Genomic DNA, 71,026 nt, shown 5'->3' on the forward strand with positions numbered 1-71,026 from the left:
TCACATGATCAGAATCATTGTTAAAATAGCACTCTGCCTGTGGAGTGGAGTAAGGATAGAGAGAGCTGAGTGGAAGGTGTGGGCAAGGATGGATTGTCCAGGTGAGAGATAGTGGTGTCCTGAATCTGGGCTGTGAGTGTAGGAATGCAGAGCAGTAAATGGATTGAGAGATCCACCAGGTAAGATACACAATGGGGGAATGTGGTGGGGAAGCAAATGGAAATAACTGAGAGATGTTGATTTCACTTCTTGAGATATGGGAAACGCTGGAGCAGAAGCAGTTTGGGTGGTGTGGGGTAGGGTATGGGGAGATAATGAGTTCAACTATCAAGTGGCCACAAAGAAAAGGCTATGTAGGTCTGCAGTGGGTCTGGGTTGGAGATTCAGAACAGAGAGTCATGGATTTACATGGGCCCAGTATCTCCTGGAGTGCATGAAGGAATGTCAGGTATAGTGGGTTGAATGGTGGCCCCTAAAAAGAAACATCCATGTTCTAATACCTGGACCCTGTGAATGTGACCTTATTTGGAAAAAAAGACTTTGCAGATATAATTGAGTTAAAGATCATGAGATGAGTCATCTTGATTACCCTGGTGGGCTCTAAATCCAATGACAAGAATCTTTATAAGAGACAGAAGAGGAGAAGATGCAGACCCTGAGGAATGAGTGGGGTCCAGGACTCTGAGGCTCTGTGGAAGCCTTAGTCAGACCTTTGGCTACTGCTGTGTGGAGCAAGACATTAGGGAGACACCCATCCCTTCATGTAGTCAGCAGATACTTATTAAACCCAGTTCTGTGGTAGGTGCTGAAGATATGATGATGGACAAAAACACACATAGTTTATGTACTCCCGGAATTCCCAAGCCAGTGGGGGGACAGACATTAATCAAACAATCATTCAACTACAGGCATGTGTCACTTAATGACAAGGATACATTCTGAGAAGGCGATTTTGTCACTGTGCAAACATCATAGAGTGTACTTACACAAATCTAGATGGTTTAACCTACTACACACCTAGGCTTTATGGTGCTAATCTTATGGAACCACTGTCATATATGCGGTCCATCATTGACCAAAACATTGTTATGCAGCGCATGACTGTATATCAACTGTGGCACGTGTTACAAAGCACGTAGGTCATAAGAGGCTGTTATGGTAGGTTTTGACCTGGTCAGGGAAGTGAGGAAAATCCTTCTGAGGGGATCTGAAGGATTTAATTGGGAGGAGAGAAAATTTTCTAGACAGAAAGAACAGCATGTGCAAAGGCCTAGGAGTGGGGCGGGGAGGGAGAATGGCCAGTGAGAGGGACTGGAGGAAGATTAGTGTGGCTGGAGAAGTGAGCAGGGGCCAAACCATGTGGGGCATTACAGACTATTTTTAGGATTTTTCCTAAGAACAATGCACTTTACTAAGCTGAGAGCGATGGGTTCAGATCTGCATTTTTGAGGAGATCCCTGTGGCTGCAGCGTGGAGGAGAGATGGGAGGGAACAAGAACAGAGGAGGGCAGCCAGCGGGGAAACTGTTGTAATCATTCAAGTGCAAGAGGATGGAGAGAAACAGATGGATTAGAGATATTTAGGTAGTAGAATTAAACGGACGTGGGACATGGAAGGATAGGGTCTGAGGGTGAGGCAGAGGGAGGTATGGTTCCTAGACTTCTGGTTAGATAACTGATGGGGGGTGGCTCCTTCAATGAAGCTGGGAGTAAGGGAGGTGTGGAGGTGGGCAGCAGAGGGAGCATGAACTCAGTGTTGGATATGTTGTGATTGAGGTGCTTGCGGACACTCAAGTGGAGATGTAGACTCAGCAGTCAGTTATGTGAGTCTGGAGCCCAGAGTCAGGGCAGAGTAGACAGAGAAATTTGTGAGTCATCTGTGTATAGGAAGAAATTATAGAAAGAGAAGAGGAAAGTAAAGCGCGTAGGCCTGCTTTGAGGAAATCCCTACCTTTACTGAGTTATATGGAGAGGGAGAGAGGAAGATGTGCCGCAGGGGCCTGGGCAGAGGTGGCCAGAGAGAATGGTGGAAACCAAGAGAAATGAGTGTTCCAGCGAGGCAGTGGTCACACGATGCTGGGGTGTCAACCGCTGCTGGGGCCTTCGGCAGACGAGGACTGAAGAGTGGCTGTTAAAGTGAGGCTTGGAGGTTATGGAGAGTTTACTGAGATCTAGTTTGGTGTTGTGAGGGGGCCAGAAGGCCCACTGCAGGGGCCTGAGTGGTGGGAGGGAGATGAGGACAAGGAGACAGACACCTCTTTCAGGGAATTTTGCTGTGGTTGAGCAGGAGAGATACACTGCAGTTGTTGGTGGGGTCGAAGGAGGTTTTGTTTCCATAGTAGAGGCTAGAACATATTTATATAGTAGTCCCCCCTTCGCAAGAGGATACCTTGCAAGACCCCCAGTGGATGTCTGAAATCTCGGATAATACTGAACCCCATATATACTACATATATGCTTTTTTCCTATACGTATATACATATGATAAAGTTTAATTTATAAATTAGGCACAGTAGAAATTAACAATAACTAATAATAAAAGAACAATTATAACAATATACTGTAATTAAAGTTACCATAAATCTTAGCAATCTCAGCATACATTCTTTTTTTTTCTTTCCTTATTAAGTGAAAACTTTCACCTTCTCACTTAAAGGAAGCACTTTATGGCTTCTCTTTGGCATATGCGAATTGCCAGCATCACTACTCTTACGTTTTGAGGCCATTATTAAGTAAAATAAGGGTTACTTGAACACAAGCACTATGATACTTCTACAGTCCATCTGATAACTGAGATGGCTACTAAGTGACTAATGGGTTGTACTAATGGGCAGGTAGCCGATAGAGTGTGGATACACTAGACAAAGGGATGATATACTTCCGTGGTGGGATGGAGCCGGACAGCGAGAGATTTCATTCATGCTACTCAGAATGGTGCACAATTTAAAACTTATGAATTGTTTTATTTCTGGAATTTTCCATTTAATATTTTCGGACCGTGGTTGACCGCAAGTAACAGAAACCTCAGAAAGCAAAACCTCGGATAAGGGAGACTACTGTAGTTCAAGGGAAGGATCCAGTTGAGAAAGGGAGGTTGAACATTCAGGAAAGAGAAAGGATGATCCACAGGGCAAGCTCTTGAGAAGGGAGAGAGGATGGGAGGATCTGGGCAGAGGGAGGCTCCTGTGGCATAACAGGATGTAGCAGATGCAGGAAGGTTTTCTGTTTGGTTTTAGTAGAGTTTTGGTTGGTTGCTGACACAGGCCGGAACAGTGGCTCGTTTCTATTTTATGTGTGTTGTATTTCTGTGTTTGTGCTCGTGCCTTCCGCAGGTCTGGGCTGCCAGCCTGGACAGTGTGCCATAGGGAATATCCCCACACCGCTTGGGCGGAGGCTGGGCACCTCCCACTCTGGGCTAGCTCTCTGATGAGATTCTCAGACGTGTTTCCCCTCATTCATGACTAGGAAGGTTCACAGAACAGAGCAGGCGTGGGAACCTGATCTGCGGCCAGTGCCTCCTCTAGCTCAGGCTGAGGTCTCCTGCATCCTCCCAGACTGGACTGGCTGAATGAGTTGTCCACTGTTTTTGGCCTGTGTTGTATAGAAGGGTTTGGGCAAAGCAAGCCTTGGCCCCAATGTGCCACCCACCTCCAACCCCGCCCCCCCCGCCCCCGCCCCCCGCCAGGCGTTGATAGGCTCCCTTCTCATCAATCTATCACCCACACATACATCACCAGGCCGAATGCCTGACCCAGGAGCCAGGGACAGTCTGAATCCCTTTGGGATCTTGGCCCTGGGGGTGGAGCCCAGGTCCCTAGTCTTCTTCAGGGCCTTCTCCACTGGTCTGATACCCTGAATCCTGGCCAGGGTGACCCCAGTCCGCTGTAACCTGATGGTAGTGATGGTGGGGAGGAGGCAGTTGGAGCCTGTGTACCCAGCAGGACCACCTAGGAAATGCGCATAGACTGAGGCCGGGGGAGCCCGCCAGCATTCGGGGACGCTCCCCCCGACAGCACTGGCGCCAGGATCCGGTCGTGGGCCCCTCTCCAGCCGCTCAGGACTAGGAGGAGGGCGGGTCGAGTCCCACAGGTGGGATCCAGGCGAGGGGAGGCGCGCGGCGTACGTGCGGGGAGCGGCGGCCGGCATGAAGGGCGCGGGCAGCCGGCTGCCTCCCGACCTGAGGCCGGCTCCCGGCTCCCGCGCGGTCGGGCGGCCCGGCCCCTCCCAGGGGTCGCTGGCGGTGGCGACCGCGGGCCGAAGCTCTTCGGGCGCTGAGCCACGGGCCGGGCCGCGCCGGCCCGGGGGCGGGAGGTGGGGACGTGGCGGCGACTCAAGCGGGCGGAGCCGGGCCGCGGCGGGAGGCGGAGCCGCCGAGGGAGGCGGTGCCAAGCGGGCCGGGCGCCGCCGCGGGAGGTTCTGGAAACGCCGGGAGCGGCGCGTGTCCAGGTGAGCGCCCGCCTGCTCGGCCGCCGGGTCCGCCGCGGGGCTCGGGCGCAGGCGGGGGGCGCGGAGTCGTGCGTTCAGCCCGCGCGGGGCCGGGGGTTTGGGAACCGGGGGTCGCGCCGCCCGCTGCCCGCAGCGCAGTCCGGGCCGCAGCCTCGAGCTCTCCGCCCTGTTTCTACACCCGTCTGGGTTCCTGTCCCGTCGCCTGCGTCCCCTCCCCGAGCTCAGGGTGGTGAGGTCAGCGGCGCCCTTCCTGCCGGTCCCCTCGGCGGCCGCCCGGGCGGGGAACTTGGCCGCCCTGCCGTGTCGGGCTCCCGGGAAGGACGGCCTGGCCCCCAGGGCTGCCAGAGGTTGGAGGCGGAGGCCGGGGGCATCGGGCAGGCCCTGAGGGGCCGCTTAATGTTAGTGAGGTCCACCTTTCTCTCTCCAAAGGGCCTGGCGTCTGTGGCCTTGGCCCAGCAGGGTCCAGCTTGGTGCCCATTAAGACGGGCTGTTGGGTGAGAAAGTTTTTTCCCTCCAGACATCCCTTTCAAACCGCGGTTATTTTTCCTCAGCAGCTGCGGAGACCTGTGGTAACTAGTTAACTAATTCAACAAACGGACCCGTCTGTGTGTCAAAAACTGCAAGGAATTGCTAGCCCAGTGGGGCAGACAGACTGGAAGACCGGGAAAGTCCAGGCCCAGGGCAGTGTGGTGAGTGATGTGCTGCGAGGGAGCCCTGGGCTGTGGATACTTGGTAGAGGACAGCATGCTTCAGGCCAGAGAGTTTTCTGGAGAAGGTAACCCATGAGCTGGAGTGGTCAGATGAAGGCTGGATAAAGGGTAACCCAGACAGAGGCACAGCCTGTGTGAATGAGAGCAGACCTGGGCACTCTAGTGGAAGCCAGGTGATGGGGGAAGGGACACTTCAGGGGATAGTTGCTAGTGGACCTGTCCACAAGAGCTTCAGTTGAGAGGACGATGCCTGGTACTGTGCTCTGCATGTGGAGGGTGCTCAGTGAACCCTTGCAGCATGAGTGTGGATCAGGGTACTTCCTACTTCCAGACAGCGTAGGTGGGCCCCTGGCCTCTGTATTCTAATCTGACACCTTTAAGATGGTGTAGAAGAACATTAGAGGCCCTTCCAAGACTGAGACTAGTCTTAAGAGCCTTCCACTGAAGAGTGCTTCTAGATGTAAACCACCTGAGGCCTGACAGCCTCAGCCCTCTTGCAGGAGATCCTGGCTCTGAGAGCAAGGGGTGGGGGACATCACTTTGTAGTTTAGGGCATTCTCAGATGTCCCAGATTTTGTAGAGATCCACTGTCCACCTGAGAGTTTATAGAATGTTTTTGCAGGCTGCTGCCTCTTCTCAGCCTGTATCACATCTGGGACAACAGGTTCCATGATTTAGTTCTCTGTTAAATAAACCAAGATTTCGTTTGGCTTGTGCTTAAACTGCCCCTGAAGTGTCTGGGGTATAGTCTCTCACTGCAGTTCTGGGCCTCAGGGCCCAGCCTCTCTGTTCACGTCTCCTCATGTGTTTGGGCTTTGAATCCTTTTCTTCTAGGGCCTTCTTTTTCTCTGACAGCCAAGGAAGCCACGTAGCAAGGATGGAGTGAGTTGGCTGGGGGCCTCTTCCCAGAGATGCTGTCATACTGGGCCACTCTAGTTCTCTTGAGCTCTCAGCAGGCAGACATGGTGATGACTAGGCACTGTCTGTGGCTTGTGATAGGCCCTTCTACCCTGTCGCAGGCTCTGAAATGGGGTGCCTGGGGGAGTGCTTACTTTGCCACTGGTTTAGCTTGGTGAGAGCTGATCTCCATTCCTTGAGTACCTCCTGTGTGCCTGGCGTCTGCTTAGAGTGTGCCTGGGGCTGGAATGAGGAAGGAGGGAGGGGAGGAGGCAGCAGTGGCACTGTCCTTCCCCTTGGGTAGCTCATAATCTCTCTGAGATTGCTGCTTCATCTTGGCAGCCAGCCATGAGCCAGGGGAGGAGCTCAGAGTGTGAGTGCTTATCAGAAGGAGAGACTGTGTGGGTGCCGCCCTGAGGAATGAGTGGGGTGAAGGAATCTGGGATCTACTCGTTTCCTGAGAGAGCCTCCCTTTTTGACTCTGCCCTCCCACATCCTTGGGAGGGTCTGAGGCTGCATGCAAGACTTTGGCCGATTTATGGCCATGCTGGCTGATAGTGTGCATTGGGCTGGTGGGTGTGTCCCTGGCTCCTGGGATCTGTCAAGAGTTTAATTTTGTGCAGATGGAGGTTGGCAGGAAATGTGATGCAGGCATGTGCAAGCCCGGACAGAATGCTAGAGCTTGAGTCAAACTTTGAAAAAGTTGTTTAAATCTAGCGGTTTGGACTTTTGAAGTGCCCCAGGGTGGGACATCAGCCTATCCTAGAGCAGAGAGGGCTGGTGGCTCCTGTGGTCTCTGGGTTTTGTCCTGGGGATATGGAATGGGGGATATAGTTTTTATTCTCAGAAGGAGCAAAGGTGAATGAAAAGTCTGGACTAGACTTCTTGGAGCCCTAGGAGAGAGTTTTTGTTCAAGTGATGCCATTGTACAGCAGAGGATTAAGTGTTTAGGTAGTGAGTTCTCCAGCTCAGGGAGGATCTGTCTGAGCCTGGTCACAGACCAGCATCTGCTCTAGACCTTTCAGGAAGTACTTGCTAGAATGTAGCCTGCTCTGTACCTGGCACTCCTGAGGGCCAGAGTGTGGCCCAGATCCTGAGGCCTGGTACCTGTAGGAACTTGGAACAAGCAGGTCAGAGGCATAGAAATCCTAGAGTATTGGTCCAGTCCCCTGCCTTTTGCCAGAGAACTTTCCTTCGTTGGTGAACTTTAGAGCCAGTGATTGACCAGTTCCGGGGTTATTCCGTGATGGTCAGCATGCTGCATTATGCCTGACTCCACTCTCTCCTGAATTAATGTTTCATCTCTTTGGGCACTCCTGGAATGTGGAGATTGCCCAGTTTGTGCCTCGCTTTCACCTTCACTGTCTCCTAAACTGGACCTTCTTCCTCTCTAGGGATTAGCTGGGCAGCTGGCCACTTCCGATCTACTGATCTTCCTTCAGTACTCTTGGGTGCTGATGACTGGTATAAGTTGTGCGTGGCACTGGGCTGCCCACTGATGTCTGTCATCTCATTCAATCCTCACAACAGCCCTATGGGATGTAGGTCCTAATATTATCACCGTTATATAGACGGGAAAACGGAGGCTCAGAGAGACTTGTGACCTGTGTGAGGTCACAAAGCCAGGAAGTGATGGTGGAGCTGAGATTTAACTCTGGGGCTGTCTGACCCCAGGGCGGCTGTGCTTGCCTGCTGGACTGTATTGCCTTGCCCTGAGCTGGGCTGGTTGGCCATTTGTGAGTGCTGTGATGTCTGGGGCAGGAGTGACTGCTCACCTGAACTCGAGGCACCATGTTCCTGTCTTCTGGGTCCATGTAGCTGTCCACCTTCTGGTGCCCTCCAGTCATGGATGTCATGAAGTTGCTTTGTGAACCACCATGAAGTCCTTGACCTAGGCAGGCCTGCTCTGCTGGGGCGAAATGTGGCTCCTCCTTTTGGGAGGCCCTTGTGCTGTAAGACAACAGATGTTACTGAGTAGGACTGAATGGCAGCAATATGTAGTGGCAAGTATATTGGAGGTTTGAGTCTTGGCTCTGCCATTGATTTGCTGTAGCATGACAGGTGTGCAGGAAACCCTCTCTCAGCCTCAGTTATCTATCTTATATATTTATATATGAAATGGGGATGATTATCTAGTTTACAAGGTTTTGGTGAGGATTAGATGGTAGAAATGAAAGATTTTTGGAAACATAAATAGTGGTTATCTTAGCCTAGTTCCCAGAAAACAGAGCTTGAGGCAGAGCTTAAGTGCTTAATGCTTCATTGAAGGTGCAGTTGCAGGGCAGCAAGGGTAAGGGAAAAGAAAAGTGAAGTAGAGAAGGATGGGAAGCAAATAAAAGGTGGTGCATTAGCAAGCTGGCCAGTCTGCATAGAGATGCACTAGTTGTTCAGCCATACAGGACATCTCTGGGTGAGCTCTACAGAAACTCCGCGCCACGGAACAGTTTCTCAGTGGAGATCTGGAGAGGGAATTTGCTGACCTCCTTGTCTTCTGTCCTTCATTTGTCAGAGTTGTCTCATGAGGAGTTAACTGCCCCTCACTCCTCTGTTGCACTACCAGCGTGCTCCAGAAGCCACTGGGGAGGGCAGTGTGGCACTTCACTGGAGTCTGGAAGTAGTGGTAGTAGCCAGAGATTTGGGGTCTGCACAGTCTCCTCCACTGGGTCTGAGGCGGAGGAAGCGGTCCAGGGCCCAGGAGACAGGTGAGGCCAAGAGAGTATGAGGCAGTGTACATCAGATGCATCCAATATGGTGGTGTGTGGATTTTGTCCTCGCATCTAGTTCTGTCTTATGAATTAGTTTCACCTAGACTGCCAAGTCTCTACCAAGACCATGACTGAAAACCCAGCTTGGGTTTTGCGTGTCGATGTTTACAGCCTTCTCTGCTACTTCATTGCCTAGTTACTGAAGTGGGAGACTTTGTGGTTTTGATGGTATCTAAGTGAGAAGTACAAATCCACATCTGTATCTATCCTTAGATAGATACAGATGAACATCTAGGCTTCGTTAGGTTCTCAGTGAAGGAGGATATTTTTCATGTGAGGTAGTCGTTGAAGATATGAAACCTGGAGTCATGAGATGGTGCTGGAGAGGGTGGTAGGGCCAGGTCACGCAGAGTCAAAAGGGCCCTTAGGACTAAGGAGTTTGGACTTTATCCTGAGGGCAGTGGAGAGCCTTTGGAGGGTTGTTAGGGAGAGAGAGACCAAACGAGGGGCTACAGGAAGCCATGCTGGCCACTTTGTAGAGCAGAGGGAGGGAGGTGAGATGAGATGAGAGACCAGGGCAGGCGTGGGCCAGGATGGCTGCAGGAGGGAATTAGGGGTGGCATGACATCAGGTAAGGAGAATAGTGTGCCTCCCATCCTTCCTTGGGGTTCCAGTGACAGCAGCTTGTGGGCCTGAGTGGACATCCATGTGCTTAGGTGGCAGGCCCTCCTGGAGCCTCGCACACTTCCTCCTGGGTTGAGGGCACAGGTCCTCTTGGCTCTGCCATACTGGAGTTGGCCACACCACTGAGATACAGGGCTGCTGCAGGGAGCCCTGTTCAGGCAGGTTCTGCCCCTTCACAGAAGGCAGGCATCCTCTTATAACTGCCAAGCAAGACGTGTTTGTTCTCAGCAAACCCATGTTCTGTCTCGAGGCTGTTAAATGTGTTGTTAAAACTCAAGCTGTTGCATTTGGGTTGCAGCTGGGAGCTTGGCAGAGGTTCCTGCCTGATGAGGTAGGGGAGAAGCTAAGGACGCTGCTGGTTTGCAGCTGGAAACATCTTTTCATGGCCATTTGGCCAGGTTATAAATGTCCTTTCCAAAGAGCAGGCTTGTTGCGGCCTCTGATTGTATGTCTTGGAATTGCCCTGTGCTTAGAAACAGTGCCGGTCACCTGGTGGGTGAATCACTGTCGCTGGGGTGTTGGCAGGCTTTGGAGCACCTCCCTGTTGGGATCCAAACTCTTGGCTGCCAGGGCTGCTTTGGAGTCCATTTGAGAGGGCCTGCTTTGTTTTCTTTTCTTTTTAAGCATATTATAAAATATATTTAAATTTCCCATAGAGCTCCTTGTAGAAAGATTAGGAAATACATATATACGTAAAGAGAAAAAATTATTTAGCCAAGATATAATCAGATGCATGACTCTCTTCTTGTATACATACATGTATATATATGCATATACATATAAATTTTTCCTCGTAAAAATGAAGTCATGGAGTACATATCGTTTGGGAGCCTCCTCTTTTCACTTAATAGTATGCTTTGATCTTTTTTCCGTGTTCCTATGCATACAGTATCCATTCTTATACAGTCCATAACAATCCATTGTATGGAAGAAATGTAAAATCTTCTGTTGTTGTAGTTTCCTCACTTGAACAAGTGTGTGATGAAGTATTATTTATTGGCTGCCTGACGTGGGCCAGACATTGTTCTAAACTCGGGATGTTGCTCAGATAACACTCAGTATTGGTTTTCTGCTCAGGCTTGGTGCCTCTTTCTTTTTCGTAAAAGGAGGTTTGACATTTCCCATTTCCAGGGCTATTCAGCATAGATTTCTGAGGGTTCCTGAGAGGACTTTCAGCAGCAACGGACACTTTGCGGGGCAGGTTTACATACTGCCCCCTACTCTGTCCTAAGCAAGCTCTGGGTATAGGTGTGAGATGAGGCGGGGTCGGGGGGTGGAGCACGTAGGTGGTTGGCTTTTCCTGCACTGTGGGACACAGTCCCTCTTGGATGCTGCCTCCTTCTAACCTGACCTTGATTAGATGACCTTTTTTACAAAGCCTTTAGTGTTCAGGGGCCCAGGATCAGGAGAAATGGGGTGGGGCTCCAGGGCACCCCTGCCTGTGGTGGCTGTGTTGATTGTGGCAGTCTGGGGGCTGCTCAGGGGTGCCTAGCTCTCTGGACCAGCAGAGTCATCATCCCCTTCCTCCATCAGAGCAGGAATTTTCAGGCTCTTGGTAAGCCATTTCCCAGAACCTCTTCTGTGATTCTTTGGGGCTCTGCCTCCAGGCTGGGATTCATGGATGGGCTCAATCTAAGCCAGATAGCACATTCCAGAGAAATGACAGCTGGTATTCATGTAATGAAGGAACCTGGCTGCTTTTTCCTGAGTGTTGTAAGGCATGAACTATGGACAGTATCACCAAAAGGAATAGAAAGGCTTCTCGCTCCCTTGAATTTGTTACCTGATAAAGAGGTATGCCATTATAGCTGGCAACACACGAGGGGAGAAGCGCTGGGGCCCCCGCTTCCAACCATGTCTGGTCTGGTCTCCTGCCTGGGCCCTGCTCTCCCACCACCCAGGTCTGACGGGCAGTTGGCTTGTCCCTCACTGTCCACAGATACAGCCTCCTGGCCCTGGGTTTTTACTGCCCCACCCTACACACATACAGAAGGTGCTCTCTCTGCAAGAGTCAAGCCTCTTGAGATACAAGGAACAGACACCACCCCCTGTGAAAGAGGCTTGTGTAAGCAAGAAGAGAGGCCTTCTGGAATCCTGGGGTAGAGATGCAGTATGGTGAGGCCTGGGAGCAGACCTGTGGCTGGAACAAGGAGGACCTGGGCTCTCCATCTCAGGGCTAGCCTGGGCCTTCTCACCTTCTCTGAGACTTGCTTTCCCGTGCTGCCCTAACTCCATAATGGATCCCTTAGACCAGTATTACCCTGCAGCAGGTTCTGGGCTGAAAGATCTTGTCTTGTGTATCTCTGGGCCCCCAACACCCAGGGCACTGAGGGATGTGCTGCTGGCTGTGCACACATTTGCCAGGGACTTGAAAAAAGGGCCATTCACTTATTCTCTTCTCTTCCTGATATAGGAACTTGTTTGGGGGTGAGAGTTGTGGTTGGGCTTCTCTGAGCCTAACCTGCAACCACAGTGGATTGGAATTTCTTCTGAAAGGATGAGGTGAGGAATGGGGGGTGTGACTGTGTCTAATCGACCATGACAGGCAAAAATGGATGAACTGGCATTAGTCAGCTCAGACTTAGAATTGTCAGAGAAGGTCTACATTTTCAGGGGGAAGAATTTGTATTTCCTTTATTTTCCTTGTTTTCTCTTAGTAAATTTCCAGTGGGGCCTGGCTGATGTAGAGCAGGAGGAGGAAGGACTGGCAGAGCGGGGCTCAGATGGCTGCTGGTTCTCCAGCATGCTCTGGGCTGCATGGCTGAGCTGGGAGATGATGTCTGAAGCTTCTGTTGTGTGCTTAGGTCCACTGCCAGTGGGGCTTGCCCTAGGTTATGCCTGCTGCCTTCAGAGCAGGGTCTGGCTATTTCTAGGCTGACGAGAAGACAGCAGCTGGCCTCTTACCCATGTCAGCAGCCCACCTCAGCCTGAGATTTTGGCCCTGAGTGGCTGATTTATTTTTGTATCCTGAGCGCCTAGCTCAGTGCCTGGCATATGTGGGTCTTTAGTAAATATTTGTGAATGGTGACTCGCCAGTGAGGACAGTGTCTGCCGTGGAGCCTCACAACAGGAAGAACAGTGTCTGCTCAGAGTGTCCGCTCCCCAGACTGCTCTTGCTGTGGCCAGGTACAGACTGGCAGGGGGCAGTTTTATTCCTCTTCTGGCCAACCATTTGCTGTACACTTCTTTTTGGCTGTGGGTCCCCTGGAGCATATTATACCATCTTCTTTCTCTTGTTGTCTCTCCTGTACCGTCAGCTTTCTTGTGGGAAGGGGCTTCGTGTTACATCTGGGTCCCCAGCAGCTGGCACTGTCCTGGCATATGTGTTGGAAGGAAAGACAGAAACAGACAAGCAGTCTATGAAATGAGAAGGAATGGGCCAGAATCTTGGACTGACAGACTGGTAGAACCAGAGGTGACTTCCCCCATGCAATTCAGCCTTCCCATGTTGCTGGTGGTTACCAGGAGTTGAGAGAGCAGAGTCTCTGCCAAGAGCATGTGGCCTCCTAGAGCAGGGGCCAGAATTGAGCACACATCACTGGTTCCACTCCCTGTGCTCTTTCCACTGGTGATCGTGAATGTCCTTCTTAGCTTCTGTGTGCTAGGTGAGGATTTTGGCATGTTTGAATGTGTGTATATATGTGCACATGTGTATGTGTCTCCTCACCTAAGTTACTTTTTTTCACTGTTGATCCAATGACAGTCACTGAATACCTTGCAGACACTGCCCTCTGTGACCATGAAACTCCGGGTGTCCACGTTGCTGATGGCCTGGTTTGGTGTCCTGGGCTGTGTGCAGGCCGAATTCTTTACCTCTATTGGTATGTGCCAACAGGGTTATCGTCTCCCTAAGCAATCTTTGGCTCAAGTGCCAGGGGATGTCACTGCCCAAGGCCTATTCTCATTCAGGGTGGGATGGCCTCACCCACTGGTTTTGCCCAGTTCTGGAGAGTGGGGCTTGCAGAGTTGCTGGTTCCCCCGCTGAGGCCCTGGTGACGTGGATGTCCTAGGAGCCAGTTGTCTCAACTGGGACCCCTCCCTGGGAAGTTCAGGCTGCTCTTTTCTGACTGTCTTTTTCATGGATCAGAGAGTGGTTCTGAACAGAGAACACTCTGTGGCCAGTGGATCCAGCTGCTCTTCTTCTGACAAAGTCACAGAGCTTGTTTCCATATGATGAAGCCTCCAGGATGTCCATGCCCCAGTGGCATGACCTAACTGGGTGACAGCGGGAGAATGAGATTTGGGGCTTCTTCCTTAAGGTGCCCGCACTGCACTTATCTCCGTGTCCCCTTGGAGCCTCTGCCTCTCTCTTCCTGAAGCTGGGGGCCAGGACCATGTGAGTGTCTATGCCCCCTTTAACTCCAAGTCCCCACAATCCCAAGAGAGTTGGTATGCCCTTGGCCCAGGGGACTTCCCTCTGTGCTGGTGTTCTGTGCCCCGAGGAAGGGGGCTGGACATCCCTCATTCATTTCTCACTGGCCCTTCTCTCCCTTGCAGGGCACATGACGGACCTGATTTATGCAGAGAAGGACCTGGTACAGTCTCTGAAGGAGTACATCCTTGTGGAGGAAGCCAAGCTCTCCAAGATTAAGAGGTGTCTGACATCTTGAGTCCCCACCACCCACCCTGAGTCAGTCCTCCTGTCCCCCCAGGAACTCATCCAGGGTACCCATAACAGGAAGCCTTGAAGAGGGCAATGTGGGGCTAGCCTCCAGGTTGCTTCATGCCAGTTGTCCAGAGTGGCTAAGTACATGGGCTCAGGACTCACTGCTTTTTCCTTTCTATTTAAGAGACTTTTTGAATATGTTAGAGTTCCCAGCTCTTATCTAGATTAAGGGCCTGGAAGTATCTGTGGGGAGTTACTGTATTCATTTTTGATTTCTTTATTGCCTCGTGATGAAAAGAGTCCTGAATCTCACCAAGGAAATTACCACAGGTCAAGACCCTTGTGGGTGGGCATGTTAGTCTTCCTTTTCCTCTGGTTCAACAGCTGGGCCAACAAAATGGAAGCCCTGACCAGCATGTCAGCTGCTGACCCCGAGGGCTACCTGGCCCACCCTGTGAATGCCTACAAACTGGTGAAGCGGCTGAACACAGACTGGCCTGCACTGGAGGACCTTGTCCTGCAGGACTCAGCCGCAGGTGAGGGCTGGTGAGCAGGTGCTTGAATGAACCCGTATGTTTGTGTGCTCACACCTGGGGAGTGTGTCTGAGCCTGTCCTGGGTCTGGGTGTTGGTGGGCATGTGCAGTGTGAACATGGACCCTGCCATCTCGTGGCTCTCTCCCTTCTCTGGGGACCTGGCAATCGGCTCTCCTTGTTTTTAATAGGTAGCAATAATCAACTCTTGCCTTTTCCTAGTGTTTTCACTTCCCTTTTTATGGTAGTGAGTTTTTTCTAATTATACTTTAGTAAGGTTTTATAAAAAAGTTGGAAAACAAAAATAATCACATAAGAAAATTGCAGTTCTTAATCCAGTTGCCTGGATTAAGATCCAGGCATTAAGATAAGCACTATTAAAATAAAAAAGTCTTTCCACACATGCATATACATTAAAAAAAAAAAAGGAAGGTCTGGCCCCGTGGCCTAGTGGTTAAGTTCAGAGTGCTCTGCTTTGGTGGCCTGAGCTCGCAGGTTTGGATCCTAGGTGCAGACCTACACCACTCATAAGCCGTGCTGTGGCAGCAACCCACATATAAAGTAGAGGAAGATTGGCATGGATGTTAGCTCAGGGCTAATCTTCCTCACCAAAAAAAAAAAAAAAAAAGGAACCATACATATATACCAGGGGATGCAAACTCACTTGCTTTGAGGAACCAAATGAATTAACAAAATTGAGTTAAATGGGCTGGGTGATGGGCCCAGTGCAAGCTGCGGAGCATGGGCCTCAGCTAAATTCATTCCCATTCATATCTTTTAGAAATAAAACATATCTGTTGGCAGATTTGTGTCATAGCATATACTGTTTTCCTAAATTTTCCAGCTTCTCCATATGTGCGTTAAATGTTCTCCTGGAACATGATTTTAATGGCTGGGCAGTAATATGTTATACTGATGTAGTGTAAAACTGGTCAAATCAGTGGACATGAGTTATTTCCAAATATCAGCAGTCTTGCATATACGTCTTGGTGCCCATCTCTGATTATTTTCTTAGGATGAATTCCTGGAAGTGGTATTTGCAGGTCAACGAATGAACTTTTTTAAAGCTTTAACTGTGCTTGGTGCTTTTACTATGGTAGTACTTTCTATGCTCTAACATTTTCCTCCCAACAGGAGATGGTGGAGCAGGCCTGGAGGTGGGCCATCCTGACATCCAACCCTGGGTTCAGCCCCCTGGACTCACCGCCTCTTCTCCCTGGGTTTAGAGTGCTAATTAACTTCAGACTAGTCTCTCTGGCTGAGGCGTTTCAGCCCATGTGGCCAGACTGGGGCTGCGCTTGGCTGGGGGCAGGGTGGCCTCTGGGGAGGGATTGGTGAGCTCAGCTGAGCTGGACATATGCCTGGTGAGCTCACTGCCTCCAGAAGCCTTTCCCAGACCACTGTCTCCCAGCCTGGGCCTGTAGTTCAGAACTGGCTGTTTTGCCTGCGCTGCAGGAGAATAAGCCTGCCCAGATGACCTCCCACTCTCCAATCTTGTTCTCCACACCCCACCCCCACTGTCAACATCTGGTTCCTTTGGAAAACCTTATAATTATCTGGAGGGAAACAGGACAGGCCCAGAGAGCAATAGGTTATTTTCGCCTCTGACTTGCAGAGTCCTTGCCTCTGAAATGAGGGGGACACGCCGACAGTGTGGCTTTTTCTAAGGGCATGTTTTCTTTTTCCTGGATTCTATACTCCTAGAGTCCCTCACCATGCAGCCATGAGGAAGACAGGGTTGCAGCCTCTTGGTCCCTGGGTCCCCAGGCATGGCTAGAAGTAGGTTTTTGAGCCTGAGGGGTCATGAAAGTAGGTGGCCATGGGTACTGCTGCTCTGGGGAAGAGACCAGGGAAGAAATGGCCTTGGAATTCCCCTCCTATTTCTTAGATCACAGGCAGAATTGAAGCCTCTGAATCAGCATGGGAGGGCCTGGCACCCACCTGGAGTCCTGAGATTGTAAGAGGTGGTTATCTTGCTTTACATCTAGGGCTTGGAGTCCCAGAACTGTCTCCTTGGGTACTTCTGTGATTAGGGGCTCTCCCAGGCTCCAGGCTGTGGTCTTGAGCACAATTGGGGAGCTCATGCCCTGAGCTCATAGCAGGTCTAAGTGGTGGGAGTAACAGAGAGCAGAGCAAGGCCCGGTGTGATCTCTCAGGAGACCACGCTGGGCTTGTGCAGCCCCACCTCAATGCTTGGCCTGGCCAGATGGTCTTCCAGTCCATAATCCATAGGTGGGGACAGCGCCAAATGCCTCCAGGACTGTTGTCATCACCTTTCTTTATGATAAGAGCCAGTGGTCAGTAATGAATGGCCAGCTGGGCTCCCTGAGTTGACCACCTCTGTCTCTTGGGCTCCTCAACCTGAGATGTGGGCTAGAAGTTTGTGTTTACCTGGCAAGCCCAATAATCCTGGATCAAGGTTTTCCAAGTGGTTCATTTTCTACTCAGTGGTCAGCATGTCCTTCCTGAGTCCTCTCCTGTGTCCCTCTCAGTTACCCTCTGTGACTTCTGTCCCTTCTGTCTCCACAAGGTCTGACTGAGTGCTTTGGAGCCAAAACTCCCAGACTCCCACATGTTAACCAGTGTGTGGGGCCGTTTCTGTTCAGTTCCAAATGAGCAGCACAGGCAGTCAGTACAGTGAGGAGTAAGAAAGAAGAGGTCTCCATGGACTGGAGCCATAAAGGAGAGCTTCCTGGAGGAAGGGGAAACAGCCTTTGAGGGAAGGGGCAGGGAGATTGAACTAGCCAGAGACTCTCCAGTGGGTGCCGTTCTCTGGTCCCAGGTGGAATTCTGCCCCTGGATCAAGGGTAACCTCTTGTTCTCACTCTCGTTTGGAAGGTTTTATTGCCAACCTCTCAGTGCAGCGCCAGTTCTTCCCCACTGATGAGGATGAAACAGGAGCTGCCAAGGCCCTGATGAGGCTTCAGGACACATACAAGCTGGACCCAGATACAATTTCCAAAGGGGAACTTCCAGGTAACTCACCACCCCAGGCTTTGCCTGTCCAGCATGTGTGTCTGCTACTGTGTCTGGACAGGGTTGGAGCCCCCACTGACTCGTGGTCTCTACCCTCCAGTGCAGCATTACCTCTGGCGGTGATCTCTCTGGGTTTCCAGTTGGTGCTAGTCCCCCATTCCCATGACAGCCGCCTCCCCTCAGCTCCTGCCCTGCTGTTTTAGCCCAGGCCCTCTCCTCTCGCATCTCAAAGAAAGCTGAGGCTGCTGCTCAGAAGCCCCTTGGCCTCTGCCCCCAGAGCACCACTCAGATCTGTGTCCAGACCCGCTTCCATCCCCTACCCTCCGATTTCTTCTTGCCCAAGGCTGATCTCTGGACTCAGTGCCCCATGTCCTGTGTGCCCTCAGTTACAGTTTCTGCCCCTGTTCATTCTGTCTCCACCTTTCTGGGCTCTTCCCCCTGAGCTCACACATATGCTCCATTCTTGCTCATCTTACCCCTTCCTCAGGATCCAAGGCCCTTTTGATCTCTTCTCCCTCCTGGATAGAGTCATCTACACTCTTTCTCCACTTCCTTGGTTCCCGTGTCCTCCTGAACACACAAAGTCTGGCCTCTTTCCCTACCATCCACCGATCTTGCCCCTGCAAGGTCACCGGTGGCCACTTGGCTGGTAAAGCCAGTGGACAGGTTTCAGGCATAATGTTCTTTAACTTTTCACTGGCATTTGGCACATTGGTTGCCCCATTCTTCCTGATACTCTCCCCTCCTTTGAATTCTAGGACACTGATCTCGGCTGCTTCTCTTTCGGCACCTCTCTCATTTTTTTTCACAAGCCACTTTCCAGTGACTGTCTCAGTATGTTTTTTTGGGGGCTCTTGGAGGCCAATAAACCCAGGGATTCAGTTAGACCCCATTAGACATTGGATGCCACCTCACACCCTTGGAACCCTGGAGGAGGCATAAGCAGAGGGAATCACGGTGTATGGGAGAAAGAGGCACTCAGTTGATGGCTGGTCAGGACCTGGAGCCCTGGTACTGAGGAATCTGGCGAGCCAGCAGGAAGACTTCTCCTTATTCCTGCCTCAGTTAGGTCTTGGACCAAGCCAGGCCGTGAGTCCAGAGAGAGAAGGCAGCTCAGGGCACCTGCAAGATCTGTTCACCCTGTAGCTGTGAGAATTGGTGGGAAGAGGGAGCCACACCCAGGCATTGACCTTTTATATTCGGTTAACAGACTCATGCATGTCCTGGAGAGGCCATGAGGGCTGGAAGGGAGTTATTTCATCAGGATTCCACCCCTACCTCATGTTCTCCCTAAGCACCTTCTCCAGGTGAGCTCAGCCATTTCCGTTAGTTGAGGTATAGCCTGTACATGGATGACATCCAGATCTGTGTTTGCTGTCAAGGCTTGTCTCCTGAGCTTCCAACCAGTGTAGGCAAATACCTGTGGGACATCTCTACTTGGATGTTCCATGGGCTCCTCAAAATTCTCATGTCCCAAACTGAAATCCTCATCCCCTTTTCAACTGTCTACCCTCCTCTCTCACCCCTTATCTCAGCAAAAAGCACCTCTATCCACTGGCTGCCCAAGGTAGAGTCCTAAGGCTGTGGTTCTACCTCCCTAATGTCTTCTGTACTTGGAGGCCTTGACTTTAGCCTTGTGGTCATCTCTTTCTCAACTGGATTATTGAAATAGCATTCTGATTTATAGTCTACCTCCAGCTCACTCCTTAAAATCATCCTCCGTGTGGTCTTAAGCATGTACCTATTTACATGAGTTCCTGATTCACAATGCTTAACTTTCAGGGCTAAACCCAATTTTCTCTTATGTGTGGTCCTTAAGGTCCTGCGTGGGGCCGACTCCCCAGCCTCCTTGGCCCATTGTACTAAGCTTCCCCACCACTCAGCTCCTTTGTTCATCCGATGCCCTCTACAGGAACACCTTTACCCACATCAGCTGGGTTTCAGGTCTGATTGCCCTTCATCACTCAGCTCAGCTGGCACTCTCCAGGGAGTGTTCTCCAGGAGGTAGACTTTTGAGTTGGCTTCTGGGGAGGATGCTGAGTGTCTGGGAGCCATTCTTGACCTTCTTGGCATCTTTGAGACATATTGATAATAGATACTGATTATTAGCATCCTGGGAATCATAGGAGACACCTTCATACATCATCTCGTTGAATTCTTGGCACAAGTCCTCTAAAATTGATGGTATTATCTCTATTTAGAGGTGAGGGGACTAAGACTCAGAGAGGCTAAGTAACTTGTCCATAGCGAGGCCTGCACAGACCCAGCTTTGTCCAGCTCACTCAGCTGTGTTATACTGCCTGCATCAGTGCAGGTTCCTGGGCCTACAGAGCTGGCGGCAATCTGTGGAGGCCCATGGAGAGTGGACAGGGTCTCAAGGAACCTTCTAATCTCTGGCCTGCCTACTAACTCCATCTTATGTTTACTCTCCCCAACTTCCTGTCCCACATTGTCTGTTCCTGAGGCATCAGGGCGAGCAGACCCTGGTCTCTGAGGCAGCCAACCCATTGCAGCAGGGGTTTCATTCTGGACAGAGCCCCATCTTGGACGTAAGGCAGAAAGAGACCACTCTGAGGCAGCTCTTCTGTGTCACCCATGCCTAGAATGCTGTTAATGGGGTTGTAGGGAGACTCCCTTGCTTTCTAGGGAGGGTCACAGCCTCTTTTGGCTCTCCATGGGACCTGCTTTCTCATTGTTCTCTGAGGAACACACTCATGGTCCCTCCTACCTTGCCCCCACTCTAAACCCTGCATCTCCCCATCATCTCACACTACATCCTACATCACATTTCCTTCTTCTTCTTGACCTGACACTATCTTCATGGTTCCTTTGCAGCGCTGAGCCCACAGCCGATGACTTATAGTCACAGGACCTGCTGAATTGATGCTCACCAAGGTCCCCGCCACCTAATGGCCAAAGTCGGCACTGCAGTCTTGGCTCTTGGGCTCCCTTGGCATCTGTCACATCACTTCTGCTCTGTTTCTTCTACCTCTTAGGTCCTTCTCAGTGTTATGCACTCCCTGTCCTTTCTGTGTAGGTGGTCTCTGGGGTTGTGGCCTCAGCCACTTTCTCTAGTCTTTCCTTATACTCTTCCTGGAAGAGATTATCCTCCTCCATGGCTTTAGCTGCCACCTAAGTTCTGTTTTTTATATTCAGCTAGTTTTTCTACCCTCCAGACTCATATGGCCCAGTGCCTAGCTGACATCTCCTGTGTGGCTCACAAGACCTTCATACTCTACTGAGTACTACTTCTTGGTGGACTTCATGAGCTCCTCTGTAAAAAAGGCCTCTTCCCACTTGGGAAAAAGGAAGTCTGAGGCTAGGAGATTGGCTTTGAACCCCATCCCAAGTCAGGGCCAGCCTGGCTCACTATACCAATGGCCCTTTGAGTTGTGTGGTCTGAAGCCCTGGTGGAACTTTGCTGGAATGATGTCACCCCTTTTCTACTTTGACCCCTTCTAGTGGCCCAGGCTTCCTTGATGTGGTGATCTCTCTCCCTAACCCACAGGCTCTTTGGAGCCTGACTATTTGCCTCTCCTCCTGCAGGAACCAAGTACCAGGCAGTGCTGAGTGTGGATGACTGCTTTGGGATGGGCCGCTCAGCCTACAATGATGGGGACTATTACCACACAGTGCTGTGGATGGAGCAGGTGCTGAAGCAGCTCGATGCTGGGGAGGAGGCCACCACAGCCAAGACCCAGGTGTTGGACTACCTGAGCTATGCCGTCTTCCAGTTGGGCGACCTGCACCGCGCCCTGGAGCTTACCCGCCGCCTACTGTCCCTTGGTAAGGAGGTTCTAGGGGAAGGTCACATGTGGATGGGGAGCTGGCAGGAGAACTAGTCACTCTGCTGGCCACTGCCTGGCTGCTCTCTTGGGACTGAGCCACTCTGATCTGTCACCTGGCTTACTGCTTTCAGGCCCAGTCCAGCTGCCAGCTAGCTCCTTACTGACCTCATTTCTGGCCTTAGCCCTTGCCCAGTCACTGGTAGATACACTCAGGCCTGTGGCACCTGTGGCCTTACAGACTTCTTTTTTTGTTGGTGAGGAAGATTGGCCTTGAGCTAACATCTGTTGCTGGTCTTCCTCTTTTTGCTTGAGGAAGATGGTCCCTGAGCCAACATCTGTGCCAATCTTCCTCTACTTTGTATGTGGGATGCCGCCACATCATGGCTTGTTGAGCGGTGTGTAGATCCATGCCCAGTATCCAAACCTGCGAACCCCAGGCTGCTGAAGTGGAGCGCTCAAACTCAACCATTACACCACTGGGCTGGCCCCATGCTTCCTTTTTCAGTAGGAATCCAGTGCTGCAGTGCATCTGCTGCTATGCAAGGGGGAGCCTTCACTGTGTCAGGAGCAGCTCGAGAGGCAGGCTGTACTTTGGGTTTGCTACAGTGATAGTGACCTGACCCATTAGTTAGAGGCCCAAGGTCTAACTGGGAGGACTTGCCAGGGCATTAGTATTTTCAGGGTCTTGTGTCGGACTGAAGGAGATCAAAAACACTGTGTCTTTAAAACCCATCTGTTCTACCTCTTACTGACATATGGGAATATCATAGTCTGGAATTTCACAGAACCAGTGAAGACTTTTTTATGCTGCTGCTTTTCATGGGTCTTGAGGCTGATGCCAGCTGGCATATGAGTGTCCTGCAAGACTGATGTGGGAAGAGAGCTTTGTAGATTCTGTCGTGTTAGTAAGAGCCTTGGACAGGGAGTCAAGACATCTGGATTCCCTGTTCTGTATACCTTAACCTAAATCTCTTATCATCCTCGGGCTTCAGTTTCCTCATCTGAGGAGTGGCACAGTAACCCTGTCACACTTGCTCCTTCATATTGTGAGGCCCACAAGATGAGGCTGTGGCAGTGTTACATGGCTGTTCTTTTTGCTAGTATTTCAGCCTGCCTTCCAGTTGTGGCCAGCATGTAATGTGGTCACCAGTAATGGATATACTCCAGAGGACGGATGTAACTGGCACAAAGCCAAGTCGGGAATCGGAGGCAGGACTCTGGACTGCTTCTCTGCACCTACATCCTTGAGGCCTCCAGGGAGGCCTGAGAGGACAGCCGCCTCAGTGGCTGGCTAAACATCCACTCTTTTGTTGCTTCTCTCTCATCCCTGACCAGAGTTGGGAGAACCTCTGTTGACTTTTCTGCTTTGACCAGTGAACCCTGGGTAGGTGCTGTGGAAGGCAGAATGATGCGTGCAAGTGAGCTGCTGGGAGAGAAAACTTACAGGATAATTTCTCTAAATGACCTAACAGATGTTTGTGGTTTCCTTTTGCTTCTTGTTCTTTGCTTTTTCTAGACCCGAGCCATGAACGAGCTGGAGGGAATCTGCGGTACTTTGAACGGTTGTTGGAGGAAGAAAGAGAAAAACCATCATCAAATCAGACAGAAGCTGGGCTAGCAACCCAGGAAGGCATCTATGAGAGGCCTGTGGACTACCTGCCCGAAAGGGAGGTGTACGAGAGCCTCTGTCGTGGGGAGGGTGTCAAACTGGTGAGACATGTGGGTGGGTCAGGGGCCCAGGCTGTAGACTTAGACTTTGGCTCAGGACAGCAGATTTGGGGATGATGGTCCTCTGTTTGTAGGTCGTTTTCTCAGCATCTTCCCCAGTCTTTGTAGCATCTCCTGAAGCTGATGTGTGGGTGTTCTCTGAGGTGTAGCAGGAGATTGTCTCTCCTGATGCCCTAGGTAGAGTTTCATCCTGTAAGTTATACTGAGCTCCTTTCCTGACCCCAGTGTGCCCAGCTTCTGCTTCACTCACTGTTGTGAAGAAAACTAGGGTGTGGATGTGCCTCAGGCTCCAAGGGAAGTCATGATCTCTGTAGTAAAGACACGGCAGTTGCTAGAGCTTGGTATTGGGTATCACTGGCCTTTGAAAGTCCTGGGATCCCAGTGCTTCCTCAAGGAGGCTGAGGTGTGAGGCAGTCTCTTGGCCTTTTCCATGCTCATATCTGCTTGGCTTCCCTTGGCTCATCCATCTGGAAAGGCTTCTCCCTTGCCCTAGCCCTTCTGACCTACTCACATCTCTGTGGAAGGGGTCAGGGATTACCCTCTACCACAGGACTTGTGGACATGAGGTGTTCTTGGGAGAGAAGAAACATTGCATGATTTGTGGGGTACCATTTCATGCCAATCAAGCTGAGGGACTTGTATTTTCTTCTGTGGGGGGCAGGAGGGAACAGCTGCTGGACATGGGTGGGGAGAGCAGTGTCTGCAGCCAGCCAGCCTAGGACTGAGAGTGAGGAGTCACTCAGCTCAGGGCCTGTTGTTCTGTGCTTTTCAGACACCGAAGAGGCAGAAGAGGCTTTTCTGTAGGTATCACCATGGCGACAGAACACCACAGCTGCTCATTGCCCCCTTCAAAGAGGAGGATGAGTGGGACAGTCCGCACATCGTCAGGTACTACGATGTCATGTCTGATGAGGAGATTGAGAGGATCAAGGAGATCGCGAAACCCAAAGTAGGTATCTCTGCAGTTTCTTCTCGGGTCACTCATCGCTGGTACCATGGGGCAGTTTGTTTGCTTATCCAGCTGGACTTTGCTGATGTCTAGCACGAGTCTACTGTCAGGGTACTGAGGTACTGCAGATTCAGTTTGACTTTGTGGGTTCATGGTCCGGTGGGGAAGAAAATTGAGGGAACCAATGTGGACAGCCAAGTGCTATGATAGAAGGACACACTGGGAGCAGGGCAGGTCCACAGTGAGAAGTGTCAGCTCACCTGGTTGGCAGGCTGGTGTGTGGACGATTTTTTAGGAAGTATGCCGTAGGGTGCTGCAAAGCTGGGTCCTGTGGAACTCCTGATTAGGATTGCAAAGAAAGTGATTGACTTGGAGGAGAACGAACATCCTTACAACCTTGAGTCTTTTCATCCTCGAGCACTCCAGGTCTCTCCATTTATTCATATCTTTAAAAATTTTCTTTATATAAGCCCTGCACATTTCTTGTTAAGTTTTTTCCTAGGTAGTTTTTTTGGTATTGTAACTTCACTTTGTTTCTTTATATCTTTATTTGTTTCTTTATCATTATATTTTTACTGGTTACATTATTATATTAGTTTACTATTAAATGCTAAGCTGTTGATTGTAAAAATATATTTCATAGTAATAGCTAATATATTTCATAGTAGTAGCTAATATACTGAGTTCTTAAGTGTGACAGGCCCTGTTCTACGTGATTGACATATATTACCTATTACATCTATTAAGCAGGCTGTCATTACCTTCATTTTACCCACGAGGAGACTTGTGCAGATCACAGCTAGTTGTTGAACTCACTTATTCCTCTTTTGGTTTTTAGCTGATTCTCTTGGGTTGTCCAGATAGTATTATCACCTGCAAATAAGGAAAATTTTGTTTTCTCCTTCCTAATAGTTATAGTTCCTTTGTTTTTATTGTCTTGTTGAACTGCCCAGAACTTCTAGAGCATTGTTACAATAAGCATTGTCTTATTCCTGCGTTTCCTGGAAATTCCTCTGGTATTTCTCTGCTAAGTATGCGGTTAGTTGTTAGTTTTGTATGTGTGTCATCATGTTATAAAATTATTCTTCTATTTCTTAGTTCATAAAAGATTTGCTCCCATTTGACATCTTTCGAAGAGAACTACTTGTGCCGTGTCCCCACCATTCTCCTATCACTGGTGATTAGGAGGGAGGATTTAGCTGGATCCTCTATTACTGTGCTTCTAATAGAATTGTAGTGACCAGGAGACCCAGTAGGTTTCTATCCTGGCCCCTGGACCTCATCTTGGAGTGACCTTGGCTTGAAGTACTAGGACATCTAGGGCTCAGAGTCAGTTGTTGATATCATTGATGTGGCTGAGGGGGGGTCTAGCTAGTGTGTGTGGAGAATGGGGTCCAGGATCTCCCCCTGTCTACTCCCTATATCAGCTCCAAAGTCCTCCAGGGAAGAAAACTGCTTTCCTGGTTGCCAGGTGAGAGAAGCACTGTTGTACCAGAACCTCCTGAGAGATTCCTCACTTATCCTTTAGACCAAAGCACTGAAACATTTCTCTGTGCGTGTGTGTTCATGTTGGGTGTGTGCGTGCACATGTGTATGGCAGGGGCGGTGGGTGAGGGGAGTGTTGGGAAAACTTGTCTTTGAACAGAAGCCATGTGAAGAGCCAAACATATTGGCTATTACAAGCTGACCTCTCCTTTCCGGAGCTTGTGAGGGACAGATGCTATTCTGTCTTTGAAGTAGGGCCAATGAGCTTAACTTGGCCTGTGGGGAATGCCCGGCAGCTGCCTATGGATCCCTGGCCTGCTTTCAAAATAGCCCTGTCTGTCCCCTAGAGCAGAGCACAGTTGCCCAGAACCTCCTTGTTGCCATCAGGCCAGCACCGAGGCTCAGATGTTTGGATGAGGTCTAGCTGTGGCTGCAGTTGTCATGAGGGAGGAAGTGTAGATAGAGCTCAGGGAAGCCCTCTGTCCTGGGTGTACTACCATCTTACCTGAACATGCTGCAGCAGCACAGTGTCCAGGTTGGTTCATCTCCCCTCCTGACCAGACTTCTGGTCCATCTCCTCCTCTCCATCCCTTCTGCTGCCTGCTGCCCAGGCCACCATCACCTCTTGCCCTGACCCCTGCCTTGACCTCCTCACTGGCCTCCTTGTTTTCACTCTGGCCCTTCCTGAGTCAGCTTTCCATGAGATGTCCACAGTGATCCTTCTTACGTTCAGATTGTGAGTGTCTCTGCCCTGTTTGTAAAGCCTTCATTGTTTCTCATTGGCCACAAGGTTGCATCCAGGCATAGCCCCCACAGCCTATTCTCATCTCTTATCTCTAAATTCTAATCCATAGTCATGGTGCCATACCCATTTTCATCCCTGGGCTTCTGCATTGCTGTTTCTTCCCTGTTTCTGTAATGTTCCCCCACTTGGCTAACTCCTACTTACCCTTCAAGTCTCAGTTGGTGGTTCCCTCTTGTAGGAAACCATTCTTGACGCTATAGACGGAGCTCCCACAGACATTAAGCTTACCCCACTCCCAGCTTGTACTGTGCTATGCTGCAATTGCCCAGCTATTTTTCTGCCTTCCCCACTTGACTGAGTTGTATGAGAGCAGGGGCCATGTCTCTGTCACCCAGCATGGTGCCAGACGCATAGTAGGCAATCATTAGGTATTTATTGAAATTAAGGGGAAGTACAGTTGGAGTGGGGGTATCTGGGTCTATGGTCCCACCCACGTGAGGTCATTAAGACAGTCCACAGCTGAAGCACTGGGGGCTGGCTCTGGGAAGCAGGTCCTTCCTAGGAGTATCACTGTGCCTTTCTGTGGAGACTGTGGGGAGATGAGGTAGGTGAGGAGTGTGTGTGTGTGTGTGTGTGTGTGTGTGTGTGTATGAGCATGTATGAGGAGGTGGGTGACTTCAAAGGGAACAGTTCACTTATTTCAACTTGTCGAGTCCTTTCCTGATTGTATCATCTGCCCTTGCGAGGCCTCTAAGGGAGTTAAAACTGTGCCTCCTGTGTTTGCTCCTTGCAGCAGTGGGAGCCCAGTGTGAGCTGGTACAGCAGGAGGGTGTTTGGGTAGGTTTCTTGGCAGAGGAGGCTGCTGAGGTTCAGAAGAATGGTGGACTTGACCAAGTTGAGAGGAGCATGCGAGGTTGAGGCTCAGAGATGGTGGCACAGTCTGAATGTGGTGGGAGCAGCCAAGCACAGGTTGTGCTCAGGCAGGGGTGGTGCCTGGGCCTGGTGAGAAAGGGGGCTGTTCAGACAGATGGGTGGATGGATAAAGCAGACTTCATAGGCATAATTCTGCAAACAGCATGGACCTGGGTGGGAGCAGGGGCAGGCAGTGACTGAGCAGGGCAGTGGCCAGGGTCTGAGAGCAAGCAGGAAAGTGGAGGCCTCAGACTACTGCCCTTGCTTGCAGGATCATGGTGCCTTGGCTAGGGCCACTTTCTGCAAAGCATCTTTCCCCACTGGCCTGGCTGGCAGATCTGGTCTCAGTCTCTTCAGAAAAACACTCAAGGCAAAGAAGGATAAGTTTGCCCCCTCTTATTGCCTTTCAGCTTGCACGAGCCACTGTTCGTGATCCCAAGACAGGCGTCCTCACTGTCGCCAGCTACAGGGTTTCCAAAAGGTTAGCAAAAGTGGTGGTGGTAGTGGTGGGGGTGGGGGTGGGGGTGGGGGTAGGGTGGTGGCTCAAGCCCCAACTCCAGGACTTCCCAGTCCCTACCCAAGGGAGGATGGCTTGGTTAATCCTGTCTCCTGGCACCTCACCCACTTGGAGAACTCACCCTGTGCTGCCTGTTAGTGCTGGCCCTGACTCTGGGGAGAGGGTGCAGGACCTCATCTAAGCCTGCTATCCCCACCTTCCATTCTCTCCCTTTTCTTTCGTCCCAGCTCCTGGCTGGAGGAGGATGATGACCCTGTTGTGGCTCGAGTGAATCGTCGGATGCAGCACATCACAGGTCTAACAGTGAAGACTGCAGAATTGTTGCAGGTATGGCTGGTCCCTGGGAGCCTGAGGTTGGGAGTGGGTATTTCTGGCTAGACGGTCTCCCAAGGTGCCCAAGGCCAGGCCTAGGGAGTCTTGCCCAATAAACTGTATGACTGCACAGTGCTATGAATATGGAGTGACCTCACATTGGGAAACCAGAATTAAGCATGCCCGCCATCCTTTAACAGCATTCAACAAATATCGATTGAGTATCTTCTGTGTGCCCAAGTATTATGCTAGGAGCACTAGGGATCAGTGGTGGGTGTAGCAGGCCCATTCATGTCTTCTTGACTCCAAAAGCTGATATGCTAACTTGTTCTAGGGACACCTCTAAGAGACTTATAAATATCTTCAGCGGTCGTGGGTCTGAGTCATAGTCAAATGCACTTGGAGATAAAGTGTTCTGTGATACATTGGTAGGAGAAGTGAGAGGTCTGGACCAGTTGGCTGGTGAAGGTGGAATATTCTTTTCGAAGTACCCTCTATGGAACGCTGGCTTCCTGCCTTTATTTGAAAGGTGATTGTGAAGACACATGGCAGCACCATGCTGAAAAGTCTTGGGTAAAGCTCCTAATAATATGTCCTCTGGTTTTTTGAGTTCAAATCAGCACTGGCTATGCTCCCTTCTGAACATCAGAACTTCTGGGTTCTCTTGTAAAGTGATGACCTGAGACACTGCCAGAGAAGTTTCACTGGCATTTTTCTAGAGTCCCTCGGATCTGTCTGTTTGGCCATAGTTTCTGTGTATTTAAGAATCACACCCTTCACCATTAGGCTTGGCATTTGCGTCTGATCAACCCAAGACCTTATTAGAATATTGAACTGAAGATCATTTGGAAAAGAGTCTGTGAACTTTGCCTGGACACACCCAAGCAAATCATCACTCTTTTTTTCCCCATAGCTGTGTCAGTAATCATAAAACCACTTTTGAAGGTCATCTTTATGGATTTGTGTGAAGTCCACCAGAGTTTTTAAAAACATGCTGATTACCTTACAAATAGTCGTATGAAATTTTATATAATCTTTTCAGTTCAGCTAAACTTAGTGTTCTTTAATTTTTGAGCAAGTTCTGCAGATAAGCACAGTGATAGAAGACTTCTGCCATATCTCCCACTTCCTTCTTATTGTGAGAACATCACCATTTCAAGAGGAATAGGGGCTCTCGATGCACTAGGTGCATCCCTGTTGGCATTGTTGTGATTCATATCTTCCTGGAGCAGGTTTTTCCTTGTTGTTAAGACATCTGCCACTGCTTCCTGCACATCAGAGCCAGTGTTAGGACTCTTGTGGCCCTGATCGAGGATGACAGGCTGCTTGATTGGCTGATTCCATACCCTGGACCAGGGGGCTGAGAAGAGTGGATAGGACCTATGCCCCTGTTGCTCTCCTGGCTGGCTTCCCGGCCTCACCCTCTGCACCCTATCTCACATGCAACCCCAGAAGACAGTAGCTTCCTGCTTAGACTGGCTTCTCTGCCACAACCCTGGCTTCATCTTATCTTGCCTCTCATCATATTGTTGCCCAATTGATGATGGGGATCTGAATGCCAGAACTCTCAGTGGAGGGGCTCTTATAGTCAGTGGTCTTCTGGAATACCAAGACCACAACTGCCAGGGGGCTGAGACACCATTTTTGTTTGCTTTCTTCCTCTAGGAAGTGTCTTGGCACTTCCTTTGCCAATCAGCAGTGTTGAAAGCTTTGATCCAACATGGTCTGGGAGACAGAAGCCTGGGTTTCAGCATCTGTCTTTAAGTGCTCATTCCACATGGACTGCTTACAGTGTGATAGATGCCCAGGCACCAGCAACAGCCTTCACCCCAGGGTCCCTACGGGAGCGTTACAGGCTTCTGGAAAGGAACTGCTTCTTCTGCTACGTGTTGATACTCTTTTGGCTGTAGTTTATATGTTTGCTATAGATTATTTAGAGGAAAAAGGGCAATTGAGGCTTTCTTGTGAATTGGATGAGGGCCTGTCTGATAGAGGAAGAGATGCTACACTGCCAGAATTTTCTAAGATTGCAGACACTTCTGACTTGATGACTCAGCCTCACCAGAAATGTAATTTCTAACCATTTTTTTTTTGCCTTCACTATGACTCAAGCATCATAAATACCCATGTCTTTCAAATGACTGACTCTTCTACTTTTGTAACAACAAATCTGAAGATTCAAATGAATACCTCCTCACAGGAATCAATTTTGATGTACAGTTGCTTGTTAAAAGTGTGAGTCTGGGGCCTGGAGTTTGCTGAGATGGTGAATCTGCTGCACATCCAGAAGTTCCCATGACACTTGCACTGTTTGGACACTATTTAAGTGTAGGTACAGTAGCTTCAGTACCATGATCAAATGTGATTCCCAAACTGTTGAAAGAGGAGCCAGCTATAGCAATGCAGCATCTTTCACTACCTGAGATCTGAAAGTTTAAGCACTACATCTTGACAATGGGAGTGTTGGAAAACGCAGTCATACTCTGCACCTCCAGCAATAGGCAGTGATTGAATTTTCCTAAGTGCATTGGCACACTAATCACAGTCATGTTTAAAATTTTCTTCAAGTTCTTGACTAGAGTGGATCCAGAGAAAATGTGTTTGTAATATCACTTCATCAACTCCTCTAGCACTTCCCTCCTTAGTTAGATGTACCTCCAGCCTTAGGGCCACCTGCTGGACCAGGCCTCCTTGCACTGTTGTTGGGATTTTCCAGGTATTTTTGATGTGGGAATCTTGAAGGCTGAAGCAGTGTTTGACAGCATATTTTCATCCACTGATTCTTCATATCAGATTTTTTATTTTTGTGAACACTGAAAATCATGCTGCCCAAATTCTGCACTTCATCACATTTGATAAATGTTGTTTTTTCCTCCAACAGGAGGATTTCCTCTCTTATAAAATCTACTTTCTCTCCTTCATGTCTATAGATCTTCATTATTGCCAATTTTGCAGCCTCTCTCAGCTGACTGTTGGAATCACCAAAAAGGATATACAAAAGACACCCAACTTTCTGAGGACTGATAGCTGAGCCTCAAAGGTTTTTAGGTTTTCAGTCAGACGCAGTGGCCAGGTGTTCCCAGATGGACATTGGTGGTACCACTCGATCCATCAGCTTCCATATCAGATTCTGCACTTTATCTTGAACTTTGTCTCTCATTCTATCTACTGAAACTAAAATAATCATTGTGATTTAGGACTTACATTGTGCTGATAAACTGTTCACAAAGGCATTTGCAGTTTCTAATCCAATTAATGATGCCTGGTAGTTGCTGAAACTGAGGCGCCCACTGGGGGTGCCAAGGTAGAATAGCAGTTCTTGGCTGCCCTGCAGCCAGCCATCTGTGTCCTGCTACTTCAGTTGGATGCAGAAGTCCTCCATACAGTGGACCACTGTGGGATGTGGTGGAATATGTTTGTCCTGCTCAGCCTGATCAGGAACAGCTCCTGGGGCATGGTGACAGAGGTGGCAGGAGCAGTGCCAGGCACTGAGTAGCTCCCAGACTAGCCTTTGAGGAAAAAAAAAATCCCAATCTAGCCTTTGAGAAAAAAGAAATCCCAATCTTGAGTTTGTCGTTGGCGTTCCTCTGGGTTACCTTTTCATTATCTCCCAAACAAACAGGGCCCAGGCCAGGGCCTGCCTCAAGAAGGGCTCCCTCTGCTGTCATCTGAGTGTCCCTGAAGGGCTGGAGCTTCTCCACAGTGGCCATCTGCAGGTTGCCCATCTTGCTCTGTTTGGGAAACCACATTTGTGCTACAGCCTTATCCTTGGACACAGCTGTAGACATGTTTGCAGCATTTGCTCTGCCCACACTGGCAGGGCATAGCTACCCTCCACCTCAGAGAAGCTGCTCTTGGGTGTTCAGGTTGTTCTGGTTGTTACCTAGGGAGACGGTATCTCTGGGAATATGGGCTGCTTCACGGCTGTTAATGCTGCTGACATAGTCCAACATTGTTGTTTCCCACCAGGTTGCTAATTATGGAATGGGAGGACAGTACGAGCCACACTTTGACTTCTCTAGGGTAAGGCCTGAGTCACGGGTGCTTTCAAAGGGCCTGCTCTAGCTGGTTTGAGAAGGCTAGAGCTTCTAGGAGCACTTCAGCCTGCATATCAGGGCCCCCTGCCTCACCAGGGCCAACTTTGTTACTGGAGAAGCCCAAATCTGGAACCATGGGCCCTGTGGAGCCCAGTGCAGCCTGGCTGTTTCCCTTGTGATGTGGGGAGTTTTTCCCCTGCCCCACCCCTGTCATTCTTTGCCCTCACTCTAAAGCAAAGGACCTCACTAGGTCTTTGTGAAAGCTGTTCTTGTCCCCCTTGCCCCATGCCCTGGCCAGGGTTTCCTTTGCAGTCTTGGCCCATGGTCTGGGCTGATGTATGGAACATGCACTTAGTACCTTCCTCTGACCCTTTTGGCCCCAGTCCTGTGGGTGGTGGGTAAAGTCACTTGCAAACTTGGGTGAAAGTTGTTGTTTGTTGCAGCGACCTTTTGACAGCGGCCTCAAAACGGAGGGGAATAGGTTAGCGACGTTTCTTAACTATGTAAGTATTGGGTCCAGGCCCACCTGTTCACTCTCACTTAATTTTATAGAGCCATGAGCAAGATGCTTTCAAGCGTTTAGGGACGGGGAATCGTGTGGCCACATTCTTAAACTACGTGAGTATGATGTGTGCAGCATATGGGCCTTAAGGGGAGCCTGGGTCCAGAGTGCTGTCTTATATTCACTCCTGTCAGGGCTGATAGCACCAGCTATTGCTCAGTGGCTGGGCCCTTCTGGCCCTCAGCACCCTTCTTGGCTGGAATAGAGAGTTGGCCTTTGCTTCCATCTGCGTGCTCCCTCCCACCCCCATGACTTTCACATCCCTGGCTCCTTTTTGATGGGCCTGGTGCTAGTGTGGACTTTTGAGATGGTGCCCTGGAGGGTTCCCTCCTTGGCAGCAGAGTGAGGAGGTAGCCATGAGGTGCTCTTAGATGAAAGCTGCCTTTGTTTCCCCAGAGCTCGGTGGCCTGCCTCTCACTTGCTGCCTGTGCTACAGCCACAGGCTGTTGAGTTTACCTCTCACATGAGGAACAGTTTCCTCTCCCCTCTGCTTAGAGAGCCAGCTCTAAAGAGGCATAGAAGCTGTCAAATAACAGAGACAGAAGCCCGTGTCCATTTTTTCCTTTGGTGTCTCATTTGTGTTTTTATTATGTGGTTGTTATGTGTTGGGGACTGCCATGAACATGCTGGTGAGCAGGACATGTGTGGTCTTTCTCGTGAGGCTTACGGTCTAATATGAGAGACTTTAAACATAGGAGAGGTAATTATTTAGTTACCATGGTGACAAGTGCTTTGAAGAAGTAGCTCAGGGTTGGGGTTCAGAAAAGGCCTCCCCCTGGGAAGTAACATGTTACTTGAGACTTGAAGGTTGAGTGGAAATTATTTGGTGGAACATGGTTTCTGTCAGAGGAGAGAATGTGCCAGAGACCTGGAAGAGGGAAGGAACTTGAGATATTGGAAAAATAGAAAAAGGCTGATGTGGCTCAGAGTCAGTGCATGAGTCGAGAGTGGCTAGAAGGAGAGGCTGGTGAGACTGACAGGCCTTTGGGTGCTAGGAAAGAGCCTGGATTTGATCCCCAGGGCTGTGGGAAGCCATCAAGGGTTTTCATCTTATTCATTTGCCCTATATCTGTGGAGTGCTCTTCAGTCTGTCTAGTATGTGTCCTGTGGAAATATTTTTTAGCTCCACATTTTATTACATTATAGGCAAAAAACTTGAATTAAGAGAGCCACATGAGAAAGAAGTGGTGCTTTGGGCATGAATTGAGGCATGCTCTATATGGGCATGAGTGCAGCCTCGCTACCAGGGAACTTGTGTTCCATTTAGTTTGAGGTCTCACCGTGGGAGAAAGCAGGGTCTCTGGAGACACAGTGCCCTATCAGCCCACCCAGCTGGCCCTGGGGAAGGTGGCTATTCTGGAAAAGTGAGGGTCTGACTAGAACAGCAAGTGACTAGAAACAGAGCCCACGGTGGGGGCCACAGATGGTGTTGGAAGCAGCAGGGAGCTTCTGGTCAGGGCAGCTCACAGTGCACAGTGGCTTAGGCAAGGCCCAGGCTGAATTGGAATACGAAGGGTGGGGGTCAGTCAGGCATTTTCCGAGTACAGACTCAAGACTGTTCCTATCTGAAGATAGCCAGGACGTGGGTCTCCTGCAGGCCTACAGCTCTCGAGCACCCACGGTACGGAGACTGTCCTGATGCGCTACATAGATTAAGCAGGGTTTAGGGAGGGGCAGGGCATGGGAAGAGCCTTTCATGACTGAAGGGCTGGCTGTGGAGCAGAACCTCCAAGCAGTGCCGTTCTTGCTCAGAGGAGAGTGATGCGCATATCTTGCCATGTCCTTTTTGGCTCAGTTGCTCTGAGAGCCTTGAGTAGAAGGTCCAAGCTCTATGCCTTGTATTCCCAGATGAGTGATGTAGAAGCTGGCGGTGCCACTGTCTTTCCTGATCTGGGGGCTGCAATTTGGCCTAAGAAGGTAAGTTCTGGTTCTTGTGGGTCAGAGGTTGAAGCAAGGCTCAGACCTTGTCCACGTTCCCCAGTCCCATTCCCTGACCTGCTTGACCATCACTATGAGGGGCCTTTGTCCCTTCCTGCCTTATCTTTGACCTTGTGGCCTCAGCTTCCCCCTGGGGAGATGGGATGGGGAGGGAAGTCCCTTCAGAGGCAGCTGGGTTTCCAAACATCCACCCCACCGTGAAGGATAGGTGCTTTCTGGTAACTTCTCTATCACTGGAGTCCCAGAGCCTGTCTACAAGAGAGTCCTACATGTGGGAAAGTGAGGGTGTTTCTGCTCAGGGAGGGCTCTGTGGTGCTTACGGTCAGATTTTCAAGCCTAGTCTAAGGATGTTGTCTTATAGGTCATCTCTTTTCCCTAGGGCACAGCCGTATTCTGGTACAACCTACTGCGGAGTGGGGAAGGTGACTACCGAACGAGACACGCTGCCTGTCCCGTGCTTGTGGGCTGCAAGTGGGGTGAGTGGCCTAAGGTGTGGTGTTGGCTTCTGTGGTCGGCCTTAGATTCTGAGCTGGGAGACAACTGCTGCCAAATTCTCACAAAGCCAAGAGTGTCTTCCTTTTTGAGGTTTTTTGTTTTTCAGCTGTCCACCCAGCTGGTTATGTGTCAAGACAGCTAGTTGGGAACACTCTCAGAGATGCGCAGAGAACTGAGGCAGCCCTAAGGAAGATCTCTCAGAGATGACCAGAGAGAGGCAGCCCCAAGGAAGAATAGCTACACAAGCATCATAGTTCCACGATGGCTCCCCAGAGGAGTGGACTCTGGCAAGGGTTCTGAGGGAGCAGTGGGGGAGAACTGGAATCAGAGAGGGGAAGGGGTGTTCCAGGCAAGCAAGGCCCACATGGAACAAGGCACAGGCTAAAACCAGCATCACAGGTGTGGGGATTGGCTGCCTTTGTCACTTGGATAAAGGGAGGCCTGTGGCACAGGGGCCAAGAGATGAGGCTCGAGGCTGGGACCAAACCACAGAGGCCGAAGCTTGAGCTTTGTTCTGGAAGCAGCTGTGGTGAGCCATGGAGAGGCTTGAGTCAGGATGTGACAGGAAGTGATTGCAACCCTCCTGGAGAGTTTCGGGGATAAATATTGATAGGTTCACAGAAAATTAAGCAAATGAAAAATAAAATGAGACAATTGCTGACCTCAGGGAAAAGAACAAGTTGTATAAGAAATGTCTGTATACTCTACTAGGTGGCTTAGGTGTGAGCAACATTTATGTGACATAGTAATGTAAGGACCGAATATAAAACTTGTGATTTAACTCTATTGGGAAGATAGAAAGGCATAAATGTGTGTTTTAGGAGTAGTATAAAAGAATTCCAAAATCAAAAGTCAAGAAATAGCACTACAAGCATGTTATTTAGAAATAGGAGGTTGACTATCAGCAGAAACAACTAAAGGAGTTGAAAGTCCTCTGGAAGTGGGGATTGGCAGTGGGAAGGGATAGGTAGGAAATTTCTGTTTATCATTATAAGCTTTGCAGAGAATTTGATTTTTTCAACTAGGTACATGTATTACTTTAAATTAAATTATATTTAAAAAGCTTTATGACTTCAGCAGTTCATTAGAATAAATTTGTTTTATCATTGTAAAAGTCTATTTTTGAGGAATAAAATCATGGTTCATGTGCATTTGAGACATAGCTTTAGGTGACAGACAGTGCTAGCACCAGCTCTGACGCTCTGCTACCCACAGCACACAAATTGGATCTGCAGGCCATAGCTCCTGAGGTTGACGTCCAGGCTCTCCACAATTTGACAGGCTTCCTCATCCTTATCTCCTGCCTCTCAGTTCCCACCTGTCACATCAAGCTACTTGGCGTCCTTGACACACACCAGGGTGGTTCATGCCTTGAAGTCTTTTTCAACCTGTTCCCATTTCCTGGACCCCCTTGGTATAGGAAGCATCATGGTCTGTCCATTTTCCTTCCTGCATAACTGCTATTCAGCTTCATGTCCCAGCCCTGGGGTCACCTCTTCCCCCACATGGTTAGATGCCTTTTGGCTCTGTTTCCATGGCAACCTACACACATGTATCTTGTGTCATTGGCAGACTTTTGTACAATTGTCTGTTTATATATGTCTTCCACACCAGCTCATGAGCAACTTGAGGCCTGAGACCATGTCTTACTCGTGTCTGATTCCCAGGGCCCAGTGCAAGAGTCATCATGAAGTCGTCATTAATTTTGGCTGCTGAATTAACCAACAGGATTGTAACATAACTTTCTATCTGTTCACAGTCTCCAATAAGTGGTTCCATGAACGAGGACAGGAGTTCTTGAGGCCGTGTGGATCAACAGAAGTTGACTGACATCCTTTTCTGCCCGTCCTCTTCCTGGCTCCACATCCCATGTTGTCTTCAAATTCAATGTGACAGACACCTTTGTATGTTCCAGCCTGTCAGGCGGGTCTTTGGAGGAGTGAATGTTTGTCTGGAGCAGAGAGAGTGGACTGAGGAGGGTCCTGGGTGACCTGGGCCCCAGCCTCCCTGGTCAGCCTGAGCCATCTCTGGCCGCAAGGGTAGGGTCCAAGCGGCTGCAGCAGAGTCAGGCTGTCTAGCACCTAGCAAGGTGCCTTTGTACCTCAGATGCTTTAAGTGTGAGATACTTCAATGAACCAAAGTTTTGATACCTTGTTTACATGTTTGTTTTTATGGCATTTCTATTAATGTGGCTTTAACCAAAAAATAAAATGTCCCTGCCAGAAGCCTTAAAGAGCCTTATTTGGAGTATTTTTTAAGATGGAGGAGCTTTTACCAAGTTCTCCATTTCCTGTGCATCTCCTCTGTGCAGGCAGAATATAGGTTATGAATACCTTAGTGGCAAAACTCTGACCTTGGGTTCTAGATCTGATTTCAACACTTAACATCTCTCCAAGCTTCAGTGTCCTTTCTGGAAAGTGTGAGAGTCCTTCCTTGCCTCCTAGAGAACATAGAAATCATGTATGTTCGTCATTGTGGTGCTGTTATAATTTGAAATTTCTTATTTTTGAATTCGAGATATACATACAGAATTGTTCATGATACATAGTTGTACAGTTTAAAGAATATGAAGGTGAGCATGAGCACCCATGTCACCACTACCCAGGTTAGAGAAGAGATCATTTTCAAATCTGCAGCTCAGGAGCCCCTCGTGAGCCCCTGCTGGGTCCTTTCTCCTGCTCTGCCCCCAGCACCTTGGTGGTGACCATTGTCTAATGGTAACCATTGTCTAGTGATTTGTGGCAGTCATTCCTTTGCTTTGCTTTATATTTTACTGTCTGTGTCTACATCCTTAAATAATAGTTATTTTGTTTTCCTTGATTTTGAACTTTTTGTAAATGGAATCAAAGTATTTTTTTGTCGGGGGTGTTTGGCTTCTTTCATTCAACAGTTGTTTTTAAGATTCATCCATGTTGTGTAGCTGTAGTTTGTTTTAATTTGTATAGTTCTTTCAGTTTTGTTAATGTATATTGTAGGGCAATACTATAATATAGCCAATATACTATTGATAGACATTTGACTTGGTTTCAGTCTTTGTGTATTATGAATAATGCTGCCATTTGCATTTTTATATGTGATTCCTGGTGCACATAAACACACATTTCTGTAGAATATATATCTAGAAGTAGAAATGCAGAGTCTTAGTAGGTGAGTCTTCAGTTTTACCATATACATAATGTACTCCAGAGTGGTTATGCACATTCTGACCAGGATTAAGGGAGAGTTCTTGTTATCCCAACCTTCTCTAATATCTGGTATTGTCATACTTTTGCATTTTAGCTAGCTTGTTACATGTATAGTAGTATCTATTTTAACATGATTATTAATGATATTGAACACCTTTTTGTATGTTTATTAGTGTTTAGCTTTCTTTAAGTGTCTATTTAAGTCTTTTTCTTACTGATTCATAAGAATTTTTAATATATTATGGACACAAGCTTTTTGTTGGTTATGTTTTACAAATATCTTTTTTCTAGTTTTTCACTTAGTTCTATTTTTTGATGAACAGCAGTTAATTTTTATGTCAAATTTATCAAGCTTTTCCTTTTTGATCTGTGCTTTTTATGTCTTAAGAAATTCTTCTGTACTTCAAGATCATGAAGATGTTTCTATATTCTTTTCTAAAAGCATTATAGTCTGGTCTTTTACATTTATGTCTATAATACGCCCGGGTTTTATTTTTGTATATGGTATGAGGTGCAAGGATCTACCCAAAAAAATTCTTTCTGCATATTTTATTAGGATAGGATAGCCTTATGCTAAAGTAATAACCCCTAAATCTCAGTGGCTTACTATATAAAACTCTCTCATGAAAAAAAATCACTGGGTCTAGGGCAACTGCTACTTATCTACTGCCATCTATCGCCCTCTAGTGCCTTCCATTGGCAGAACCTAACAGGAAGCCAGCTGGTAGGGGAATCTGGAAAATACAGTATAGTTACAGATTCGCAACTCCAGTACAACGGCAGAGTATAGCAGGATGAGCTTAGAGCTGAGAAACAACAGAACAATTACTGGCATGCTAGGTGGTTTTTTTTTTTCCCTCCATTTGCTTTTGGGCTTCTCGAATATGTACAATAGTATCTTTAATCAGTTTTGGAAAATTATTAAATCACTTTCAGTATTTTCTGTGTACTTTTTGGAATGTAAATTAGAAGATATACTATTCTTATCTCTAAAGCTTTCATATTTTTTATATCCTGTATTTTTGGGTAATTTTTACAACTACTAGTTTTCTAATTCTCTCTCCTATTAAACACATCTAGGAGTTTTTAAGTATTTTAAAGATGTAATTCCATTATTTTCTGGCTTATACCATTTCTGTTGAAAATTCAGCTATCTTGTCTTTTTGTTGCTCCTTTGAAACTGTCTTCCCCCCACCCCCTCCCTGCTGTCTGCTTTCTAGGATTTTTCTTTGTTTTGGTTTTCTATAGTTTTACTATGATGTACCTCATGTGGGTTTCTTTTTATTTTCCAGCTTGGAGTTTACAGAGCTTCTTGAATTTGTGGGTTGATGTCTTTGATCAGTTTTGGAAATTTCTCAGACATTATTCAAGTATTGTTTCTGCCCCATTTTCTGTCTCTCCTCTCTTTTTGGGACTCTGATAATCTGGATGTTAAAACTTTTCACTGTGTTTCATGTCTCCCACTCTTTTCTGTCTCTCTCATCCTTTTTCCCCCCTTGCACTTCAGACTATTTTCTATTGATCTGTCTTCCAGTTCACTTATCTCTCCTGCTGCTAAAACCCATCTCCTGAGTTCTTAATTTCAGTTCTTCTATTTTTCAGTCCTAGAATATCGTTATTTTTAATAGATTCTAATTCTCTGGGGGAATTGATCTTTTGTTTTCTCCACGTTTTTCTTGAACTAATGAATCAGTTTTTTAGAAGTTCTTGTCTGATAACTCCATGATTTAGATTTTCTGTTTTTTTTCCCTTGGTTTCTGGTCATTTGGTCCACTCTGTTGGTATGCCTGATAATTTTTGACTGAATGCTGGAGCACTGTAGCAGAGGCTCTGGATAGGGTAACTTCTTACACAAGGAGTTCATCCTTTCCTCTACCAGGCAGAATGGGGATTGATCACCTTAATCCAATCAGGGCCTGAGTCAACTTAATTAAGGCTGGGTTGCAGTTTTCTTCAGATTCTACCTCTTATCCTCACTTTCTCCCCTATAGGATATAGTCCTCCAGGGGTTTTCCAATTGAGAGCCTAGAGTGTTCACTGGCTCTGTCCCTACTGGCAGTTCCGCAGCTCTAATCCTTGTATCCATGGTATCTAGACATGGCCCTGAAAGTTCCTTTTTCTTTTCGGAGGTTTTCTGCCTAGCTTCTTAACTTTCCATTCTATACACCTTCAGAATTCAGAAAATGTCCTAATGGGTAAACAGGCTGAGTGGTTGACTAAGCTCTCCACTCCTCCTTCCTATTCAATATTCTAACAAACTGCAGTCTAATTTTTGTTTCTCAATGCCCCTTGAGACTGCCTAGAGCTCTACTGGTTTCTCTGCCTCTTAGCAGTTACCCATTGTTGGAGTCCTTTATCTGGGTCCTGTCTCTTACCCCATGTCTAGAATCAGTAAATGATCTAAGGATAAAAGAGGCTCTAGACCTGAGGCTCACCAGCCTGAGATTCATCTTTCCCCAGGATCTTGATGCTCAAACCCCTTTTGCTTCAGTAGTCCTTTGATGCCTTCAAACAGATTTTTAAGAGATTTTATCCAGCTTTAATGGTTATTTTTGACATGAAAGTTGCTACTCCATCTTAGCTGGGAGTGGAAGTGTCTTTTTCATTTGAGTTTTTAAAATTCATTTTCATGTGAAATAAGAGACAGATACAGAAAACCTTGTCTTTGGTATTTTCCTTTGTTATCTGGTATAACAAGATGTACCACATTCATCTTGAACGTTTCCTGCATTAAGCATGGTATTAACCATTGAGGAATCTGTTAGGTGCTGGTGGCTGCCTGTTAATCCCAGTGTAGTCTTTGAAACAAACACAATATAACCTCAGAGACAGGACACTGTTTACAGTAGTCTTTATTAACCTACTTCGCTTAGCATTAACATGTTCACTATGGCATCAAAGAGTTGAGCATTTCAGTGTGCACTTGATAGTGTGCTAGGGATGTTATAGTCTGTCATTTCAAACTCACAACTCTTTAGGTAATGAAAAAGCTGAAGGTCAAAAAGGTTAGGTCAAATGTACCTGAGGTCACATGAGGTCTCATTACTGGTTAGTGAAAGGCCTAGGAATCAAACCCTGATTTGGCAGCTTGCCAAAGACTTTGCTTGAAAAAAGTTAATTTATTTTCATCCATTCAACAGTTATTAAAGATCTGATGTGGAAGCAAAGATAAAATACTACCTTTACCTTTAATTCAGAGTAATGGAAGAGACTCATAAATAGATGTATGAAATATGAGAGGTCTGATAATAGAGAACCTAGTGCTTGAAAAGCACAGAGAGTGAGGGTCTAATTTAACCAGGGAAGTTGGCATTATAGTAGGCAACGTTAGATCTAGCTCTTGAAACAAGTAGAAATTTGCTTTCTCTGCTATCCCAGTTTAAAATACATGCACACGGCTTAAAAAATAAGGAACAGAATTGCTTACCATGAATAATTCTTCCCCACCCTACTGCTCTCCACCCCTAGTCCGCCTTCCTAGAGGAACCTCTTTCAATTATCTTTGTTTTTAATTTTTCTGACTATAAATCATATACTTAGAAAGTGCTATCTCTTGATTTTTCCACTTTAGTAATTTGAGAGATGATCATCTACCTATACTCACTATCCTCCATTACACTTCTCCCTCCCTTTGCCATTTTTTGATAGTTATATTATTTATAGTCCTATCTTGGTTGCCTGGTAACATAAATCTCCTTTTTGTTCTGTAAGCTTAAGGTAGCCTCTCTGACATTCTAGTATGTGAGATGAAAATCTATATTAGTGTTTGACCAAACAACTGGTCACCATAGTCTAGCCAAGCTGACATATAAAATTAACTATCATGTGCCTTTTTACCTCCCAACTTCTGTCAATTATACTTTGGACACTGTTTTAGAATCCAGGATTCTAAAAGTTGAAAAACCAAATACTGTGTTTCTTAATGTTGATGTAGCTATCATAAAAAGGAATCTGTGCCTTATTTGTCTAATAAAATTCAAAACAAATTTACAATGTGTATTAGTTTTCTAGGGCTGTCATAACAAAAGATCAGAGACTGAATAGCTTAAACAACAAGTTTATTTTCTCACAGTTCTGAAGGCTAGAAGTCCAAGATCAATGTGTTGAGAAGTTTGGTTTCTTCTGCCTTTCTCCTTGCTTGCAGATGGCAGCTTTCTTGCCATGTCCTCACATGGTCACCCTACGGTCTCGTGTGTTGTATATGTCCTAATCTCCTCTTATAAGGACACCAGTCATATTGAATTAGGGCCCAGCCATATGACCTCATTTTACCTTAATTACCTCTTTAAGGCCCTATCTCCAAATACAGTCGCATTCCAAGGTACTGGGGGTTAGGACTTCAGCATACGAATTTGGGGGGAACATATAATGCTACTAGGAAATTGTTAGATCTGAAACACTACTGGGAATAAAAGAAGCAAAATACTTTTCCTTACTCTTTGTATACCAGATACAGCCCATCATCATGAACAAATGTGTCAGATTATTAAGTATATTTGCATTAACAATATCATAATAGAAGAAAGTTTTATTGATTTTATTGAAAGGGATATGGGCTATCTTATGAAATTCTTAATAAATTGGAAAAAGGTGATACAAAAAAATCTGAGGCTAGGGTTATGAGACTGGAACAAATATAGCAGGTGTGTATACAACGGTGTACAAGCCATTATCTTCCCCCAAAATGATTATGCCAAGTTTGTGCCTGCGCGGCTCATTTTCTTAATGTGCAAAAATGCTGCTTTTAATGAATTCAAATATAACCTTTTTAGTATTGTACAAAAGATATACATATATTTTGTGAATTCAGTGAGCAGATAGAAATATTATGCCTGTTCTAAAAACTACATTAAAACACACACATGAATCCTGAGAGGCATCAAGATCAAATGCAATCAAGGTACTGCACAGCTATTAAAGATCTGTCAAATACTAAAAGATGTAGCATCAAATGACCAAGTACAGTATGCTGAACTATAAAACATCTTGGTGCAAAGAGATTACAAATTTTTATGCAACTTATCCATATGGGATGATATTTTGAACTAAGCAGAAAAAGGTTTACGACAAAAAAATCTGACTATATACAAAGCAGCATGCTTAATAGAAGGCCTCTCCCTCTGCTCATAACAAATGAGAGAAGTAACTGAAATTATGTTTGATTAATGTAAAACTTTAGCAAGAGATATAATTCCTAAATTTGGAAATGAAAATAAATTGGAAATGTACCAGTCACTGGATGAATGTATTATTTATTATAGGAAAAGTGTTTATCAAATAGAAATTGAGGAGATTATAGATATCCTAGAAATGGAGACAGGAAAAAATCAAATGAAGTGTCTTCAGATATTTTGAATTTTTACCTGGAGAAAAGTTATTTTCTATGAATACATCTGATTTACAAAAAGCAGCTTTTTAAATAGTCTGATGATTTAAATCCTGTGGAAATTTGATCTGAAGTAGCTTTAAGCAGCATACAATATCAATAATTTGTAATATAAAATCAGCATTGTATCTGGATCCTTTAAAAGTGATTCACAAATTTTTCTTACTGCAATCTTACCCAAATTTGGAAGTGGTCTAGGGAATTTTTTTAAAACAATACCAGTCACAGTGGCATCCTACAAAAGAAGTTTCAGTAAACAGAAGTTCATTAAAAATTACATAAGATCGCACTTGGTCAAGAGAAGTAGATTCAGAAAATTTTATTGACGAGTTTTCTTCCATTAAAGCCAGAAAAATAAAATTTATAGTAATTTTTGCTTTCGGTATAAATGAAATATTTATACTTACAAATAAACGTGTATGAGGGGCACACGTTTCCTTCTGCTTCAGGCTCCGATATGGCTTGGCACAGCACTGTTCTTAAGTTTCCAAACTTGGCATCTAAACTCGAACCTTACGGTTGCCAGATTTAGCAAATAAAAATACAAGACACCCAGTTAAACTTTAATTTCAGATAAACAACGAATAATTTTTTTGCATAAGATCTACTAAAAAATTATTTGTTGCTTAGCAGAACTGCAAATTTAACTGGGCATCCTGCATATTATCTGGCAACCCTACACATAATTATCTTACCTGGTTGAGAAAGCTACCTGCTTCTTGGTCCAATTTTACTGCTCCACGGAACGCCGCCGTCACTCTGGCCGAGGTCAGGAGCGGTGACTGGGGCTCACAGGCGAGCAGTCACGCGGCTTCCGTCTCAGGCAGACCGCCCCGTGGGCACATCAATCCTTACCAGGTCTGGGAGACCCTTACGGAAGGCGGGCGGCTGGGATGGCGGAAGGGAGCACCTTCCGGCTCCCACCACTCCCCACGCTGCCTCCGCTGCAGCCACACTCGTCTCCTCAAGACCTCTGTGCCTGTCCCTCTGCCTGGAATGTTCTTCCCCCCCGGCAGTCACCGTTTCTGCCCTCATTCCGTTCAGACTGATCAAATACCACCTTCGCAGACAGGCCCTTCAAGACTACCATCAGTGGTCTGCGTCCTCATTCCCCTCAGCCGTACCTGCTTTGTTTTTCTTTATAGCACTTACCCCGTTAGGTTACATACTTGTGCATTAGTTTATGGTCTGTATCCCCCAATTGGAACAGAAACTCCTTTAGGAAGGAACCGTAAGGTTCGAGTTTAGATGCCAACGCCTGAAATGGCGTCTGGCTCACTATGCGCCGCTTCTTGCTCAACAGTCACTGAATTGACGCCTTCAGGCGGGAGCTCAGTACCCGGATGGAGAACTCGTGGGAGGGGCGGGGCCAGAGCGTTCAGGAAAGGCTTTGAGTCTGTGGCGCGTGTTCCCAGAGGGAAAGTGGTGAGAGTGGCTGGGGCTCAGGGCGCACGGGTGTGGCTGACCGAGGCTGTCGCTGTAGCCGCTCGGCCTTCGAGCTTCTGGCCGACCCCTCCAATCGGGCCTGTCCAGTTGGTGCAGCGCCTCGGGACCAGCTTGGCAAGGCTGCGTGGGGCCTCTGGGTCTCTGTGCCTGGGAGTGGGGCGCTCGCGGGCAGGTGGAGGAGGGGATGTGCCCGGTGAAGTCTTGGACATCATTTCCAAGGCCGAGGCTACCTTGAAAAGGCTTATTTAACTTTTGTCAAGATTCTCTATTTTTCTAAACTTGGGGAAAATAGATTTTTTTTGCAAAGCATTTAGGGGTTAAGAGAAGTAAGTGGTAGAAAAAGGCCACGGCTATTTGGCAAACCCAAAGTTTTGTATTTTAAAGGAACTTTTCAGTGTCTTTCTGGAAGTGCTTTTATAATGTGGAGAATCAGCAAGCCCCCCAGGAAGTCTTTTTTACTCTCTTCTCTGAAAAGTCAGTTTCTTTCCCTTACATCACGAATTTGCAGCCAGCAAAACCTCACTGAAGTAATAACCAAAACTCGTCTTGTTCCTCATGGGCTCACTGCTGTCACCTTGTCTGTCTTCTTGATTTCATAGGCAAGCTACTTAAAATTATATGCTGTAGGGGCCCGCCCGGTGGCGCAAGCAGTTAAGTGCGCGCCCTCTGATGTGGCAGCCCGGGGTTCCCGTTTGGAACCCCGGGTGCGCACTGATGCACTGTTTGGCAAGCCATGCTGTGGCGGCGTCCCATATAAAGTGGAGGAAGATGGGCAGGGATGTTAGCCCAGGGCCAGTCTTCCTCACCGAAAAGAGGAGGATTGGCAGATGTTAGCACAGGGCTGATCTCCTCACACACACACACACACAAAATTATATGCTGTATTTACTGTCCTCCCACCCCCCATCCTTCATTTTTTGACACAGTAAGTCTACCCCACCTAATTCCCTGAAATTGTCTGGTAAAGTGTTCAGGGTCCTCCTAGTGGCCAAACTCAATAAACACTTTTGACTTTTTTTTTCCTTCAGGGAACCTTCTCATAATTCTTGGCTTTCCTTTCTCTGCCAGCCTCTCTTTCTGGCTCATCTTCGTTGTCCCACCTTTTTCCTGTATATGTTCCCTAGTCTATTTCCTGTTTCCTTTTCACAGTACTATACTGTAGGAGGAAGGATCTTATCCACTCCCACTGCTTTAAAAACCGTGTATGTGCTTATGATTTATTAAACTTTTTGCCCTCAAATCTTTCTCTTGAATTCTATTCTAGACTCTTATATCCAACTTCCTAGTGGACATATTTACTTGGACTTCACCCATAAGTCTAGAATGGATGTCACAAATTATTCGATGAATGATCATAAATAGGGCCTGAGGTAGAAAAAAAATACAGTTAGAGTGACTGTTAACTTTTGGGGTGATAACACTCTTGAGAATCTTATGAAAATCAAGGACTTTCCTCCTAAAAAGTTACACACTAATTATTGCCTATAGTTTCAGAGCTTCCCAGACCTGCTGTAGTTCAAGAACTCAGATCTTGGGTTATAACCTCCTGAAATGATGATAAAATGAAAAAGTGTGTTTTCATAGATATCAGATTTAGAACCTTGCGATGAGAATACATTTTATTCCAGCCTCCATGGACTATTAACTCAAATTAATCCATCAGAGTTATTTATGGAAACTTGGTCTTTAGAAGTAGCATCAAGAATGAAAAGTCTGGAGCCCAAGGAAGAGAGTTTCTGATTAACTGAGTGAATTGTGTTTTTCACAGTCCAAATGGGCTCTTCCTTAGCCTGGTGTGAGACCAGAGTCACTCCAGACATTTCAGAAAGTGCTTGCTAGTGAGAGTGTAGCCTGCTTCTCTCCTGAGGACCAGAGTACAGCTGAGGTTCTGAGGCCTAGTGCCATGTAGGAGCCCTGAGTGAGCAGGCAAGAATGATAAAGGCATGAGATTTCAGGGTTTTGTGTTTTTTTGTTTTTTTTTTTTGCTGAGGAATATTCGCCCTGAGCTAACATCTGTCACCAATCTTCCTCTTTTTGCTTGAGGAATATTCACCCTGAGCTAACATCTGTTGCCAGTCTTCCTCTATTTTGTATGTGGGCTGCTGGCACAGCATGGCTGCTCACGAGTGGTTTAGGTCCTCCCCGGGAACCAAACCTGGGCCTGAGTGCACAGAACCTAACCACCAGGCCACTGGGCTGGCCCCTCAGGGATTTTCTTCTAGCAGAACCTTGCTCCTCGGATGATTTGTAGGGCCAGTGATTTCTCAGAGTTATTCCCTTGATGGTCAGTGAGTGCTACTTTGAGATTGATCCTGATCTCTCCTGAATTAACTCTATTTCATCTCTTTTGTTCTTGTGCCAACAGGCTACTTTTTAAAAATTTTTTTTATAAAGATGAGATCTAAGGAGACATTAGCCACTCTTTCTTTAAACCCTCCTCTTGGGTTCCATGATCCAACTCTCTTCTGGTTTTTCTTCTATCTCTCTGACTACAACTTGTTAACTGTGTCCCCCAACCCTCCTTTCTCAATCCTCAGTTATGACTTAGAGGTTCTTTGTAGCCATTTTGTTTTCCCTGAAGGCTCATGATTTCCAAATAGTACCTATGTTTTGATTACTCTTGAGTCTTTAATTCTAGCTTTTATCACTTTCCAGCTAGCAGCTGCGGCTCTACTTAAATGGCCCACAAGTTCTTCCATCTTAGGATATCCCAAACCAGGGTCATTATAGTTCCCTTAAGTGGTTACTATTTCTGTTTTATCTATCTTTGTGAATGGCAAAAATAACATCATTTCTCCTAGACACAAACTTGGGTGTCATCCCAGATTCCATCTTCTCTCTCCACTGCTCTTAATAACTGTTCATGTAAACTGTTTTTCTAACTTTCGTTGTTTTTTTTTCACTGTACCAGGAAATTGATGATTTGTTTCTATTTTGCTTTTAATGTTTATAGCAACCTTGGAGTTTAGGTATATAGTTCCCATTTTACCCGTGAGAAAATAGGCTTACTTTTAAAATTATTAATTATGTAAAGAACACGTATGTATGTGTTCCCTCTAAACAATTTAGGCAAAACAGAAATAAAGCCAAATATTACAATGCCCCCCTCCCCCATTTTCCTCCTATCTCTAGAGCAGTGGATTTCAACGGAGTGCGATTTGCCCTCGAGGGAATATTTGGCAAGGTCTGAAGATAATTTTGATTGTTATGACTGAGAAGATACTACTGGCAACAAAAGGGTAGAGGCTAGGGATGCTGCTAAACATCTGCAGTGCACAGGACAGGCCCCACAACAAAGAATTATCAGGTCTCAAATGTCAATAGTCCTGAGGTTGAGAAACCCTACTCTAGAGGTAATCCCTATATATTTCTCTATAACTTCACTGTCTAATACTGTAGACACTAGCCACATGAGGCTGTTTAAATTGAAATTAGTTCAAATTAAATTAAAAATTCAGTTCCTCAGTTGTATTAACTACATTGTAAGTGTTCAGTAGCCACATGTGAACAGTAGGTTATAAAACACTTCCGTTATTGCAGTAAGTTTTATTGAACAATGCCTTAGGTATCTATCATGCAAATAGATTGTTTGACATAAATAGAATCATATTACATATATTGTTCTACAATTTACTTTTGTTAATTATATGTCTTGAAGATTTTTCTGTTCTTAGTATATATAACTAAATATTTAAATTTAGTAGTCATGGGCTGGCCCTGTGGCTTAGTGGTTAAGTGCGTGCCCTCTGCTACTGGCGGCCCGGGTTCAGATCCCGGGCGCACACCGACGCACTGCTTCTCCAGCCATGCTGAGGCCACGTCCCACATACAGCAACTAGAAGGATGTGCAACTATGACATACAACCATCTACTGGGGCTTTGGGGAAAAAAAAAAGGAGGAAGATTGGCAATAGATGTTAGGTCAGAGCCGGTCTTCCTCAGCAGAAAGAGGAGGATTAGCATGGATGTTAGCTCAGGGCTGATCTTCCACACAAAAAATAAATAAATAAATAAATAAATAATAAAACTGTTTAGAAAAAATAAATAAATTTAGTAGTCTTGTGAGGTAATTCAATTTTATAATTTAGCAGTATACTTTAATTTTACCTTTTTAAAAGTTTATTTGCATGAACTCATACAGTATGTATTCTTTTTTATCTAGTTTATTTTACTCAGTATTACGTTTTTAAGATATACCCATGTTATTTTTGTGTATCTGTAGTTTATTCCTTTTAAATACTGTGTGGTGTACTATAGTTTATTTATTCCTTCTACTGTTGAGGGACATTTGAGCTTCTTCTACTTTGGGGATATAATGAACTCTGGTGTGAATATTCTTGTACTTCTTTCCTGTACACATATTTTTATTTAGTTCATACGTGGGAATGGAATTACTGGGTCATTGAAATTTACCAAATTATGGCACTTTCTCAAAAGAGTTGTATTTTCACTCTCAGGAACTGTGTGTGAGAGTTCCTGTTGCACTGCATCCTTACCAATATTTTGTATTTGTCAGACTCTTAAATTTCAGACTTTCTGGTGGTGTGTAGTTGTATCTCATAGTTTTATTTTGCATTTCTCTGATTTTGAATGATATTGAACATGTTTTATATATTTATTGGCCTTGTGGATATTTTTTTTTGTGAGTTCTTTTTGAGTCTATAGCCTATTTTTTTCTTGAGTTCTTTTTCTTACTCATTTGTAGCAATACTTTCTATAATCTGGATACAAGCTTTTTATTGGTTGTATATGTTGCAAAGATATTTTCCTGCTTTAGTGGCTTGCCTTTTCTCTCTCTTAATGGTAATTTTTTGTTTTCTTGAAAGAGAAATACCAAGCTTTCTTCCTAAGATCATTCAGCAACAGCAGCCAATAATGCTGAAAAACTGCTCTTCATTTAAGTGGATTTAGTTCCTCAGTTCCAAGCTTTATAATCAGTTCAATATAATCTGAAAAGAAAAAAGGAAAATATTTCTACAAATCATAGTCTTTGTAAAAATTAATTAAACCTTATCTGTTGTCTTACATTGTATTCCAGTTTTGAATATATCATTGTATATCATGAATATACCAGTAAATTATCAACAAATGTCTATACTTGGACATATCACTCAAATATTTAGATCATTGATTTCTTCCAACCAGTAGGAAAATACTTATCTTACCTACCTCAGAGTTTGTTGAATGCTTTATCAGTGCTAGTTAATACTAACTTAGAACATGATTATTCACTTTTTTTTTTTCGTGAGGAAGATTAGCCCTGAGATAACATCTGATGCCAATCCTCCTCTTTTTGCTGAAGAAGGTTGGCCCTGGGCTAACATCCATGCCCATTTTCCTCTACTTTATATGAGACGCTGCCACAGCATGGCTTGACAAGCAGTGCATCAGTGCACGCCCAGGATCCGAACCTGTGAGCCTGGGGCCACTGAAGCAGAGCTTGTGCACTTAACCACTACGGCATTGGGCCGGCCCCATGATTATTCACTTTTTAAGCTCTTCCTATCCTGGTTACACAATAAAGTACCTGACTTCGCTGCTTACTGTGTGACCTAGGGCAAGTTAACTTAATGACACTGTGCATTAATTTCCTTGGCTATAAAAATTGGATAATATATCAGTTCCATAATTTTGTTGTTACGGAAAATAGCCTATTGTTTAGATAGAACAATTGAAAGAATTTGTGAACAAAAGGATTTAAGCAGATTATTTAGTTTTCCTAGTTGGTCAGCTCAAAGGAGAGAGTTATAAGGACTGTAGAGTTATGGATGAAATTACAACATCTCCTCAAAGAGGCAGCCCCTTGGTCAGACATTCTTCCTGAAGTATTTCTTGGGGCTGGGAGGGGTGAGGATGGAGTCATGGGCCTGGCCTCAAGTTACTAATAGAGAAATGAGTGACCTGCCCATTTGTTTTAGTGGACTAATCATAGATGTCCTTTAGGGAAGACTTCCCTGGTCCTTCAGGTAATGTGAGTCCTTCAGCTTTGTTCTTTTTCGAAAGTGTTATGGCTATTCTGGGTCCCTTGCATTTCCATATGAATTTTAGAATCAGCTTGTCAATTTCTGCAAAAACGCCAGCTTAGGTTTTGATAGGGATTGCACTGAATCTGTAAATCAGTTTGGGGAATATTGCCAACTTAAATTTTCCAATCCACAAACATGGAATGTTTTCCCATTTATTTAGAGCTTTGAACGTTTTTCTCAGCAGTGTTTTGTAGTTTTTAATGTAAAAGTCTTATACTTTTGTTAAATTTGTTTCTTTGTATTCTTTTTTGCTATTGTGAATGGAAGTGTTTTCTTAGTTTCATTTTTGTAGTGTTCGTTGTTAGTATGTATAAATACAGTTGATTTTTGTATATTGATCTCATTTCCTGTGACATAGCTAAACTTTTTAATTAGTTCTAGTAGTTTTCTTATGAATTCCTTGGATTTTCTACCTATAGTCTGCATATGACAGTTTTGTGATTTCCCTTCTAATTTTTAAAAAATATCTTACTGCTCCGGCTAGAACTTTCAGTACAGTGTTAAACAGAAGTGACAGGAGTACACATCCTTACCTTGTTCCTGTTCTTAGCAGGAAGGGATTCTGTCTTTCACCATTAAATGTGATGTTAGCTGTGACATTTTCATGCATGTCCTTTATCAGGTTGAGAAAGTTCTATTTCTATTTTGTTGAGTTTTTTTTCATCATCATGCATGAGTATTGAATTTTGTCAAATGGTTTTTCTGCATCTATTGAGGTGATCATGTTTTTTGTCCTTTATTCTAGATAGTGACTTACATTAATTGAATGTTAAACCAACCTTATATTCTGGGGATAAATCTCACTTAGTCATGGGGTATAAATCCTTTTTACATATTGCTGGATTTGGTTTGCTAATAGTTAAGGATTTTCATGAGGCTTCTGTAGTTTTCTTTTCATATGATGTCTCTGTCTGGCCTTGGTATTGGTAATACTGGCCTTATAGATTTAACTGGGACATGTTCTCACCTCTTTTCTGAAAGGGTTTGTGAAAGATTGGTACTGTTTTTTAGTTATGTATTTGATAGAATTTGCCATCTGGGCCTGGAATTTTCTTTGTGGGAATATTTTAAATTTCTAATTCAATTTCTTTAATTGTTATAGCTCTGTTTAGGTTTTCTATACCTTCTTGAGTTCATTTTGGTAATTGTACCTTTTTAGGAATGTTTCCATTTTGTTATCGAACCAAGTAGGTTCACCTCCTGGAGAGTTAAATAAGACTCTACACCAATGGTAGTTGTCTCACAAAGTAAAGTATATTTGCAGCAAATAGGAGGCCATGTGGAATCATTTCCAAAGTCCTGGCGTCTCTGAACAAAGGAAAGCAGGGACCTTTTATTTCGGATGGGGAATGAATATTCAAAAGGGAGAGGTGGGTATTTGCTTGTGCAGGCTCAATTGGAAAACATGCTTCACAGGTTATTGTACATACACCGTATGTTAAAACACCGTATGTTAAAACATACACCGCAGGTTACGGTAATAACGCCTAAGCTCCTCCTGGAGAGATCTTAGCGTTAAAAATAAGGCAAAGGTCATAGGTGTAGCTCTTGTGGTGAGGCTTGGTCTGGTTCTGGGTGGTTGGTGGTTGCATCTCCTTAACATAACAAAAGGGGAAAAAAAACAATTTGGAGAGACAGTTAAGCTTCCAAACCCACTCTTGAGTTCCCTGGGGGTACTAGTTGGTGACAGTTTCATCTAAGTTGTCTCCTTTTTTGGTATACAGATGTTTATAATATTCCCTTATAATCCCCTAAATTTCTGTAGGGTCAATAGTGCTTTCTTTCTTTCATTCCTTTATTTGTTTTTTTGTTTTTTTTTAATCTTCTTTCTTTTGTTGTCTTTAATCTTCTTTCTAAACATTTGCCTTTGGCTTGCTTTATTTTATCTTTTGTTTTTCTGTTTTCTATTTCATTTCTGCCCTTATCCTTATTATTTCTTTCCTTCTGCTTACTGTGATTAGTTTAATTTGCACTTCTTTTTTTAGTTTCTTGAGGTGGAAGCTTAGGTGATTCATTTGAGACTTTTCTTTTCTAATATAGGCATGTAAAGCTTTACATTTCCTTCTAAATATTGCTTTACGCTACATCCCATAAATTTCGATATATTGTAGTTTTGTTTTTAAGTTTAAAATATTTTCTAATTTCCATTGCAAATTTTTCTTTGACTATGGGTTATTTAGAAGTATGTTGTTCAATTTCCAAATATTTGAAGATGTCCAGGATTTCTTGCTACAGCAATCCTCCTTATCCACGGGGGGTACATTCCAAGACCTCCAGTGGATGCCTGAAACTGGATAGTACCAAACCCTATATATACTGTTTTTTCCTATGCATACATACGTAGATAAAGTTTAATTTATAAATTAGGCACAGTAAGAGATTAACAACAATGACTAATAATAAAATAGAACAATCATAACAATATACTGTAATAAAAGTTGCCATAGATCTTAGCAACATTGAAACTGGCAAACAGCCATTGATGATTAAGCAGCTAGTAACTACGGGGGATTGGAATTGGCCACCTCAAAATATGTCTCTGCCTGAAAGACAATTTGGCCACCACTCCCACTAACTGACCAAAGGAGTTTGGAGGGAGGCTTTCCCACAGAACAGGCCACTATAGACATCTCCAGGTACCTTGAGGGTCCTTGCTAAACCCATTCTTAGTTCTGGTTACACGTTGTAAGAGACATTTATATTTGTAAAGGAAATCTCCATTTGTAAAGGTATCTTCTTCCCTGTGCCAGGAAGAAGGGGGGGATGGCCTTACCTAGGAACTTATCAGAAGGGAAGGTGAGGACTTAAATCTGCATGATAAACTTACCCATTGTTAACTGTGCTGTTTAGGCAATATGCTCTCTGACTCCCACTAGGTTCCTATAGGTAACATCGCCCTGGAGCCAGGGTCACCATGGTAATGGGTGTTTGAGCTATTTTTTTCAGGAATTGAACCCCTTGTCCACTTCAGGCCGGACTGAGACCACCAACCCATCAACTGGGCCCATGCAGACATGTGTCCAATAAGCAACCTTTTGAGGGCAAGAGGTTGGAACTCCACCCTCAGGGCATACTAATGCCACCATTCTGTGAACATGCATCCTACAAAGAGACATGAAGCCTGACTATGCTTGCACAGATCATCAATTACCTCATCTCTCCTCCCCTCCAATCATTTCAGACCACCTTGCCCCCCTATCCCATAAATATCCCTAAGTCCCTATTTTCGGGGGAAGCGGATTTGAGATTCGTTCTCCTGTTTCCACACTTGGCTGCCTTGTGATTAATAAACCCTCTCACTCTCTACAATCTAGTCATCTTGGTGATTGGCTTTCTGGGCAGCTGGCAAAAACGGACCTGGTGCAGTAACAACCTCAGCATATGATTTTTTTTCTTTTTTTATTAAGTGAGAACTTTCACCTTTTCCCTTAAAGGAAGCACTTACAGCTACTCTTTGGCATATCCAAATTGCCAGCATCACTACTCTTTGGAGCCATTATTAAGTAAAATAAGGGTTACTTGTACACAAGCACTGCAATACCTCAACAGTTGATCTAATAACTCAGATGGCTACTAAGTGACTAACAGGTAGGTAATGCATACAATGTGGATACGCTGGACAAAGCTATGATTCATGTCTGGGTGGGACTGCAGCAAGATTTCACCATGCTACTCAGAATGGTATGCAATTTAAAACTTATGAATTGTTCGTTTCTGGAATTTTTCATTTAATATTTTCAGACCGCTGTTGACCGTGGGTAACTGAAACTGCAGAAAGCAAAACCACGAATAAGGGGAGACTACTACATGTATATTTTTTATTTTTATTTATTTATTTTGTTTTTGGTGAGAAAGATTAGCCCTGAGCTAACATCTGTTTGCCAATCCTTCTCTTTTTGCTGAGGAAGATTGGCCCTGGGCTAACATCCATGCCAATCTTCCTCTACTTTATGTATGGGACGCCTGCCACAGCATAGCTTGATAAGCAGTATGTAGGTCTGCACCTGGGATCCGAACGTGCAAACCCCAGGCTGCCAAAGCAGAGCACATGGACTTAACCATCCTGCCACCTGGCTGGCCCCTATATGTTTTTATTTTTAATTTAATTCCATGTGATTGGAGAGCATACTTTGTATCATTTAAATCTTTTTAAATTTATTGAGACTTATTTCATTACCTAGCATATGGTCTGTCCCAGAGAATGCCTTGTGTGAACTTGAAAGGAATGTGTATTCTGCTGTTATTTGGTAGATTACTCTATAGATGTCAAGTCAAGTTGGTTGATAGTGTAGAGAAGCAAAACTCTACCTCTGCCCTTTTAGGGTCTCTGGCTGGGCCTGAGAATTAAGTTGATACAAGACAGATTAACAGGAGAAAAGCAGACAGAGAGTAACATGTACATGGGAGCCCCCATAGGGAAATGAAGACCCAAAAAGTAGAAAGGCCCAAGTGCTTGTATACTAGGTTGAACAAAGAGTAGCAATTGTGAAAAAGTAACCAAAATACATGGGGAGACTAAGGGAAGATAAGAGTTACTTTAAAAAGGTCTGTTTGTACATATTTCTCTCTTCTACTCCCAATCTCTGGTATTAAGAATGTTTCTTTTGGGCCAGCCTAGTGGCATAGTGGTTAGGTTCGCGCACTCTGCTTCAGCGGCCTGGAGTTTGCAGGTTTGGATCCCGGGCACAGACTTAACGCACCACTCATCAAGTCATGCTGTGGTGGTGTCCCATATACAAAATAGAGAAAGATGGGCACAGATGTCAGGTCAGGGCTAATCTTCCTCAGCAAAAGAGGAAGATTGGCAATGGATGTTAGCTCATGGCCAATCTTCCTCACCAAAAAAAAAAAGAATGTTTTTTTCCTCCTGGTATAGGGAGGGCATCTTTCACATAGTTTTATATCCTGCTTTCAGGAAGAAAAGAGGAGGTAAGAGTGCCCTTCTTGCACCTGCTGTTTTTCAAGTGTCTTTAGCTCAAAATAATCCTTAGGCCAGAGTGGCATATTTTGGAGAGCCATATTCTGCCCATCTTCAGTAATATTGTTCGAATCTCTATACTTGCTGATTTTCTGTGTAGTTGTTCTATTAATTATTAAGAATGAGATATTGAAATATCCAAGTATTATTGTTGAATGATGGATTTTTTCTTTCAATTCTGTCAGTTGTTGCTTCATGTATCTTGGGGGTGTCATTAAGTGTGTATATGTTTATAACTGTTATATCTTTCTGATATATTGACCCTTTTTGCATTATAAAATGTTCCTTTTTGTCTCTAGTACTATTTCTTGTTTTAAAATCTATTTTGTCAGATCTTAGTATATCCACTCCAGTTCTCTTATGGTTTGCTGTTTGCATGATATATATCTTTTACCTTCCTTTTACTTTCAAAATTTTCTTAGATTATTTGAATCTAAAGTGTGTTTTCGCATGTAGGATGTATTTGGATCTTGTTTTATTTATTCAAACTGAAAAACTCTTCCTTTTGCTAAGAGAAATCAAGGAGGTACAGTGATGGAGAATCTTGGGGCAGGAGGGTTTCAGATAGGATGTTCAGGGAAGGCCTCTTTGTGAAGGTGACATATAGACTGAGACCTAAAGATTAGGCAGAGTGTAAAGAGAGGAGGGGAAATAGCATTGTAGGTAAAGGGAACAGACTCTGAGTTGTAAGAGAGCTTGATGTTTTTGAAGAACTGAAAAAGAAGACTGGTACCTAGGGAGCAAGGGGAACATGGAGGCAGATGAGGTAGAGTGCTAAAAAAGGGCAAGACCATGTAGTCTTGAAGACTATGGTCAGGAGTTTGTTCAAAATGTGGTGTGAAATCATTGAAATATTTGAAAAAGAGAGGAAACTTGATTCAATTTATGTGTATTAAGTCTGAATCTACAGCCTGGTAAGCAAGAAATAACATATTTTTAAAATTTGTATTAATTCAAATTAAATGTGACTTAGAGCCTATTTCTGCTGGGTGAGAAATTTACTGTCAGTCATTATTGGGGCTCTGTCCTCTGCAGAGTTCCCACCAAAGTATAGGAGGTTAACAAGGTCCTCAGAAAATAGAAGGAAGTCTTCTAACTTTGACTTTGTCATGGTCAATGCTGATAGTATGTGGATGTTTGTCCCTATCCACAGTGTTTCTTTAGAAGATGACAATTTTCTGCTTCTGCGCCACATTGGGGTTCAGGAATCTGTGGAGGTGGGGAATCCTGGTACTCTTTTTGATGTACCATAGAACTATCAATTCCTTTTTTTTTTTTTTTAACTTTTTTTTTTTTTTAGGAAGATTGGCCCTGAGCTAACGTCTGTTGCCAATCTTCCTCCTTTTTTTCCTTTTTCTCTCCAAAGCCCCAGTAGACAGTTGTATGTCATAGTTGTACATCCTTCTAGTTGCTCTATGTGGGACACTGCCTCAGCATGGCTTGATGAGTGGTGAGTAGGTCCACGCCCAGGATCCGAACCAGCAATCCCTGGGCCACCAAAGCAAAGCATATGAACTTAATTACTACGCCACCAGGCCAGCCCCAGAACCATCAATTCTGAGATCTAATTCTTTCTTAGGGATGCTGCCTGTGAGTATAGTGCTCGATTCTTTTAACTAGACTTTTGTCTTTTTCCTCCCTCTACTGACGTTTGTCTCTGTTTTCAGAAGTTACTCTTCTCTTGTTCTCATTAAAAGCTCTGAGCATGATCTCACTTAGATTTTTACAACAGACAGGAAGAGAAGTTATTTCTGATTAGCTTTTTCTGAAGAAAAATAAAACAGCCTAAGGAGACAGAGAGTGATGGAGTCTGCTATTTTATAGAAAGAGATCAAGGAAGTTTCTTCTTAGTAGGTAACTTTTGAGTAGAGTCCTAAATGCAATAAAGAAGAAGAGCATTTCAAGCAGAGGGAATAATAAATATGAATTACCTGGGGATAAAGAACAGTGGTGTTTACCACTGGAATGGTAAAGATCAGGCCAGTGTGGCTGGAGTGGACCAGCAAGGCTAGGGAGGTTTAGTAGATGAAGTAGCCAGATGCCAAAGCACGGAGGAGCTTGCAGGTTGGGGCAAGGACTTCAGGATGAGAATGGTTGTGGTGAAAGTAATGAGAAATGATTGCATTTGGTATATATTTTGAAGATAGAGATGTCAGGATATGGTAATGGATTGCATGTGTGTTATGAGAGGAAAAGAGAAGTCAAAGATGACTCCTTGGCTTTTTGGTTGAACAGGTTGAATGGTGTGCCAATTGCTGAGGTCAGGATTAAATAAAATAATATTTATAAAGCATGTATTCTGATACCGGGTACAAAGTGCTCCGTAAATAGTAGACTTTTAAAACATTTGACCTATGCCCTATATTCTCAACTCTACTCTAGTAGAGTTACCTTGGTGAGGTAATTATCTTTTCCTAGACTCAGTTTCAAACATTGGTAATCACTCAATAATGTTAGCTATCCTCCAGAGGATGGGAACAAGGCTAAGCAGATATAGAAGTCTTCTGCCATAGGAAGGATGTGTATCATTGGTGTTTGGACCTATGCCATCAAAATGTGTGGGATTCTCCTTAGAGTTCTGCTTAGCAGGAGCTCTGCTGTATCACTATCAACTGGTTTTACAAGTATAGTACTCTTTAAATTGTCATTGCAACTTTGACCATTGGGACCTAACCCATATGGACAGAAATTCCATTGGCTGGTTCTAATACCCTCCTGGCTTCAGGATTGTGTTAAAATGTTGGTCCAAGGCATGAGAATACTAGATTTGGGAATTATCTGTTAAGTTACTTAGTGCTAATAACCAATATTACCTAATAACCAACATCAATAACTGTTAGCTATTATTAATATTAAAAGGATAGAGAGGGAGAAGAAGACCAAGGACAGAATTTGAGCAAACATAGCAACATAAAAAAACCCAGAAACTTTTTATGTTTTATGTTTATGAAACAATAATGGCTGTAGTTATCTTTTTTTTTTTTTTTAAATGTTGCTGCATTTTCTACAGGTTTAGATATATTTAAACATCTATGCTACCATATATATATTAGGTACACAATAATTTGTAACTTCTATAACTATTATCATTATTGTCGATTCCTAAAGAGCCTACTGGTATTTTACTTTTTTTATTTTTATTTTTTTAATTTTTTGTTTATTGCAGTAACATTGGTTTATAACATTGTAAAAATTTCAGGTGTACATCATTATACTTCTATTTCTGCATAGATTACATCATGTTCACCACCAAAATACTAATTACAACCCATCACCACACACGTGTACCGAATTATCCCTTGCACCCTCCTCCCTCCCCCCTTCCCCTCTGGTAACCACCAATCCAATCTCTGTCTCTATGTGTTTGTTTATTGTTCTTATTATCTACTACTTAATGAAGAAAATCATACGGTATTTGACCTTCTCCCTCTGACTTATTTCACTTTGCATAATACCCTCAATGTCCATCCGTGTTGTCACAAATGGTTGGATTTCATTGTTTCTTATGGCTGAGTAGTATTCCATTGTGTATATATACCACATCTTCTTTATCCATTCGTCCCTTGATGGGCACTTAGGTTGCTTCCAAGTCTTGGCTATTGTGAATAACGCTGCAATGAACACAGGGGTGCATGTACCTTTACAAATTGGTGTTTTCAAGTTCTTTGGGTAAATACCCAACAGTGGAATAGCTGGATCATATAGTAGTTCTATCCTTGATTTTTTGAGGAATCTCCATACTGTTTTCCACAGTGGCTGCACCAGTTTGCACTCCCACCAGCAGTGTATGAGAGTTCCCTTCTCTCCACATCCTCTCCAACACATGTTGTTTCCTGTCTTGTTAATTATAGCCATTCTGACGGGCGTGAGGTGATATCTCATTGTAGTTTTGATTTGCATTTCCCTGATAATTAGTGATTTTGAACATCTTTTCATGTGTCTGTTGGCCATCTGTATATCTTCTTTGAAGAAATGTCTGTTCAGGTCTTTTGCCCATTTTTTAATTGGGTTGGTAGTTTTTTTGTTGTTGAGATGCATGAGTTCTTTATATATTTTGGAGATTAAGCCCTTATCAGATGTATGGTTTGCAAATATCTTCTCCCAATTGTTAGGTTGTCTTTTCATTTTGTCGATGGTTTCCTTTGCTGTGCAGAAGCTTTTGAGTTTGACGTAGTCCCATTTGTTTATTTTTTCTATTGTTTCTCTTGCCCGGTCAGACATGGTGTTTGAAAAGATGTTGCTAAGACCGATGTTGAAGAGCGTATTGCCTATGTTTTCTTCTAGAACTTTCACAGTTTCAGGTCTTACATTCAAGTCTTTAATCCATTTGGAGTTAATTTTTGTATATGGTGTAACGTAAGGGTCTACTTTCATTTTTTTGCATGTGGCTATCCAGTTTTCCCAACACCATTTGTTGAAGAGACTTTCTTTTCCCCATTGTATGTTCTTGGCTCCTTTGTCAAAGATTAGCTGTCCGTAGATGTGTGGGTTTATTTCTGGGCTTTCGATTCTATTCCATTGATCTGTGTGTCTGTTTTTGTGCCAGTACCATGCTGTTTTGGTTACTATAGCTTTGTAGTATATTTTGAAATCAGGGAGTGTGATACCTCCAGCTTTGTTCTTTTTTCTCAGGATTCCTTTAGCTATTCGCGGTCTTTTGTTGTTCCATATAAATTTTAGGATTCTTTATTCTATTTCTGTGAAAAATGTTGGAACTTTGATGGGGATTGCATTGAATCTATAGATGGCTTTAGGAAGTATGGACATCTTAACTATGTTAATTCTTCCAATCCAAGAGCACGAAATATCTTTCCATTTCTTTGTGTCTTCTTCAATTTCTTTCAGAAATGTTTTATAGTTTTCAGTGTACAGATCTTTCACCTCTTTGGTTAAGTTTATTCCTAGGTATTTTATACTTTTTGTTGCAATTGTAAATGGGATGGTATTCTTAATTTCTCTTTCTGCTACTTCGTTGTTAGTATACAGAAATGCAACTGATTTTTGTATGTTGATTTTGTATCCTGCAACTTTACCGTATTCGTTTATTACTTCTAAAAGTTTTCTGGTGGATTCTTTAGGGTTTTCTATATATAAAATCATGTCATCTGCAAATAGTGACAGTTTCACTTCTTCCTTTCCAATTTGGATCCCTTTTATTTCTTTCTCTTGCCTGATTGCTCTGGCTAGGACTTCCAATACTATGTTAAATAGGAGTGGTGACAGTGGGCATCCTTGTCTGGTTCCTGTTCTTAGAGGGATAGCTTTCAGTTTTTCACCATTGAGGATGAAATTAGCTGTGGGTTTCTCATATATGGTCTTTATTATGTTGAGGTACTTTCCTTCTATCCCCATTTTATTCAGAGTTTTTATCATAAATGGATGCTGTATCTTGTCAAATGCTTTCTCTGCATCTATTGAGATGATCATGTGATTTTTATTCTTCATTTTATCAATGTGGTGTATTAGGTTGATTGATTTGCGAATGTTAAACCATCCCTGCATCCCTGGAATAAATCCCACTTGATCATGGTGTATAATCTTTTTAACGTATTGTTGTATGTGATTTGCTAGTATTTTGTTGAGGATTTTCGCATCAATGTTCATCAGTGATATTGGCCTGTAATTTTCTTTTTTTGTGTTGTCCTTGTCTGGTTTTGGTATCAGGGTAATGTCAGCTTCGTAGAATGAGTTAGGGAGCTTCCCCCCCTCCTCAATTTTTTGGAAGAGTTTGAGAAGGATAGGTATTAAGTCTTCTTTGAATGTTTGGTAGAATTCACCAGGGAAGCCGTCTGGTCCTGGACTTTTATTTTTGGGGAGGTTTGTGATTACTGTTTCGATCTCCTTACTGGTGATTGGTCTATTCAAATTCTCTACTTCTTCTTGACCCAGTTTTGGAAGGTTGTATGATTCTAAGAATTTATCCATTTCTTCCAGATTGTCTAATTGGTTGGCATATAGCTTTTCATAGTATTCTCTTATAATCTTTTGTATTTCTGAGGTGTCTGTTGTAACCTCTCCTCTTTCATTTCTGATTTTACTTATTTGTGCCTTCTTTCTTTTTTTCTTGGTGAGTCTAGCTAAAGGTTTGTCAATTTTGTTGATCTTTTCAAAGAACCAGCTCTTGGTTTTATTAATTTTTTCTATTGTTTTTTTAGTCTCTATTTCATTTATTTCTGCTCTGATTTTTATTATTTCCCTTCTTCTACTGATTTTGGGCTTTGTTTGTTCTTCTTTTTCCAGTTCCTTTAGGTGCATTGTTAGATTGTTTATTTGAGATTTTTCTTGTTTGTTGAGATAGGTCTGTATTGCTATAAACTTCCCTCTTAGAACCGCTTTTGCTATATCCCATAAATTCTGGCATGTCGTATTTTCATTTTCATTTGTCTCCAGGTATTTTTTGATTTCTTCTTTGATTTCTTCGTTAACCCAGTCGTTGTTCAGTAGCATTTTGTTTAATCTTCACGTATTTGTGGCTTTTCTGATTTTCTTCCTATAGTTGATGTGTAGTTTCATACCATTGTGGTCAGAAAAGATGCTTGGTATTATTTCAATATTCTTAAATTTATGGAGACTTGTTTTGTAGCCTAATATGTGATCAATCCTGGAGAATGTTCCATGTGCATTTGAAAAGAATGTGTATTCTTCAGTTTTTGGATGGAATGCTCTGTATATATCTACTAGGTCCATCTGTTCTAGTGTGTCGTTTAAGGCCAATGTTTCCTTATTGATCTTCTGTTTGGATGATCTATCTGTTGGTGTAAGTGGAGTGTTCAAGTCCCCTACTATTATTGTGTTACTGTCTATTTCTGTTTTTATGTCTGTTCATAATTGCTTTATATATTTAGGTGCACCTACGTTGGGTGCGTAGATATTTACAAGTGTTATATCCTCTTGTTGGATTGTTCCCTTGATCATTATGTAATGTCCTTCTTTGTCTCTTTTTACAGTTTTTGTTTTAAAGTCTATTTTGTCTGATATCAGTACTGCTACCCCAGCTTTCTTTTCATTGCCATTTGCGTGGAGTATCTTTTTCCATCCCTTCACTTTCGGTTTCTGAGTGTCTTTAGGTCTGAAATGTGTCTCTTGTATGCAGCATATATATGGGTCTTGTTTTTTTATCCCGTCAGCCACCCTATGCCGTTTAATTGGAGCATTTAGTCCATTGACATTTAAAGTAGCTATTGACAAGTATGTACTTACTGCCATTTTTTAACTTTTTTTTTTCCTCAGTGTTTTAGTAGTCCTTCTCTGTTCCTTTCTTCTTCTATACAGAATTGATGGTCACTTTCGTTTGGCCTCTGTCTGAAAGCTGTACTCTTTAACTCCCCTCCTCCCTCCTTTTATGTTTTTGATATCATATCTAACCTCTTTTTTGTGCATTTGTATCCATTACGTTCTTATCATGGAAATAGATAATTTTTCCTATTTGTGGTCTTTTCTTTTCCCCTTAAATCAGTCCCTTTAACATTTCTTGTAGCACTGGTTTCTTGGTGACAAACTCCTTTAATTTTTGCTTGTCTGGGAAATTTTTGATCTCTCCTTCATTTTGAATGGTAACCTTGCTGGGTAGAGTATTCTTGGCTGTAAGTTTTTTCCTTTTAGCATTTTAAATATATCGTGCCATTCTCTTCTAGCCTGTAAGGTTTCTGCTGAGAAGTCAGCTAACAGCCTTATGGGGTTTCCTTTGTATGTAACTTGTCTTTCTCTTGCAGCTTTTAGGATTCTCTCTTTATCTTTAATTCTGGACATTTTGATTATGATGTGTCTTGGTGTGGGCCTCTTTGGGTTTATCTTGTTTGGGGCTCTCTGTGCTTCCTGTACCTGGATGTCTGTTTCCTTCCTTAGGTTAGGGAAGTTTTCATCTATTATTTCTTGAAATAGATTCTCTGCCCCCTTGTCTCGCTCTTCTCCTTCCGGCACACCTATAACACGGATATTAATGCTTTTGTTGTTGTCCCAGATGTCCCTTAGACTGTCCTCACTCTTTTTAATTCTTTTCTCTTTTACCTGTTCACCTTGGGTAATTTCTTCTAGTCTTTCGTCCAGCTCACAGATCCGTTCTTCTGTATCCTCTACTCTGCTTTTGAGTCCCTCCAGTGAATTTTTCATTTCCAGTATTGTATTCTTCATTTCTGATTGGTTCTTTTTTATATCTTCCATTTCTTTGTTGACATTCTCACTGAGTTCATCTATTCTTCTCCCCAGATCCGTGAGCATCCTTAACACTCTTAGTTTGAACTCTCTGTCAGGTACGTTGCTCGTTTCTGTTTCACTTAGTTCCTTTTCTGGGGTTTTGTCCTGTTCCCTTGCTTAGAATGTATTCCTTTGCCTCCTCATTTTGCCTCCTTTCCCTTTGCTTGTGTCTATGTATTAGGTAGGTCAGCTACGTCTCCTGCTCTTGGATAGGTGACCTTATATAAGTGATGCCTTAGGAGGCCTGCAGTGTGCTTCCCTCAGTTCTCAATGTTCCAGGAGTGACCCCTATGTGGGATACGTGTGTCCTTCTGTTGTGGCACGTTTGCTATCCCTGTAGGGGCCCAGGGAGGCTGAGTTATGCTCCTGGCCAGCTGTTGTAATGCTCAGCTGTTTGTAGTTGTTGTGGGCCCTTCAGTCTCTATATCAGGTATGGGGAGCCCCAGCACAGTTGGCTGCAAGTTCTGATACCACATTTGTGTTGCAGTATTTCTTTTTAAGTGAGTAGGCCCCCAGCGTGGCAGGTTGTTAGGCTCAGGGGCTTACAATTGCTATAAGCCTCCAGCCTTTAGGTCTCTTGTCAGTTCTCTGAGGATTGCAGCTTGGTGGGTCTGGCCTCAGGCATGGGAGTACCCATTTGTTTCAGGCTTTGGAAGGTGGGACAGACCCTCTATGTGGTTCTTTGAGAATCACAAGTCTTCTGCAGTTGACAAGCCCTGCCGCCCACAGGTCCACACACACAGTCAACACAGTCCTGCCCCGTATGTGCACCCTGACCTCCTGAAGTGGACCCAGTCTCTCCACGGTGGGAGCCCCACACACTCCACCACCACCCCATACTCTCCACCCACTCCTTGTGCATGCCCTGCCCCACTGAAGTGGGCCCAGTAGCCAGGCTGCAGAGAATCCAGTCACCAATCTATGCAGGCCCACACGTTGCCTGAGGGCTTGTTGTTGGGTGGGGCCAGTCTCTAGGGTGGGCTGCCTGCCCTGGCTGATCTGGATTAAATTGGTGCTCTAGTGGGTGGGGCAGACCCTGGGCTAGCAGGCCCCAGGGAGAACTCCAATGGCGTCTGTATCAGCACGCCCACACCAGGCCACAACAATGGCTGCCGCCAATGTCCCAGTCCCTGGAGAGGTCTCACCCCTCACCGAGATGCACTCAGGACCTATTAGGTGAGTCTCTTTCCACCACAGCACTGTGCACCTTTCTTTCTGGTGATTTTAGGTTGCTTTCTGAAACGGGTGGGTTTGCGCGCAGGCCCTTTAAGAGCCGGTTTTAGTTTCTTTGTGAACCGGGTTTTCTGGGGGTACTCCCCAATGTTTTAGTAGCAGGCAAAGTCAGATATTATGCCGCTGGTCTCGATTGTGCTGGCTCCACAAAGTGCCCACAGCGGGGGTGCTCCCAGCTCAGGGCCCCGCTCCTCCAGGGAGGGCTGCGTTCCTGTGAGCTGCTCCCGGCAGCCGTGAAGCTGGCAGCTTGTGAAGGCGGCATTTTTCCTCTCCAGAAGGGAGTCTCTGCCACTTCTACCTCAGTTAGGATTGTCCGTTGTTGCAGGAGTTCCTCTTATCCAGTTTTCAGTTCTGTCTCGGGGTAATTTTTCCACGAGTAGTTGTAAATTGGCTGTGTCCACGGGAGGAGGTGAGTTCAGAGTCTGCTTACGCTGCCATCTTGACTCGAGAGCTCCTGTAGTTATCTTTAATGGAATGACGACTATGTGCCAGTCACACTGTATTTATTATTATTATACTATATTATTACCTATTATAATTAATGTCTGTTATTTAATCCTCATTGCACTAACCATATTAGAATAAAAAATAGAACTTAGAAAGGTAAATTAATTTGCCCAAGGTATCACAGCTAGTAAATGGAAAAACTATCTTATTTCAGAGTTACCATAATATATACCTATATTCTATTTCTTCTTTGAGGTGGGATTTGATAAATATCATAGACCCTGTTTGGAACTAGAGGTGGCCTCAAAGATCATGATATCCAGATATATCATTTTACTGTTGAAGAAATTTTTCCTTTGAAATGTAAATTATTGTTCTGTGTTTCCCAAGTCTAAATGTACAGCTTTTTTGTTATGTGCTCGCTTATGTTTTTGCTTATTCTCCCAAAGGAATCTGAAATGTTCCTGGACATGTTCCTCGCCCTTTGACCTTGGGGACCAAATTTAAATAGAGACAGCTGAGTAATCTGTGGAATCTAGAAGTATGCCTTGTCTGTTCTAGCTTATTTTTCTTGTTGAGCTATGCCATTTTTGATGCCCATAGATTTCTGACTAGTTAACTGTTTGGACTTGACTTTGTATGAATTGTATACTCAGCTTTTATCATGTAATTTGTATAATATATTTATATATATTTTTGTGTGTGTGAGAAAGATTAGCCCTGAGCTAACATCCATTGCCAATCCTCCGTTTTTTTGTTTTTTTTTTTTACTGAGGAAGATTGGCCCTGGGCTAACATCCTTGCCCATCTTCCTCTACTTTATATGGGATGCCACCACAGCATGGCTTGACAAGCGGTGCGTCAGTCCATGCCCGGGATCCAAACCCGTGAACCCCAGGCCGCCAAAGTGGAGCGCACATACTCAACTGTTATGCCACTTGGCTGGCCACTATCACTTCATTTCTAGCCTGAACTGTTTAGTTCCAAGATTGATAGCATGCTTAACTTATGATTCCCAGCAGCCAGCTCATATTGGTCATCTGGCATTAAAATGCTCCTTGAACTACATCTGGTTACTTCCCAAGTGGTTACTTCCCTCTACTGCTTGGTTTCCTGAAAAGCATATGATCAAATACCTTCCTTTAAGATTTTACAGTGTAAGTCAATTACTTTGGTTTGTATTGTGTGTGTTTGCACATGTGCATGCATTTTTATTAGCCTCCTTGTATTAGTCACTCTTTTTTCTAACTATAGTGGTCTAATGAATGTTACTAAATGCCTTGTAGACGCTGACACCTGGAATCATGAAACTCCAAATGTCCATACTGGCCAGGATCAATTTCCTGGGCTGCACATGGGCTGAGATCTTCACATCTACTGGTATGGGCCAAGGAGGGTAATATTCTCCACAAATCATTCTTAGTTCCCAACATTGTATATAGCCCACTTGTTCTGTATCAGGATGGAGAAATCTTACCCACATGTTTTCACCTATAGCTAGGGGACAGTGAGAAAGGAGTTTCCAGACATTAATACTTTTCCTTTTGGAGGCCCTTAAGGGCCTGGACCTCAACAGCCCAAAGATTTTTTTCTGGAAACAGGTATTTGTGGTGTGTATCCTTTTTGTGAGGTGTAGATGTTGTCAGCGTCTTTAGGAATGTTCAGACACTTTTTGTGGAATGTCAGTGATTGTGGGCGGAGTACATTCTATGGCTTGAAAGTCTTATCTGCTCTTTTCTTCCTCACCTGAAACTTCAGAGTTGGTTCCTATATGTTGAAGTGGTTTTATCTCCCATGGTTTTCATGTCCCATATGACAAGATTACCCACAAGGTGAAAGGATGAGATAAAGGTCCTCACGGATGACAGAGTTCACTGTATGGGTCAAAGTCTTGAACATCCCTGTGGGAGCTTCTATCTCTCTTTTCTTGAAACCACAGGCTAGAACAATGTGACCGTCATATCTCCTTAAGTTCCAAGACCCTGTAATCCAGAAAGAGCTGACTTTCTCCTGGCTCAGGGGACCTGCCTTTCATTGGAGCTTTTGTCCCAGTGATGAAAGCTGGGAAGTCATCTGTCCAGTTCTGACTGGCCCTTTCTTCTATCCTCTTGTAGGGCAGGGCACATGGCTAGCTTGATTTCTTTTTTTTTTTTTTAAAGGAAAGTATCCTTTTTTTTTTTTTTTTGTGAGGAAGATCAGCCCTGAGCTAACATCCATGCTAATCCTCCTCTTTTTGCTGAGGAAGGCAGGCTCTGAGCTAACATCTATTGCCAATCCTCCTCCTTTTTTTCCCCCAAAGCCCCAGTAGATAGTTGTATGTCATAGTTGTACATCCTGCTAGTTGCTGTATGTGGGACACTGTCTCAGCATGGCTGGACAAGTGGTGCATCGGTGTGTGCCCGGGATCCGAACCCTGGCCGCTAGTAGCGGAGCACACGCCCTTAACCGCTAAGCCACGGGGCCGGCCTGGCTAGCTTGATTTGTGTGGGGAAAAAACTGGTCCAGGCTCTGAAAGAATATATCATTTTAGATGAAGCCCAATTGTCTTTGATAAAAAGTAAAGATAATCTGTTATTCCCACAGTCTGCTTAGGACCTTGCCCTTCTCTCACTCTCCAAGCGTAGAAATTAACATGAATATGGTTCTCTAAGGTACCTAGCAGAAGTAAATGCAAATCTTCTCTGAAAGGACACACTTTAAATCCAGGCCACGCAGGCCCTACTGAACATGAGTTCACAATTCTAAATGACAAAAAGAATTCACTATAAGTGTCAGCAGAAACAATAGAAAGCAAAATTAAAATTAGACCCTCAAGAACTTCAGATAATAGAATAGAGGCAAGTTATAAACAGTTCTTGAAACTGAAAGCTCACTGGATGGGTTAAACAACATGTACTGGTTATTAAGCTATTCAAGAGACATCTTGGATCTAAACTTACCCTTCTATATTCTGCTTTGTTGCTGGAGATAGGACTTGGTAAACTACATTTCTCCTTTATCAGTTGGCTTCTTGTCAGATTCTGCCAACTGGAGTGCACTAGCGGTAGACTAAAATGCAGCAGGAAGAAGAAATGACCTGTGCTCCTGTTTTGCTTTCTGTTCCTGTGAATGTCAATCCATCAGTAGTTCTAAACTTCATCATTGGCAATTGTTTCCAGTTTCCAGTTTTTCCCCAATCTCCTAGAAGCAGCCTTACTGTGTCCCTTCATAGATAGCAGTTCCATTGTCAATGCTGTTTCCTCAAAGGCTTGAGTCCTAGATCTTTGGTGCCCCCCCTCCTGCTCCAGAAATAGTCAGACAGCATCATCTTCTTCAGAGGTCTAGGTTATAATAAGTTCTGCAGCGTCCCTAGATTTAAACCAGGGTCCTATTCATACCTCTTCTCTTGTTCCCCTGGCTGTAGGAGTGGGAGCTGCTTTCTGCAGTTACTATCTCTGTGTTATATCTCAGGGTTCCCTGTCTGTCTTTTCATTCTCTGTAGTGAATTCTTTTTGATTTAATGGTGCGGTGTCATGGCAGATTCACAGCAGTTAGGCACAGGTAAAGAAAGAACAGGTGTCCTGGAAGATTGCTTGGAGAAATCAACCAGACATAAAAGGCCACATATTGTATGATTCCATTTATATGAAATATCCAGAGTAGGCAAATACATAGAGACAGATATTACATTAGTGGTTGCCTAGGGTTGGGGTTAGGGGAAGGAGATTGGGCAGTGAATGCTAATGGGTATAGGGTTTCTTTTTGGTATTATGAAAGTGCTCTGCAATGAGTGGTACTAGTTGTACAATTCTGTGAATACACTAAAAACTACTCAATCGTACACTTTAAATGGATGAATTTTATGGTATGTGAATTATATACAGTCATGTGTCGTTTAATCATGGGGATATGTTCTGAGAAATGCATCGTTAGGCGATTCATCATTGTGCAAACATCATAGAGTGTACTTACACAAACCTAGATGGCATAGCCTACCACACACCTAAGCTACATGGTACTAATCTTATGAGACCACCAATGTATATACGGTCCATCATTGACTGAACCATCGTTATGCGGCTCATAACTGTATCAATAAAGTTATTTTAAAAAGTTGAGTTCACTCAATTTTACATTTAAGACAAAAGATCCCCAATTATGATGAATGGGAGAACCCATTTACTTCGCCGAGGGAAATAGGTTGACCAAAGAACATTTCAGTGAAGGATTCCATCAATTCTTGAATATCCTGATGAAGATAGAACTAGTTGGCTAGGAAGGAAAAGCCATAATTTTTCAGAAATTTATCTTTTGTTCCTTAGGTGCTCTACTAAAATATGCATTAAAAATAAGATTGTAGAGGGGGCCGGCCTGGTGGTGCAGCAGTTAAGTTCGCGTGTTCCGCTTCAGTGGCCCAGGGTTCACCGGTTGGGATCCAGGGCACGGACTTGCTCACTGCTCATCAAGCCATGCTGAGGTGGCATCCCACGTAGAAGAACTAGAAGGACCGACAACTAGGATATACAGCTATGTACTGGGGCTTTGGGGACAAAAAAGAAAAAGAGGAAGATTGGCAACAGATGTTAGCACAGGGCCAATCTGCCTCAAAAAAAAAATAAAATTGTATAAATAGTTCTGTATATAATAGTAATCACAAGAAATGTAAAGGCATTAAACGTAGCAATTAAAAGAGAAATATTCACTTAATATTCAACAAATACTCATGGAGTGCATACTTCACGCAAGGCTCTGTTGTAAACTCTTGGTACCTCAGTGAGCGAAATAGACAAGAACTCTCATCCTCATGGAACTAACATTCTAGCTAAGGGAAAAAGACAGTACAATACACCAGATAAGTATGTTATGTAGTATGTTAAAATATAACAAGTGCTATGAAAAAAGAATAAAAATAGATGAGAGTAAGCAAGAGTAGAGGTGCCGGGAAGCTACAATTTAACTGATATAGTCTCAGATTCAATGAACAATTTTAGCTGTATTATGTTTAAAAAAGATGCATATAAAACCCAAGAATACAGAAAGGTTGAAAGTAAAATAATTATAAAATATATACCAGGCAATTATTAAAGAAAGCCAACATGACAAATTAATATCAGACAAAATGATCTTTAA

General features: G+C 44.7%; 1 protein-coding gene and 2 pseudogenes across 14 annotated transcripts; 1 reads left to right on the plus strand and 2 right to left on the minus strand.

Annotated features, from left to right (window-relative positions):
* Positions 1 to 4,378: 4,378 nt before the first annotated feature.
* Positions 4,379 to 38,035, plus strand: P4HA2 (prolyl 4-hydroxylase subunit alpha 2). Of its 14 annotated transcripts, none has more exons than XM_087429836.1 (17): positions 4,379 to 4,445; positions 5,000 to 5,134; positions 11,855 to 11,943; positions 13,145 to 13,262; positions 13,939 to 14,035; positions 14,432 to 14,583; positions 17,418 to 17,555; positions 21,102 to 21,341; positions 22,860 to 23,053; positions 23,844 to 24,020; positions 27,573 to 27,643; positions 27,907 to 28,006; positions 31,961 to 32,014; positions 32,581 to 32,646; positions 34,439 to 34,507; positions 34,908 to 35,004; positions 36,783 to 38,035. In XM_087429836.1, exons 4-17 carry the CDS (start codon positions 13,181 to 13,183, stop codon positions 36,851 to 36,853), a joined length of 1,608 nt encoding a protein of 535 aa, XP_087285962.1. In that variant the 5' UTR covers positions 4,379 to 4,445; positions 5,000 to 5,134; positions 11,855 to 11,943; positions 13,145 to 13,180; the 3' UTR covers positions 36,854 to 38,035. The 14 variants fall into 14 exon arrangements, with proteins under 14 accessions (XP_087285962.1, XP_087285964.1, XP_087285963.1 ...); XM_087429838.1 differs by having other exon boundaries at positions 13,163 to 13,262; XM_087429837.1 differs by lacking the exon at positions 11,855 to 11,943.
* Positions 28,249 to 29,516, minus strand: LOC147917273 (CLIP-associating protein 2 pseudogene; annotated as a pseudogene).
* LOC147917274 (CLIP-associating protein 2-like) lies at positions 29,580 to 31,779 on the minus strand (annotated as a pseudogene).
* Positions 38,036 to 71,026: the final 32,991 nt, after the last annotated feature.

Source organism: Ceratotherium simum, chromosome 4 (genome assembly GCF_057802395.1).
Source record: "Ceratotherium simum simum isolate JZ-2026a chromosome 4, ASM5780239v1, whole genome shotgun sequence".
NCBI classification, from domain to species: Eukaryota; Metazoa; Chordata; class Mammalia; order Perissodactyla; family Rhinocerotidae; genus Ceratotherium; species Ceratotherium simum.

Excerpts from the sequence above, each read along its gene's own strand:
- P4HA2 (XM_087429846.1), top strand. The coding sequence starts at position 13,181 with ATGAAACTCCGGGTGTCCACGTTGCTGATGGCCTGGTTTGGTGTCCTG. Across the intron at positions 23,054-23,843 it reads GTGGGGAGGGTGTCAAACTG|ACACCGAAGAGGCAGAAGAG; the intron begins GTGAGACATGTG and ends TGTGCTTTTCAG. Across the intron at positions 28,007-31,960 it reads AGACTGCAGAATTGTTGCAG|GTTGCTAATTATGGAATGGG; the intron begins GTATGGCTGGTC and ends GTTTCCCACCAG.